The sequence below is a fragment of the Equus caballus genome, chromosome 5 (genome assembly GCF_041296265.1).
Source record: "Equus caballus isolate H_3958 breed thoroughbred chromosome 5, TB-T2T, whole genome shotgun sequence".
NCBI lineage: Eukaryota > Metazoa > Chordata > Mammalia > Perissodactyla > Equidae > Equus > Equus caballus.
In genome coordinates, this window is record NC_091688.1 from 43,609,200 (window position 1) to 43,679,390 (window position 70,191).

Genomic DNA, 70,191 nt, shown 5'->3' on the forward strand with positions numbered 1-70,191 from the left:
GTGGTGGCTTAGGCAGCAGCCCCCTCCCCCAGAGCTGCAGCAGCCCCCAGAGCTGGGGCCACAGCAGGAGGAGACTGGAGGGGGACACGGGGCTGGACACTGAGGGGGGCACTTGGGGGGACACTTGGGAGAACATTTAGGGGTGGGGCACTTTGGGAGGCACTTGGGAGGAGGCTGGCACTGCTGCTGGTTCTGCTGGCAGGACATCTCAGCAGGCGTTCAGTCAACCTAAAGGACAATAATGAAACTCTAAATATGCAAAATCAAAGGTCATTATTATATTTCCTTTAAAATCAGTATATACATGGAAGAGGAATGATGTTCAGATCCTACAGATACATCTATGACTGCAAGAAACAAATTAAGTCCTTCCTGATAAAAGTGTGTGGATTAAGAAACCAATAGCATGAGCTTCTTACTCTCCCTTCCAGAGGGAAGCTGGGACGGCTCCATCTGCACAAGCCTACATCAGGTATTTGCAACCCCTGACATGCTCATTCTCTCAGTACAAGCTAAGCTCCCAATTAGATGTTGCAGGACACACTGGGGATGTTCTGGAATATGTTTAACAGTCAGCACTCCAGAAAAAGACATTCTTTGAAGCATTTGCCAATTTCTATGTGTAAATATTCCCAAATTGGCTTTTTCCACCTACCAAAGTGAAGACCTTGAACACAGTTGGGAAAAGCGGGTGCAGTTAGCTCCCCCAGCCTATCAGAGCTACTCCAGAAAATCCAAGACACAGAGCCAGAGACTCAAGGCAGACTGAGTCTTCTTCCTGTTGGTCTGGCACAAAGCACACACAGCTCTCGTTCCTCAGCCTCCTCCTTATCCTCATTCCTTGGTTCTGTTCTTCACCTTCCAGCCCTCCCCACAGCACCCTCCTCTCCTTCCTCCCCTGTCCTGCTCAGAGTTCCATATCCCGCTGGGTTCCATATCCCACTCACCCTGGTCACAGGCAGGAGCACAGAGGAGTCAGAGCGGATGAGATACTGGAGCCAGGACGTCTTTTATAGGCCCCAGGCTTGGCTCTGGGAGGGGCAAGAGGTGGCTCTTGCACAACCAGGCACGTGCTGGGTCATTCATGACATTCCCCTGCCTCTTTGTGCCTGGCTCCCAGGAGGCCTTGGGAGCTCTCTGGATGCCCCCGTGGGTTAGGGGTGTAAGGGACTTTACCAGTCACATCCTTCCCTGAGGCTGTAGCTCCAGATAGTCAACTCGGGGCTCCCAAGTGGCCTCTGCCTGCCAAGTTTGTTCCATGCATCTCCTTTGGGCGTGTTCTCTGAGGAAACCTCAGTCCTTAGCCATAACTTCTGGTTCTTGTGGAAATGTTCCATTCTGGCTCTTCCCACCTGAGAAGTTTCTAGTGCATGTCCTGCCCTGGGTGCAGCCGTCTCAGGTGGCTCCACAGCCTTGAATCAGGGGTGTCTCCTCGGCACGCGCTCCGTCTCCTTCCTCTCAGCCCTTCACCTGGACCTCTGAGTCTCTGCGTCCCCTCAGTCTCACTCTGAAAAGCCAATTCTTGGGTTAAATTTGACTTAATCCACTGTCTAGCGTTGTAGAGAATAAACTATCCCTCTAAAACCTAAGCACGTGCTTTAGTCAGAGGAACCGTGCTGTACTGGATCTGCTGCTGGAATCAGAGAACCTACAATCTGCCAACTGGGTAATCTTTGAAAATTGCTTGGACATTATAAATATCAGTTCTCATATGTAAAATGGTTATGGCAAGTCCTACGTCACTGAGTTGTTTAGAATATTGAGAGAGAAGTGGGAAGGGGCTTAGCACAATGCCCTGCACCTGATATATACTTAATGAACACGTGCTTAAAAGAAAGACTAGGAAAGACTTGATGCCATGTCTTGGCTACTTGCCCAGGCATTATGTGGGATTGACTGTCAATAAAGAGCCTGACCTCAGAGAGCTGAACTCAACCAGATACTTAGATGATTTGAAAACTTCCTTTGTAAGTATAAATTCTTCCTTGGGGTTTCTAAGCAGAGTGAGTTCATTTCCTGCCAGGAAAGGGATGGCCAATCAGGGGTCCATGAACTCAGTATTCTAATTCTGAGTTGCACTAGATAGATTCATCTATCCATATATTTATTTACTTTAAAAAGATATATTAAGGATGAACCTGGAAAACATTATGCTAAATGAAAGAAGCTGGTCACAAAATACCACATATTGTATGATTCTACTTATATGAAATGTCCAGAATAGGCAAATCCATAGAGACAAAAAGTGGATCAGTATTTTTCAGGTGCTACAGAGGGACAGGAAGTGACTGTTAATGGGTATGGGTTTATTTTGTTTTTCTGGGAAAGATTTACTCTGAGGTAACTCTGTTACCAATCTTCCTCTCTGTCTTATTATTTTTAATTCCCAAATCTCCAGTACATAGTTGTATATTCTAGTTGTAAGTTGGTCTAGTTCTTCTATGCAAGCCACTGCCACATCATGGCTACTGACAGACAAGTGGTATGGTTCCGTACCCGGTCACTGAAGAAGAGCACACTGAATTTTAACTGCTAAGTCATCATGGCTGGCTCTGGGTATGGGGTTTCCTTAAGGGGTGGTGAAAATGTTCTGAAATTGTGATGATGATTGTACAACTTTGTGAATACATTAAAAATCTTTGAATTGTGCATTTTGAATGGGTAAATTATATAATACGTGAATTATTTCTAAATAAAGATGTTAAAAAATATAATGAGTTAAAAAAAAGATTTGTTAACACCTCATATTAAGAGAGACAAATAGACCCTGTCCTCACATTGCCTAATGCTTGATTGGTGGGGGAGGGGAGGATGAGTAGGGAGCATTGTCCTTTATTGTCCACGTCTAAATAAGAGATTCTATCCCTCTATTTATCCAATCTTATTTTCAGGTCCCTGCTTTCTGAGAGCTTTTAGTTGAAAGATAAAGTAAATCAACAATGTAAACAAAGAGTTTAATTCAGAAGACATTCTTTGAAGGGCTACAACATTCTCAGAGCATGTTTGTCCAAGCATAGGGATATAGAGGTGAATAATATGTGGCCATGACCTTAAGGACTGGAGAATTTAGTGGCCTTTCTGAAGATGACTGCAGTGTAACATCAGCACCAAGGAAGATAACATTTGGGGCATGAACTTCCTGAGTCACTATTTCCCAATGAGATTGGAACACATTGGTTCATTCAACTATCTTCATGGTGATATCATCCTCTGCTTCCTCATTCACTTTGAGAAAGACATTTGTAACCATGGAGTAAGTGGATAATGAGGAAAGCAAGGCTGTGCATGCATGTGTGCAGGCATGTGTATACATGAGTATGGATGAGTTGCATTTACATGAAGTGTAAATGAACATAAGTATGCACGTACGCGAGCATCTGCATCAAGGGGTGGTTGAATAAGAGATGGAACAACTGAAGGGGATCCATCCTCTGGGAAACCAGAGTTGGGAGGATAAACAGCCTTTAACAGTCTCCTAGTGTCCCTTTATATCTCAGAAAACGTTGGGAAATAGCTTACAGGTTAATGAAGAAACAGCTGCCTGTAGGTATTCTTGCATCCATCTCTACAGCCCTCACACCATCGGTGTGTGATTCCTGAGTGCAGAGACCCTTTGTCTGATTGCTCATGCTCCCCCACAGACTAGCCAACTGCTTTTTGCCAATCCTTGTTGCCTGGGTGAATGAACGCATGACCACATTCATTCACATATGAATGAACAAGCAAATGTCATGTGAAGAATGGTCTGGGGCTGATTTCAGAAACTTTACTTGAAGTTCACTTTATCTAGAAAGTCACTAACCTGCATGCAGGTCTCTCCATCTGTCTCCTTGATTTGTTCATCTAGAGGTTCCTGGGAACTGGAACTCAATATATCTCAGAAAACTCTTCCCCACCAAACACTGGAACCTTACTGTAGCAATAGTCCAGGAAAAGCCTCACCCCTCCCTGATGGATCTCTCACATCTGTTTTGCTCATCTGCTCCATTGCTAATCCAGACTTTCTTGTTCTATGTTGGGGTAGCCTTTCTGATAATCTTGTCCACACTGCCCCTGTCTGGTCTTAGCCCTGGTCTCCTCTTGAAAGAGTGGATATAAGGGTTTGGTAAACTATAATTTTCAAAAGTTAAAAACATAACTCTTAAAAATATATATATTTGGGCATATTTCAATTTATTTCTTTCATCAATAAGGGAACCAGCAGAATCATAAAGTTAGTTCAAGATGAATATATGATACTGAAGTATATACAGATATACAGACAGAAAAAAGAGAATGCTGGAATAAGATTGTAAATTTAGATACAAAATTGATTATGTCTTAAAGGGTAATGAAATCACTGGGTAATCTTTTCTATTGAACATAAATAATCTGCAACCTATAAATCTATAAGTTAAATCTAACTTTGCAGGGGTAAAGTTACATTAATAAATCTAACTAATCTAATAAATGTAACCAACTAACAAATCTAACTAATAAATCTAATCAATAATAAATAGAATAAGTAAAATCACTAACTCCTCCCAAAATCTCCCGGATTATATGAGCCTTAGGCAGGGTTGTTAGTTACTAGAACATAGTGTAAATTAGAAAGACTGCTCAGAAATCTGTTTTTGCCTTATTTCTAAGTTTCAGATAGTTTTAATCACCCATTTCCTAAGTTACACAGAGAAGTAGGGGCTCAGACCCATGTCGCATCCGGCTCCTGCTGCAGCCACATCGAGTCCATGAACACGGAGGGACAACCTGGACTTGGTCAGGGCTTCCAGGTGGGGCGGGGAGAGGAGGCAGGGCACCGTGAGAGAATTCACCTGTCCTGCTCCTGCCAGAGCTGGAACTCACTCAGAGTTCGGTGCTAGCATGCCTTGTAAGAGATACACTGACACTGTCCCCCATGGGCTTTGTCTCATCCAGGACCTGTGATTTCCCTTGACTGGTTGCCAGGGTGACTGTACCTGTGGGAGCCGCAGAACTGGCTCTGAGCGGAACCCCTGGGTTCCAGAGAGCATCACCAGGAGGGCGGAGTGTGCAGGAAGGAAGAGGAAGAGGAAGAGGGGGAGCACAACTAACAGGTGCTGGGGGCCAAGCTGGAGCCAGCCGGGAGTGAGGGCCTTGGCACCGGAGGACGGGCAGGTCTGGGCCTTCTAGTGTCACGGACACATTGTAGGACCTAAGGAGGATGGACTTTGTCCTTACCTCAATGCATCCATTCTAAGACACACACTTTTTACGCTTTTAACAGCCCTGAAATCAGGAATCATACAACCTCCCAACCACCCTCTCAGAACTTCTCTCCTCTGTCCTATTGGCCCCACAGGGACAACCACAAGCTCATCCTCAGAGGTAAACTGAGGTCAATAATTCACACTTGCCTGATGAGTCTTCAAAGTGTTAATCTTCTCCTGGTATTTTCGGTATTTCTTCTCCATCCACTTGGCAATTCAATCCACTCCCTGGGGAGCAGTATCATCCAGCACCTTGGTGACCTCACAGCGCCCCTCCCAGGTGAGTCTCAGAGAGTCTATTGAAAACACAACAGCTAGCTATAGACATATATATCCACATACACAAAAATACATACATATACATACATAATAACAGATAACAGAAAATAACAACAATAACTAATGACTATTGACCACTTATTTTGTTCCAGGTATTGTTCTAAGTGCTTTACACATATCATCCCATTTAATCCTTGTAACAATCTTGTGATGTAGGTACTACTCACATCCCCAGAACACTAAAGAAAAAACTGAGGCTCCCAGGGTTAAGCAAATTGCTGAAGTTCACACAGCTAGGAATCAACTTCAGATAATTTGACCTCCCCCCGAAAACCCCACAACTCATTCTCCATTATTTCCATTTAACATTAACAGGTTCCTCCATCTGAAATGATCATAAACTCACACGCAGATTAGATACACTAGTGTGTATGTAATCCATCTGCACTGAGATGATGAGGGAATCTAACGTCCATTAAGCTCTCCTTGGACGTGACTGTCACAGCAAGTCCCAGGATGTCAGACCGTCTGTATGGCCCAGATTATCAATTCTTTTGTCTGGTGGGGTTTCCAGATCACATGACCTTGCACTCTAAATCCCTCCCTCACACCATGTCCCTGACAACCTATCGTCTGCTGCACCCCTTCTTCATGCAACATCTGTGCACTTGCTTGTCAATCCAGACAAAGGTGGAACCGATCATTTCTCATGACTCAGATAGCACTATTTATAGGCTATCATAGAATAAAACTATTTTAATCAGATACTATCATTACACACACACACACACCATGACCTATCATCACTTATTCCAATATTGGTAGGGGCCCACCCAGTGGCACAGCGGTTAAGTTCGCATGTTCCAATTCTTTGTGGCCCTGAGTTCCCCGGTTCAGATCCCGGGTGGGGACATGGTACCGCTTGGCAAAAGCCATTTTGTGGTAGGCATCCCACATATAAAGTAGAGGAAGATGGGCATAGATGCTAGCTCAGGGCCAGGCTTCCTCAGCAAAAAGAGGAGGATTGGCAGATGTTAGCTCAGGGCTAATCTTCCTCAAAAAAAAAAAAAAAAAGCAAACAAACCAATATTGGTATCCTTTTAATCACTGGAATTAGAAGACATTTTAGATGAATAAGTCAGCATTAAGAAAACATTTGTCAACCATTGCATTTCTGTGCCATGGAATGCCCTTGACCTAGGAACTATTCCCAAAGATTCTGTGCTGAGCAAACCAGATAAAGATCAAGCAGGTCTCATGAGTGTAAATGAGAGAGGGGTATGCTAGACTGAATGAAAGAGCAAAGCATCTCCAATGGGAAAGATTTAAGGACTTTCTTAGACTGTCTCTACCAGTAAGATAAGAATCAGAGTTCATAATCTCACTCTTGCACACACTCAGCAAATATTTACTCACTATGTGGCCAACTCTGGAGATACAACATGATGTAAAAGAAATACAATCTCTGTCCACCTTCACTGTATTCCAAGGGAGAGACAGAGTTTGACAAGCAAAAGGAAATGTGTAATTAGTAATTATAAGCATTCAGGTGAGTGTGGCCATTCCACTGGGGTCTTCAAATGGTTCTGGGAATTCCCACTGAGACCAAACTATATGCCTCAGGCTTTTTCTGAATGACAGTTCCTGGTGTCCAGCAAGGATGGGAACTAAAATAGCTTCATCACTCATTCCATCACATCCATCAGAGGGACATAAGGCTGGTGGAGCTGGGTCTGTGAGACACCCCACCCCAAAGTTGCAGAGAGGGAAGGACAATGAAGAGCCATGTAGTCATCCTCTCATCTCTGCACACCTGACAATGGGCGTCTGTTTTAATGAGTAGATGTCAAGAGGTCCTAATTCAATTAACCTCACTGTACACAAGGAGGAGCTAAGAATCAGAGCAGGCGGCTGTAGTCTCTTTCATCTTAATCCAAGGAAGCTAGGGCATTCTTTTGCACAAACCCTCTTTTAAATAACAACTAACAGCAGCAAAGACTGAGGACAATCTTATAGACTAATATCTGTCAGTGTCGCAATCCAATGTACACGTCAGGATAGATGCAGAGAGGGCTGATGGCCACTCTGAATTTATTATAACCAGCGTTTCAATATATACATAGCTTATCGCTGTTAAACATACACAGGTGTTCTGGATGAAGTAATTAGCAAATGCCAAGAATTCTTAGTGATTTCTCAAGGACCCCTCCCTCGGCCTCTGTTTTGATATTATCATGTTATTGCTGTGCTCGTATATTTTTATCTCGGAGAAGGCAAGGCCTCCTAGGCAATGGCCCCTCCTGCTCCCGATATCGATATCATGTCTCCATCTGTGCCCCCAAGAGACCGTGCCTGTCTTAGGTTGCCTCCCCATGGAGGTCTTATCCATCATTGGCTGACCGGCCTTCTCACCTCTGGGTCACAGTTTGTTGGCAAGCCTTTTCCAGTGATTATTAACCCTTCCTGCATCAGGGGCGGCTACATTTCCCCATTTTTTGTTTTTTAAAGCAAGGAAGGCGTCATGTTGTGCTGAGGCCAGAAGGCCCATGATAACCAATGCTTGCTCTTGTTGTCTTTGTTGTTTTTTCAGGGAGCACAGCAGATGTAAAACATAAACTATTAACATGGATAATATCAAAATCACACCAGCACTAACAAATATGCATAAATTGAGGCCCGAGAACCAATTGGAGGGCTCTAGCCAGTGTAACCCATTTTCAATGTCTTGAAATATTTGTTGAGAGAACACCTTATGTACTTCTTGTAACTGCCTCTCTAAGTGAGCTTGTAGCCCAGTGACGTCATTGGCCAGGGAGGTATTAAATGCCCCCTGTAAATGTTTTTTTTATTTCTTGCCAAGATGTCAGCAAGCTATTATACGGAAGGGGGGATAACGCATTGCATGGTAAATTGCCAATCACATTTTAGTTTCATACGCATTTCTAATGCATTTTGCTGCTCTCCCAGCCACTCTACTGCTGCCTCTAATGCCTGCAATCATGACATTAGCCCTTTATCAATATCCGCTTGTGTCTGTAATTCTTGAGTGACATTTACCAAGATGGACTCCATCTTATGGGCTGTTTGAACACTGTTAACCAAGGCAGTAGTAGCTGTAGAGGCTGGTGCAATGATAATCACCGCGGACACAATGAACGCAATTAGCATAGCCAAAAACCACTTAGGGCGTAATTTTCTCATGAACTCAAGGAGGATATGTAGAGCATGCTCTTCGGACCATGTCCGATTTAGAGAAAAACAGGTAACCAAATATGTGCTCTTCTTTTTAACACCATTACATAGGTCACATTCAATGAGGTTACATTATAATGTGTTAAACAATCCGAATACCAATATGGGGGAGAAATAGTAACCACATACATACCAGAAGATTCTAGGACAGCAGGGACACTGTTTCCCCATAATAACACATAAGGATGGGTGGTACAGATCATAACGGTATCAGAAACATTTTTGACAAATGTTAGTAAATAATTGCCAGTTTTATTCCCATACTTGCCATGGGACAATTGTCGTGATATAAAAGGCAACCCGACCCTCCATATTCCTTTGTGAAGTGGGCTGTACACTGTCTCATTGTGAGATAGTTGTAAAAGGGGTCCAGATAGGCCGTGTTCGCTCCATGTTATAGGTTTCTGACTTGATCTGTTGAAGGCTCAAGTATGATTGTCACTCAAAAGATGTCCATGAGGTCCCTAATCCAGCACATTGGCCCCAAAGATGTTGCCCCGCCTTGGATATGCTGTACGGCAAGGGGACCACTGTACTGAGTAATGTTTGTAACTCCAATCAGTTTTTGGATGGCAAATTGGGATGGAAGGAACTTGTATGACATTACTTTTGTCTTCGTAAGATGTTGATATAGCAGTAATGTATGTCACATTGGCTGCCTGTTGTCCTTTCTTAGGTTGGTAATACAAATACATTTGTTCCTGAAAGGTGACACATGTTGTGCTTTTGTTTTGATAAACCATACGAAAAGGTAAATCATTAGCATACATCACCAGAGGGTCTTCTTCCTTTTGGTGCAGGCCTGTATGTTGTTGTCAGGGTAACCCGGTTCCTCCTGTCCAATCAGAATCGTTAGAGGACAAAGGGGGATTAGCATGCCACCAAGTAACCGGAGTAGAGAGAGGAGGATTAGGAATAAAGGCCCAATATGTGAGATTCTCATGCTCTGAAATCACCTCAACATGCGTTAGAGAAGAAAAGAGGAAAAAGAAAAAAACTGATTTACTTATCCGTTTGTCCATTTTCCGGTAATTCCAGAGCAGGCTGTGCATGTTTTGATGGAATGCGCTCAATGCCTTTATCTGTCAAAACACAAAGAGCTCCTCTCTTCTCACATTTAACCATAAAAGGGCCCTCCCAGATATCCGTATAAGGACGTTTTAATCCACACTTTGCCAAGATTTTGTGTCAAAACAGATGTGTGTAATGCGGCCTTTGTTGGGCCATATGGGTCTGAGTTTCACCCATATGTCTTTCTGCAGCTGATGTGCCATCCTCCGCTAGATTCAAAACATTTAAAGTAAATAAGGCATAATTGAGAATACCTTGCAGATCATTCTTATAATACTCATTTCCCCCTTTCATTTTTTGTAAAGCTTGTCCCGTAGAATTATAGGGGATGCCAGTTTTATGGATAATATTCCAATTTGCACAAAATTGGTGGATAATTTGCACTGAGAACTCGGGACCATTATCAGTTTTAATGCATGTAGGAGACCCCACGAAAGCAAATATAGCAAGCCAATGACGAATGACTTGTTAGCAGTATTTTTTGTATGTGCCGATGCGAAAAGAAATCGAGAGTGACTGTCAACAGAAGCGATAATATACTTGAAACATCCAAAAGGCAGAAATATTGTTGTGTCCGTTTGCCAAAGATCATTGCTCTATAGTCCACGAGGGTTAACCCCATCAGCAGCAAAGGGAGAGGTGGCTAGGGAAGATTGTTCACAGGCTGGGCAACCAGCAATTATTCGTGCAGCCTGTCGTTTTGTTAAGTGAAAGCGCGAGCGCAGGGCTGGAGCGTTGCAATGATGTAAGGCGTGAATCGAACGTGCTGGTGTAAACAGGACAGTCAAGTGAAACATTGGCTACAACAGAATCAACAATAGCATTCTCTTGAGATAAAGGACCAGGAAGAGGAGTGTGAGAGCCAATGTGTGCAATAAAGCAGGAGAGAGTACGCTGGGACAATAATTGCTTGATTTTCAGAAAATGAGTGAAAATATCTTGTGTAGTTTGATGAAAGTTTAAAATGGTGGCGGGCAAAAGCGGGACAGCATTAGCTACATAAGCAGAATCCGTAAGAATATTCAAAGGAACAGAAGCAAAGGTGCACAGCTGCCAATTCTGCAATTTGAGTAGTTGAATGTCCGTGAGAGACTTTGATCTGCCAGTCATTATTAGCAAACCAAGCTATACTGGCTTTTCCGGTTTTTCCAGAGCCGTCAGTGAACAGGGTTAAGGCATCAGGAATAGGTTAGGAAGAGATAACAGAGATGACCAAATTGAGAAGATGGGCAAGGTGAAAAAATGGTCTGAGGGTCAGTGCCTTGCAATTGTAAACACCGTAAACATCCCCTTTGAATAACCTCCACTATTCCATCAAAATTTGTATACAGTACCTTAGCTGGTGTGTGGGGCAAGTATATCCACTCCAAGCATTTTGTAACCTTGCCTGCTTTTTGAAAGACGATACCAGTAGGACTCTTAGGTGTGTTTATCACATAAAGGTATAAGGGAATTTCCGGATCAAAGCGATTTAAAAATTGGGAGGTTAGAGCCTTGTTTACTAGGCTTAGTTCTTGTTTTGCCTCAGGGGTAAGAGTGCGCGTAGAAGAGGGGGAAGAGTCACCATGTAGCAGGAAGACAAGTGACTCAGAGAATGTGTTGGGATGCCAAGAAAGGGACGTATCCAACTGATATTTCCTAAAAGCTGTTGCAATGTAACTCATGTTAAAGTATTGGGTATGGAAATAGAGGGAATGCATGGCTTTACCAGGTGTCTATTGTTGATGAAAATAATCCATAACCAATCTATAAATGAAAATTTGGGTGAGTTTATTCTGAGCTGAAATCTGAGGACCACGGCCCGGGGCCTTTCTTCCCAAAGGAAGAAACGGCACCAAAGAAGTGAGGTATACAGAGTGGTTATATACCCCCATACAGGATGTTTCACATGTGATTGAAATGTCCCTCCCACAATAGTCACAAGATTGCCCTGACAGCACAGCACTTGATGGAGACAGCAGGTAGTGGGTCTGCTTTCTCAGAGGGCATAGCAGGAGGCAAGTCTATTGTCTCGAGCTGGGTGGTCACTGGTGAGCACAGCAATCGGTTCCTAGCCTAAGGAAAGATGCTTAATCCTTAAGGGAATGCCAGTGTTGGGAGGGGGAGGGAAGTTGCACCTTTATCTCAAGGGCCTTTGTTCTTGCCATAGGGAATATCTAAAGCAGATATACAATGCATGCTCAATGGCTGCGGTCAGGCCCTTTTGGAAAGACAAGGTCAGGCTGAATTAGGTTTCCACCAAATGGCTACCTCATATTCTCCAATATATCCTATTACTTGCCATTTTTATTTGTCACTATCGATCATCAATCCTAGAAATTCCCAGGGGGAGGTAAACTGTACCTTATCTTGTGCCACAAGCAGGCCTTTGCCTTTTAGCAATTCAATTAATTGTTGGTATGCTGTTAATGATAAATTTTTAGTTGGTGCTGCTAATAAAATATCATCCATATAATGGTAAAGTTGTATAGTAGGGTATTTGCTTCGAAAAGTTCATAACACATCTCATACCAATTGTTGGCATATGGTAGGATGGTTTTTCATGCCCTGAGGCAAGACCTTCCACTGATATCTCTGGGGGACCTCTTGATTGTTATAAACTGGAACAGTAAATGCGAACTTTTCCCTATCAGTGGTGCACAAAGGTAGAGAAAAGAAACAGTCTCTAATGTCAATAGCAACAATTTGCCAATTCTCAGATATTGAAGAAGGATTTGGCAATCCCTTCTGTAAAGCCCCCATAGGTTGCATGACAGCATTAATTGCCCTTAAGTCCTGGAGTAATCTCCATTTTTCAGATTTCTTTTTTATCACAAATACTGGGGTGTTTGAGGGTACTATATGGCCTAATTTTACTTGCTCCTCTACTAGCATCTTTAAGGCCTGTAATTTTTCTTTTGGAAGGGGCCACTGATCTATCCATACAGGCGTGGTAGTTTTCCATTGAATAGGTATGGGAGGAATGTTAATAACATCAGCGGCCCCTAGGAAAAAGGCTTAACGTTTAGAGATAGTTTCCATTGAGAAAGCAAATCTCGCCCCCATAGGGAGTATGGAGTTGGAAGAATGTAGGCTGTAATTAAGGCAATTCTGTTTTCAGGTCCTCTGACTTTGAGGACATAATCACTTCCCTCAGGCGTCGTAGGCATCCTAAGCCCCCCTACACCTTGTGCAGATGCAGAGGTTTGTTTTTTAGGCCAATGGGGAGGGCCAAGTGGGTGAGGCTATAAAGCACCCTCGCCAGTGTGGCCGAAGCCACTGGCCCCCCTCTTGGCAGCGGAACTCCCCAAACTTAGTTTTTCGGGGCACTGGGGAGTGTGCCCCCTTTCGAGTTTCCCGACGCCAAGTCACAGTTGATTAGATTACCATCTACATTAATTTTAGAGCAACATTGATTCGTCCAATGGAATCCCCTTCAGCACCAAGGACATGGTTTAGAAGGCGGCTTTTTAATATCAGCTGGCCCTCCTTTACCAGGGATATTTTTTGGACCAGACTTGCATTGTTTTGCATGATGTCCACGTCTTCCGCACTTAAAACAGGCATTATCAAAAAGCACCTTTGGGCAGCTGCGAAAACGCTGCTGCCATTACTTTGGCCACATGACTATGAGTTTCTACTTCCTGACAGGCTCCCAGCATATCCCCTAAGGTGTGAGTTCGCCCTTTAAGGTGAGACATAGCAGACTGGCAATCAGCATTAGCATTTTCAAAAGCTATTTTCAACAGGATAATTTGAGCCACTTCAGGATGAGCTATTTGTCTCTCAATTGCCTGCTGGAGACGGTCAATAAATTCTATGCTTGGCTCGTTTGGCCCTTGTCGGACATTCACAAAGGAATTGGTGGCTTTGTTCTCCCCTGAAGGGGGAATTGCCTTCCAGGCTTCTAATGCCACCTCTGAACATTGTCTATGCAACATTCCATTTGCCTCTCAGCCTGTGTTGAGGCGTCGCATATTGGCCAACCCCCTGTAACATGTCAGCACTGATTGGGAGAGGGGGGTTTAAAGATAGGTTATCCATAGATCGGGATACAGGTATCTCCTTATACTCAGACCTGAAAAGAGTATATTCAGCATGCGACAAGAGTCTTTGCGAGCAAAAGCCAATCACAGGGTAGCATAAGATAACTGGCTCCCAGTGCCTCTATCATCCCAACAGTGAAAGGTGACTGCACTCTATTCTCTCTAATGCTCTTTTTCTGCTCCTTAAACACCCCAAAAGGAAGGGATTCATGTTCTCTTCGCCCATGATTGACCATCACAGGGAAGGCACAGGAAAAATTCAGGATCTCCATGATTTAATCCTTCCTGAAGGCAATTATGAACCATACTATACTGCCTGGAATCAACATACGGGGCTGGTGGAGTACAAGGAGGAGCAATAGGCAAGAAATGAGGGTTCTTGAAGGCGAAACGCCTCTCTAAAGGAGGAGGGAATGGTAAATCGTCATCGTCTGAGGACATTTGTTCAAAATTTGTCTGAGACTTACTAACTGCCTTTTTAAAAGAGTCTCTTGGCAGCAAGCAAGGCGGAGAAGGAAGTGGCGGCGCCTCCTCAGCTTTGCCTGAAGGGCGCTCGGGTGAAGAGGCCGATTTTTCCTCATCCGATAGATCCCACAAAGGGAACAGCGCAGTACGTACTGTTCCCCAAGTCGTTAAGATATGTACATCCTTTAAAAGGCCATGCTCAAAGCAAGACTTTAGTGCCTTGCCAGCCCTGTCCCACAACTCAATGTCCAAGGTGCCGTCCTCAGAGAACCAGGGGCAATGTGTAGATATTGCAATATCCTCTGTAATTCGGCAGGAGGAACAGAAACTGAAATCGAGGCATGAGCAGGGGGCAAGTAAGGTATTAATATCAACTGAACTATCCTTGTAAAAGCTTCTATCACATAATAACTAGATGAACGGACCACGATTTTTATTTCACCTTGATAGTCAGCATCAATTACCCCGGGAATGATGTTTAAGCCCTTCAAATCTGAACTAGAGCATCCCATTAATAAACCAAAATATCCTGATTGTAAAGGTCCCCATACATTGGTAGGAACAAGAAAGGTTTTGTCAGCACAATCTATGATGACTGTCTCTGAAGCCATGAGATCCACTCCGGCACTTCCTGACGAGGCCACCACTAAATCATTCACATAGAGTTGGCCTGCTGATTGAGAGCTCCTCAAACTTGGTTTTTCGGGGCATTGGGGAGTGTGCCCCATTTCAAGTTTCCAGACGCCAAGTCATGGTTGATTAGAGATATTGCCAGCAATATCCTCTGTAACTCGGCAGGAGAAACTGAAACTGAAACTGAAATCGCCTTCAGCAGCCGCTGAAGTGCCTTAAAGTATAATTTCTGCTGGGTCGCCAATTGTTGGCCCATCATTCTCACGGCGGACCCCCGAAAGGCAATTGAAATCCCCGACATCATTACTCACCAATAATGCTGCCAGTCTTAGATCTCGTTGGGGTCACCATATGTCAGCGTCGCAATCCACTGTACACATCAGGATAGATGCAGAGGGGGCTGATGGCCACTCTGAGTTTATTATAACCAGCGTTTCAATATATACATAGCTTACATCTGTTAAACATACACAGGTGTTCTGGATGAAGTAATTAGCAAATGCCAAGAATTCTTAGTGATTTCTCAAGGAGCCTCTGTTTTGATATTATCATGTTATTGCTGTGCTCGTATATTTTTATCTCGGAGAAGGCAAGGCCTCCTAGGCAACGGCCCCTCCTGCTCCCGATATCGATATCATGTCTCCATCTGTGCCCCCAAGTGACCATGCCTGTCTTAGGTTGCCTCCCCATGGAGGTCTTATCCGTCATTGGCTGACCGGCCTTCTCACCTCTGGGCACAGTTTGTTGGCAAGCCTTTTCCAGTGATTATTAACCCTTCCTGCGTCAGAGGTGGCTACAAATATCACATTTTATTGAAAGGGGATTTATGAAATAATGTCCAAATGCATGTCTTTTTTTACATAAAAGGACATTTTCTGTTATAGACACTTAAAAGACGATTATTTAAAGGGACATTTTGGAAAGACTTTTTTGTAGTAAGTTTCTCCCTGATACACTGGTATATCCCTAATTTATTTGTTTCAGTAGTTTGTCTACATTTTAGGTTTGTTAAAACAAAGTATACATGTGTATCTAAAAATTAATTTCTTTCTCTTTTGCAGATTGATTTTTCTCCTATTCACGCAAAGTTGAGAACCCAACCATCTATTAAGAGAGAAGGAGGAGGACTTGGTAAGTAGAGTGGAAGCATGAACCAAAAAACACACAGGGCCAAGGGATTTTAAAGTATTTATTGTAGGAAAGCAGCTTGTTCAGAGCCATCACACCCACACATCAGGGAAGTAAGTTGAGCCCAGCCCCAAAGTTGCTGTGCCAACGGCTGCTTCTGTGGCACAGCCCCAGCATGGGCATGTTCTTCAGGTGAGAGCTCATCAGGGATAGAAAGGGACTGAAGGACAAGAAGCACAAGGCTGGTGCTGGTCATTGGCCTCTCAGTCACTCAGCTGATGCTCAGAGCCCAGGTGGGGAGCAGCCCCAAAGCAGTGGCAGCAACTGGAGCTCTGATGCCACTGTTAGCTGAGGCCACAGCACCCCCGGAGCTAGGGCCACAGCAGGAAGAGACTGGAGCAGGGCATCTTGGGAGGGTTCTTAGGGGGACACTTTGGGGGGCACTGGGTCGTAGGCCCTTTAAGAGGAGGTTGGCACAGCTGCTGGATTTGTTGGCAGGACATCTACGTGGGAATTCAGTTAACCTGAAACCCAAACAGATGTTTTATGGACTTGTGAAATCTTAGGTCACTGTGTCCTCCTTTGGAATCTACCCCTGGGCTGCTGACAACTGAAACTAATCATAAGTAGACACACACACACACAAATTCAAGCCAAAGCCTCCTTCTTGTTCACATTTATCTCTCTACCATACAGCACAGTTCTTGTCGCATAGAAGATGCCCAGTGAATGTAGATCCTCCACCAAAATGTTCCATGAGAACAGGGATTTCCACGCCTCTGCTTTTGCACACTTCTACATTCCAGTGTCTAGAACAGCACCAGGTAATTGGTAGGAGCTCAATAAATAACTGTTGAATATATGGATAATATATGAGTGATAAATGAATGAGAAAAGAAAGAAAGGCAGGCAAGTTGGAAGGCAGGAAATTATATTTGAGGTAGAGGAGGCACACCAGATGATATGTCATGTCACTGTTTTCTCCGTGTGCATCTGCCATCCTGTCTAGGCATCCACAAATGTGTCTGTGAGAGGTAAATGGCCACAGATACGTGATCCCCAGCCAGCTGTCTTAGTTGCCACAGGCCAGACACTGGCAAGAATTTAGGCTGGCTGATCACTCACCGTCCAGGTTAGGGGCTAAAATTCCTACCAGATCCTACCAGACCCAAGGTAACATCTCCCCTCCTCCCTCCTCCTTTCCTTTCCCCCTGATCTCCAGCAGCCCCTCACCCTTTCAGCCGAAAGACCCACTCACCCGGAGAGACCCAATGTGGAAGAGCAGTCTCTGAGGTTCAGGGCAGATGAGGAGCAGTTGGCTGAGATGTGTTTTATAGGCTCCGGCCTGACTAGGCTGTGGGTGAGCCCTGGTTCTGGGAGGGGCAGGAAGTGGCTCTGCCCACACCTGGGCGCCTGCTGGGTAATTCTTGACATTCCACTCCCTGGCTCTTCAATCTATCCTTCCCAGGGAGAGCCTGAGTTACACTTCTGAAGCTGGAGTCCTAAACCCCACTAAATTACATTGTTTCCTAGGCTGGGACTCCATGAAGCAGCATAAGTATATAAGATAGAGTATACAAGTGTAGGATTGGAACTGAGAGACGAGAGTTTAATGATAAAGAGAGAATGCTGAGATAGATGGAGAAGATGCAGGACAGTGTTGCAGGCAGGCATGCTAACATGACTCCATGCTTTAAAAGTGCAACACGAAGTCAGAAAATGATGAGTAAGTAATCTGTGTGACTCCACTTGACAGTTTGCCTACCTGAATAATGGGGTTAGGGTGTGATAATACAGGAAAACCAAGTCATATTCAGCAGATGAAGTTGAGTATTAGGAGAATAATTTTTATTTCCTTGGTTTCCTTCTATCAGTAGTAAAGAGATACTGCAGAGTTTTGTGCAAGCCTCAAAGTGTTTAGGGTCCAGCAGTAGACTGGGACTCAAAGGATTGGGTTCCAGCTCTGGCTTTGCCAGTATTTTCATTTGTGACTTTCGATAAGTCACTTCACCTCCATGAGCATCAGCTTCTCCATCTAAGGTCCATCTGACTTTAAAAATTTATAATGGGGGCCAGTGCAGTGGCATAGTGGTTAAGTTCACGTGGTCTGCTTTGCTGGCCCGGGATTCATGGGTTTGGATTCTGGGCAAGGATCTACACACTGCTCATTAAATCATGCTGTGGAGGTATCTCACATACAAAATAGAGGAGGATTGGCACAGATGTTAGCTCAGGGCCAATCTTCCTCACCAAGAAAAAAAATTGTTTATAATTGCAGTACAACGAAAATAATTTTATAAATGAACTGCTTATCTATTGCTCCAATGAGGGGGAAACATTATCATCCTAATATATTTTAAATTGTGTGCCATAGCAAAATGGTTGAATAAAATTCCATTGTCAAACAAAATTAAGGGAAAACACTTTTGAGTTCTGTTTCAAGAAGACTGATTGAACACACCCTGCAGGATTCTACTAGTTACCATTCAGTACAATAAGAATATTCTGCTCAGTTACAGGTGATCAGAGGTTTAGATTGTGAGTGGTATTGAAGTTTATTAAATGCTTTTTTTCACATCCATTGAGATAATATTTTTTATTTTTCCTTTAATCTGTAAAAACACTGAATCACATTGATAGATTTTTCTAGTAACGAAACATCATTGGAAGCTTCCATTGTTGGCTGGGATGAAGTAACGACTGACAGACCAGTTCTCCCAACTAACTTCACTAGGAAACCCAGCTGCCATCAGAGCTTGTATTTTGGAAGACAGCAGAGAACTGCTGAGGCAACGTGAACTGGAGGGGCTAAGATCCCAGGGAAGGGAGCTGACTCTGCTGCCACTGTTACACTGGGAGCATTTGCCAATTCTGAGCAGGCGCAACACTGAGAATCAGGTTTTAAGCCTGTTGAGGCACACAGCTGGGAGACAAAATACCAGTGGAGTTTTGGGCAGAGATATGGCAGCCCTCACACACACAGTCAATTTTCCCCTAAGGATATTTGCCAAGTTTGGGGCTGTGTAGGACAATAAACCAAAACTTAAGTGGAAAATGTCTAGGAAAAACTGCAAAGCTTTCAGTGGTTCATAAGACAAAAGATTACAGTTTAGGAATATATCAGTTAACCATGGCTTCAACTTCACTGTATAACAAACAACAACATAATAAACAAAAGGAATACAGCAATTATTTATTTTGCTCCTGAGACAGCATGTTCAAGGTTGGGCGTGGTTTGACCTACGCTGGGCTCAGCTGGGTGGCCCAGCTATGCTCCACATCTCTCTCTTTCCTCCTTTTGGGGCCAATAGGCTATCCTGGGCATGCTTGTCTCACAGGGGTGGGAGAGGCATAAGCGGGCAAATGGAAACACACAAAATTCCTTAAAAACTAGACTCTGAACTGGCACACTATCATCCCTGCCTTACTCCATTGACCAAAGCAAGTCACAAGCCAAACTCAAGGTCAAAGGGTAAGCAAATATGTTCTGCCCGCTTAGTGGGAGACACTTCTAAGTCACTAGGCATAAGGACATAAACACAGGGGCAAGTGAAGAAGGGAGAGCAATAACGCAATCCACCACAGTGGAGCGGAGGCAGGGGACATCACTGAATGCTACAAATAGGTTCTAGAAGTATCAAAGGCTTGAAAGAGAAAAAAAAGCATATCTGTATATAGAACAATAGAAGTATGCATATGTTGTACGTTATACGTTATATAATTTAGAAACTTCAAACTAATGAAAACGTGTGTACCCAGAAAACAATGAAAAATACACAGTATTTTTCAAAACATGGAAAAGATTTACCATAAGTAAAGCAAAAACATACATGAGTGAAAACGAATGGTGAACAAATGAACTTCGACGAGCATATATATTTAGTTTAAATGGAGACTGGGAGTGAGCAATATAAGTGCTCAGTTAGGATTCTTAAAATGTAGGGGTTGGCCCTGTGGCTGAGCGGTTAAGTTCGCGTGCTCCACTTCAGTAGCCCATGGTTTCACCAGTTCGGATCCTGGGCATGGACATGGCACCTCTCATCAGGCCACGCTGAGCCAGCATCCCACATGCCACAACTAGAAGGACCCACAACTAAGAAATACACAACTATGTACGGGGGGCTTTGGGAGAAAAAGGAAAAAATAAAATCTCTAAAATATATATATATAAATGGCATACTGCAAGGGAAATTTGGGCAGTCAACACAAGCCTACTGTCAGGACCCCTCTAATCCCTTTCCCCTCCCCTGGTGCACACGGCCCGCCTGATCGCCCGCCTTTTGTGCTTTTTCATCCCAAGCACCTGCGGCTCTTCATCAGGAGGAAGGCTGTCCTTGGGTGACTGGAGCCATGTGGCCCGCACATGCAGAGAGCTGGAAGTGCTACCAGGTGGCCACATGTGCGAGCTCCAAATTCCCTAAGTTTGCCTCCTGTGGGATTGTTCTTGTTTCACCTTCACTCCTGAAAGATACGGAAGTATTTGCTAGATATAGGTATCTGGTTGACAGTTTTGTTTTTGTTTCTTTCAGTTCTTTAAAAATGACGAGCTCTTTCCTTCTGGTCACTGTGGTTTCTGATGAGAAATGTGCAAGGAATTTGAATCCTTGTCTCCCTTTAGGTAACGCACCATTTTTCTCTGGCTGCTTTCAGGATTATTTCTTTGTCTTTAGTTTTCAGCTGATGTGATTGAGTTTCTTTGAGCTTATCCTGTTTTGAGTTCACTGCAATTCTTGAATCTTTATGCTCATGTCTTTTGCTAAACTTGAAAAGTTTCAACCAGTATTTCTTCAAACATTTTTTCAGTCCCACATTCATTTTCCTCTCTGGGATTCCAATGACATCAATAGTATACCATTGGTTACTGTCCCACAGGTCCCTGATGCTCTATTAATTTTTTTAGGGTTTTTTTTCCTATCTGTTGTTCAGATTGGATCGTTTCTCTTGATCCATTTTCAAGTTCACAGACTCTTCCTTTTGTCATTTCTATTTTGCTATTGAATTCATCCAGTGATTTTTTAAAATTTCAATTATTGTTTTATTAGTTCTAAAATTTCCATTTGATTCATTTTTGTATATTTTTTTGCAGAGACTTCTTATTATAACATTGTTTCAATAGTGTTCATAATTGTTCATTTGAGCATTTTTCTAATAGCTGCTTTAAAATCTTTGTCATATAAGTCCAACATCTGTGTCATCTTGGAGTTGGTTTCTGTTGATTGTCTCTTTCCATGTGAGTTGAAACTTTCATGGTTCTTCTTATGCCAAATATTTCAGTTTGTATCCTGGCCATTTCTAACATTATGCTATGAAACTTTGGGTCTTATTTAAATCCTATGAAAAATGTTTATTTTGTTTGTTTGTTTTAACAGGCAATCAACCTGATTGGGTTCATTTCACCAGTTCCAATCCACCTTCTATGTGATGTGGTCCCAATATCAGTAAAGTTTTCAAAAGCTTTGAAGCATTCTCTGTATCCATCCAGAGTGAGTGCCAACCAGTGGCCAGCCTGGGACCAGGGCGGTAGACTCTCTCTTAGTTAAGTTCTCATTTTGTGTTTGTTTGCTAATGGGGATCAGATCCATGTGTGTATGTCCTGGGGGTGAACCCTGGGGTTCATAAACAATTTTATGAGATCACTTTCCTAGGCTTCTCTCTTCCTCTCTGCAGTCTCCCCCATACTGTCTGATTCCCCAGGGATCCCCTTTATGATCCTGCCAGAAATTGAGGTTCTAGTTACCCCCTCTTCCACACACTTATAAACCATATAAAGCCCATGTCCAGGCCTAAGAACAGGGAGGACAGAGAGAAAAAAAGAACAACGGAGGTTGGCCCCACCCTTGTGAGATCACAGCTCCACCAAATGAAAAGGGATTTCTCCTCACTGTTTTGGCTCCGCTGGCCTCCTTTCCAGCTGTTGACTGCCACCATGGAATTGCTTAAGGTATGGATTGTAAGAAAACAAAGAGGCAAGAAAAAATGGGGGGTTTCCACACTCTCTGAACAAGGGATTTACCCTTGTTGCTCCTTAAGCCACAACCAGCTGGCTTCTCCTAAAGGTCTCTATCTGCCCCTAGTGCTCCTTTTCAGGTTTCCAGCTGTGTTAAGTTCAGGTGAAGAGATACCAAAGGGAAAATGGCAAACTCATCACCATCTCAGTTCCACTCTAAATTCTGGTGCTCTTCCCCAACTGCCTGCTGCTGTTTGAAAGTTCTCAAAAAGACTCGCTCTATGCAGTCTGTCCAGGTTTCATGCCTTTATTTAGTGGGAGGAAGAGACGTTGACTCCATCTTACTCAGGATGAGAATTTCTGAATTGTAGTTTAAGTAGTAATTCTAATGCCTTGTTTTTATTTCCTTCTTCAGATAGACGAATCATATGCATGTTGGATATGGAGAGATCTTCTATCTACCACTTTTTCTCTGATCTTTTCGGTTTCATATTTTTGCTCTTATATTTTCATATTTTCATTTTTATCTTCTCTCTCCTTTAACTGTACTTTCAGTTATATGTATTCTTCCTAGAGTATCTCATAGGTGATTTTGTCTTTTTCCTCAGTTTCTTCCCATGCCCAGTATGTTTATAATACTCTTTTTAAAAAGTATTGGTCAGTCGTTTCTAATACCTCTGATCTCAATGGAATCTTTTTAAATGTATGTGACCCTTATGTATTTTGTCATTTGGGCCTGTGAGTTCATATTCCCTGATGAGTATTGGAGATTCTCAATGGAGATAATTACAAGGTAAATGCTCCAAACCAAAATGAGGCCAAGGACTGGATGGTGCACAATGAGCCCTATTTATAAAGTGCAAGCACCAGAAAATCAACTCATCAGGACAAAATTTTACCTTCAGCTCACCTCCCCTGCCCCAGGCAGATAATATTACCTACTTATTATTTTGAAATCCACCACCCTCTGGGGAGCTGAAGAAGGGGAGGCAGGGATGTGAAAACCCAAAGTGAGTTAATCTCCACCTTTTTTCTGAGCTCCTCCTGGGAGCAGGGTTCTCTGTGTTTGCTGACTTTACTCTTGAGGGAATTTAAGCCTCCTTAGCAGCTCCATAGCTGCGAGACTCAGGGTTGAAATTGAAATTTGGCAATTTTTTTCATCCTTAAAATAAAGGGAAATCCCAATTATAGAATAAACAAAAAACCCTGGCAAGACTAGACAAACAGAGAGAAGATATAAAGAATATTATGAATTAAAATGTTATATATCTTCAAACCTACAATAAAGCAGAGAATAAAAAGATAAAAATAAAATGCTATCAATAACTATATTCTAATAACGTTGAAAGCTTAGAAAAAATGGGAAATATACATAGAAAAGTATAATTTACTAAAATAAGTTTAAGAAACAAAAAGTATGAATACTCTTATAAGTAATAAAGAAACTAAAGTACAGTTTAAAATCATTCCTACAAATTAACAACAGCACAGATGGTTTTATACGCAAGTAGTAAAAATTTTAAAGGACTGTATCTTTTCAAATTTATTCAAGGAAGGTGGGCATAAAATTCATACAATCACTTTTTAAAATAGATAAGCACTTTTTTGTAAATGTAAGTCCTTAAATATTAAATACACCAAGTTTCAGCAATTCTTCTTCTAGAAGACGTGTACAAGAATGTTAGCGCATAGCAAAAACCTGAAAACCGCAAAAATTGCCACTTTATAGGAGATAGAGGGTCAAAACTAGGATGCGTGCATACCATATGACTCAGCTGTCAAAATGAACTACAGTGAAACGCAGCAATTTGGACAAATCTTAGAACTATAGCATTAAGTATAAAAAGATTATGCACAGCATATATTTTAAAAAATAAAAACATACTGAAATCAATCATGTGAATGTGTTAAAACAATAAACAGGAAGGAAAAGAACAATAATTATTTTAATTATTAAGTAAAATACAAGCTAGAAGGATAGATAGATTTAGATGAACAGGTACATGAGTACATAAACAGGGCCATATGCCTCAAACACGAGAGGGTGCCTGGGACCAAAGATTATGATTAATTCAACTGTGTGCCTTAGAGATTTCTTAAGACACATAGAAGAAAAAGACAGTCGGGCTCATATACTGCTGATGCTTTAACAACAGTTAAACATAAAGGATAGCAGGCACTCTTCTCTCTGGCTATAAAATCTGTAATGCAAAGAAACGTGAGATCCTTTGGGTTCTATTCTTGCAACATCCCCACGTGACTTTTACCAACTGTCTATGGATCACAGAGCAGAGAAAGAAGGGACCTGGGCATGGACCCATGAGCAGGAGGAGCACTTTGGTGAGAAGCACTCAGGGAGCAGAGTAAAAGGTGGCATCAGAAGAAGGTCACCTCTCCACAGGGCCTGGGAGGGGACACTTTGTGAGCCCAGCTCCATTAGCTCAGGGTCATGCAGGTTGGAGCAGGGGGTAGAACCTAGTGTCCCCTGTGAAAGCCCAGTATGGGCTGGGATTTTGGAGGCTCCTCTTAATGGAGGAATAAATGGGGAAGCTGAAGTTTGGGTAAAAATTCTGCTGAGTTTGGGAGTGAGGAGTGGGTAGGTCACTGGTAATTGACCCTAAAGGATGAAGGAATGATAAAGACCACGGAGCAATGTAAGCAGAAAATGGGAGGTTTATTGTCACTTCAGGAAAAAGTCAGAGGCAAAATTCAAAAAGTCTAGTAAACAATTGGGATAATGGATCAAACAGAAATATCTACCATTAAAATATACTAAGTCTCCCCAGACCTTTTCAGCCTCCAAGTTATAGGAAGAGAGGGCTGAGGAGAAAGCATCAGGTTGTGGAGGGTCCATGATTATTTGGTTCTTCCTTTGTTGCTCCTCAGTGGTCCTCAGGGCCCAGGTCAGCAGCAGCCCCCAGAGCCTCCGCAGCAGCCGGAGCCCCCCGAGGGCTCACCCTCACAGCAGTCTCGGCTCTGGTGCCGCCGCTGGTGGAAGAGACGGGGCCTGTGGTGGCTCAGGCAGCAGCCCCCTCCCCCAGAGCTGCAGCAGCCCCCAGAGCTGGGGTCACAGCAGGAGGAGACTGGAGGGGGACACGGGGCTGGGCACTGGGGTGGGCACTTGGGGGGACATTTAGGGGTGGGACACTTTGGGAGGCACTTGGGAGGAGGCTGGCACTGCTGCTGGTTCTGCTGGCAGGACATCTCAATGGGAATTAAAGCAACCTTAAAGTAAAATTAAAACCAAATAAAATACATCACACGTAGAATAAGAATGTCTTCTACTCTCAAAGAATTTTCACTGTGCTAGTAACATGTTTGTTAGGCATACTCTCATTCCAGAACAAAAGTCCTATAAATGTGTGCAGCTGACATTAAAGTTCTGTGCATAGAATGTATGCTACATATAAAGATCAGTTTGTCACCATTTTATCCACGTGCCTCTACCCATGAAATGAATTCACAATTAGACAGAGGTCCATTGTCTTTAGACACATCAAGTGTATGTGTGAAATCTGCCCAGGGGACAATCAGCAGAGACTTGGAGGAGCTGCTCCCTCTCCCTCTGGCCACAAGGACTGTGATCCCCAAGGCTAATCCCTGTTCACACTAGAACTCCCTCTATGTTTCCACCCTTGACCTTTCCTCTTCACTCTGTTCTGTTCTTTCATCCACCATGTCTGGGATATTCTCCAGGTCCTTCTTCTCTATAAACCCAGAACCCTCCCTTGGGCTTGCACAGACTCACCAGGACCAGACTCAGAGTCAGCTCAGGCTCCTGAGGCGTCAGAGAGGATGAGGAAGAAGGACCAAGGAAACCTTTTATAGGGAGTCCCCATCATGGGCTTAGAGATGAGCCTTTTCTCTGGGAGGAGCAGCAGAAGCTTTTACATAACTAAGGAATGTGTGGGGCCATTCCTGACATTGCCCTCCTGGAAGTCTCCTTCCCAGAAAGCTATAGGAACACCCAGGTTTCTCACTAGCACCCAAGAACTGCATGGGCCTTCAACCAGTCACACCCTTTCCCTAAGATAAGCCTCAGATGACCTGAGAGTCCCAAGAAGCTGGTCACTGGGCTGAGACTCCAGGGTCTTGGGTCACTGTGTGCCAGGCCCTTCTCATGAGGTGTATGGTCACACTTTTCACTCCAGGCTTTGTGAGGTGGGGCATATGATGGGAGGAGTAGGAATGAGAGGATAGAAAGGATTAAGAGAACTTTTTGGAAGAATCTGTAAGAATTGATATCTCTTTGTACGTGTACAATGGAGAAAATGGATAAATCAAGAATTATACCAAGATATCAAATCTCATGACCAGGAAAATGATCTTGTGATGGAGAAAGAACAAATATTGGGAGGGGTATAGATTTGAGGTCCTAGTAATACACTCAGGTAGAGAGATCCAAGAGACATTTAGAGTTACCAGCCTGGAGGTTATTATTTCCCAGGCTAAAGGGACTTGGAGGCAAAATTCACCCTGGCATTCACCATCATTTATATGTACATCCAATATGTTTATTTATTTGAGCAACCAAGTATGCCAGGCGTTTTTCTGGACCCCAGAAGAAGAAGGTTTCTTTATTCAGTGGGTCTCACATTCTGATGGGATCCACACTGTGGAGATAAACACAAATACCTAGAATATTTTAAAATACTGACGGCAAGACCCATGGGGCAGGGACCACTCTTGAAATAGCAGACTGTTTCAAACTCATTTCAGGTCATGGTACAGGATGAGGCACACTGAAAGAAAATTTGACAGAAGTTATAGTGAAGTGCTTCTCTATCCCCCAGCCGGGGGAATTGGCTTTTCTGTGTTTTTCTATTCGACCCCCAAATAAACACACACACACCCCTATCTTTACTCTCACTCCATCATCGTTACAAACATCTCTTCTCAGAGAATGAGGAAACTCAGGATGACAACAGCAAAGACAGAGTAGACTAACCACAAATCTCATTGTGAAATAGTGATTCAAGAGATGAGATTCAACTCATCTTCTTTGGCTCTCGTGGACCTTTCTCATGCAAAGAAGAATTCCAAAAAGTCCAGTGGACTATGAACTTCTCAGGGCAGAGGTTGTGTCTGATTCACCTCTGAATCCCAAATTCCTAACAGATTTACACAGACCCAAATTCCATTTAACCAAATACTTTGTTCGTGTGTTGATTCATTTCACCCTCGACCTGAAAGCTCTTGGAGAGTAGGCTCTATGTCTGAAAATAGATAATAAAAATTAGAGATGGGGCACCTCTGGGCTAAAATGGACTTACAGGTTATTCCATCTCCTCCTTATTTTGGGACCCCAATGAGGATGAGGCCATCTCTGTTTTGTTCGCAGCTGTCCCTGTCCATAGCACTAGCACAATGAGTGGCACATCTTATGCTTTCAACAAGTGAATAAATTAATCTATTAATTAATTAATTAATCTATCTAGTCCAAACTCTTCCCTGATCACTCACTGACAAGCTGAACTCAATCTCTTAGTCAACGTCACCCCCTACCCATACCCATCCCCAGTGATAATTGAGCTCTCAGTTCAAAAGACGCCCAGCGTGATGAACTTCTCCCAGGGCTCCTATTGTAGTTTAGGGATACGCTCCTTGAGAGTTGCGATCATAAGCGCCTATCTCTAGACTGCACATAAGGTCTAGATGCCAGTAATTTATTTTAACAAACATTATTAAGCATCTTCTATGTGCCAAATATACGACACATCTTTTAATTTCTTAATGTTCAAATCAATGAATAAAATCATCATTTGAAAAAAGAACAGTGATATTTAGGAAACATGAGTGATATTTCAAAGGTCATGTAAAGAGCTAAAACGTACCCCAGCTTCCTGGCTAGAGTTATAGAGGTCCGACCTCCATAGCCTGCCTACTTCTCACCAAGTTAAGTGTTCATTGTCTTGACACTCATCACTGTCCTTACAACTAAAGGAAATCAAGTCGACACGACCATTTCTCAGGGTGCATCAGAGGGAGAAGCAGAGACTCAGGGTCCCCACTGAAGAGCAGACCCAGGAAGGCTGTGTGGATGGAGAGAATTATCCCAGTTAAAGGCTCCTGGGCAACCAGCCTGGGAATGGCAAGTACTGAAAGCAGACCTAAAAGACAACCTGGAGTGTGGGACGGAATCAGAATGGAATATTTCCCCAATGACAAAAAAATCAAAAATGAAACAACCTACAGCTTCTAACTGAGGTTTCCCAGAGGACATATAGAGTCTTTGTCCAGGCACTGGTCCCTTGGGAGTCCCAAGTCAACTCTCCAAGGCTCCAGCCTACGGGACACTGTGACTGGTAAAACCTCTCTAGACTCCAGCCCCAGATGAGGGTCCCAGGAAATCCCAAGGCCTCCTGGGAGGCAGGAACAAGGAGGCAGGGGAATGTCACGAATGACCTAGCACATGCCTGGTTGTGCAAGAGCCACCTCCTGCCCCTCCCAGAGCCAAGCCTGAGGCCTATAAAACACGACCTGGATCCAGCATCTCATCTGCTCTGACACCCCAGGGAAGAGTCTGTGATCCTGCCTGTGACCGGGTGAGTGGGATATGGAATTCAGAGGGGACTCTGAGCAGGACAAGGAAGGAGGTGACAGCTGAGAGGTGAAGAGCAGAACAGAAGGATGGGGAGGAAGGAGGGAGGCTGAGGAAAGAGGGTGACATCTTTTTTGTTTTTTGAGGAAGATCAGCCCTGAGCTAACTGCTGCCAATCCTCCTCTTTTCTCTGAGGAAAACTGGCCCTGAGCTAACATCCACGCCCATCTTCGTCTACTTTTTTATATGTAGGACGCCTACCACAGCATGGCGTGCCAAGGGGTGCCATGTCTGCACCCGGGATCTGAACCGGTGAACGCCGGGCCACTGAAGCAGAACGTGTGCACTTAATCGCTGTGCCACTGGGCTGACCCCGGGGGTGACATCTTTGATTTCTGCCACACTGAGCAGGAATAAAATTCAGAAGAAGAGGAAAAGACCATATTGTGGGTTAAGAGGTCACTGGCACTTGGCCATTCCGGAAACTGACCTGGCCTAGCAGGCAAGTGTGTCAACCTCATCTAGATTAGGGGCTTATCTCTATGTTAAGACCATGGCACTTCAGAGACTTTTGAGCACTGCATGCAGGACCCTGAAGACTGAGAAATCCCTGCTTCCAAGAGGCATAAAATGTTTACATCTGGATTTAAGTCTATATACTTTTAACCAGAGGAACCATTATATTGTTTCCTTCTGGATACTTACTCGTCTGTTCTAGATATTATCTACCATGGATTGATGCTGAGGAAGGTAAAGCTCATCACCCTTGATTGAACCTGTCAAAACTATGTCATTATTCTCTTCCAAACTGACTGAACTCCTGCCGAGATGTCCTGCCAGCAGAACCAGCAGCAGTGCCAGCCTCCTCCCAAGTGCCCACCGAAGTGCCCCACCCCTAAATGTCCCCCTAAGTGCCCACCCCAGTGCCCAGCCCCGTGTCCCCCTCCAGTCTCCTCCTGCTGTGACCCCAGCTCTGGGGGCTGCTGCAGCTCTGGGGGAGGGGGCTGCTGCCTGAGCCACCACAGGCCCCGTCTCTTCCACCGGCGGCGGCACCAGAGCCCCGACTGCTGTGAGGGTGGGCCCTCGGGGGGCCCTGGCCGCTGTGGCGGCTCTGGGGGCTGCTGCTGACCTGGGCCCTGAGGACCCCGGAAGAACAAGTGGAACAAAGCACCAAATTTTTTGCTTCCCCTCCTCCCACTCCCTCACTTCAACATCCTGACATCCTGGAGCTGACAGGTCTTAAGCTAACTTAGGCATTTCTGCACGTGGAAATTTCTGCTTCCCCTTCATTACCTTTGCAAAAATAAAGTTTCTGTTTCCTACTCAGAAGGGGTCCTGGTCACTCCCTCAGGCCTCCCTCAGTCAGCTCCTCTCTGAGGGGCCTGGGACAAGGGCAGGGCATGGCTAAGGGGTGGGTAACTGGGCATTTCCCAGGGCTTCATTTTATAAGATATGGGAAAACATCACCAGAAGTGTAATGAAACTGAGGAACATGTGCTAACCAGAATCTGTCTGGAGGAGAGAACGTATGTTGATGACAGAAATGGGGAAGCAGGTGGAAGTGAGAATGTGCTATTTGATCACAACACCATGGTCTTAAACTGCCTTCTAAGAAGAGTAAATTCCCAGCTAACTACAGAACTTTATTTTTCTCAATTGTAATACATCTTTTTGCTTAAGCCTTCCCTAACATAGAACTCATTCTCTCGTCTAAATCCGTGTTGAACAAATAATTACATGATAACAGATTCAAGTGGGCCAAATTACACGTGAGTCCAGATGCCTGCATGAATCCAGCCTGGCGTGTCACCTGGTTGTTAAGAGCACAGACTCTGGACCAAAGCTCTTGGGTTTAAATCCCAGCCCTTCTGCTTACTAGCTTCTCTGAGCCTCAGTTTCACCATCTCTAAAATGGGGATAACAACAGTATCTTCCTTAAAGGGTTATTGTGAGTTAAAAAGGTTAGTATATGTAACGTGTGAAGAACAGTGCTGTCTCCAAAGGAAGCCTGTACAAATGTTAGCTATTTTGGCTGTTGCTGCCGCTGTTTTGTTGCTAAAAGTGAGTCTGGGTTGCCAAAGGGACTGGACCAGGAGTGTGGGTCAATGTCCATTTGGACTCTTTTGGCAAACAGGCCTCCCAGAGGAGGCAATAGCTGATGGCCACTACGCTCGTCTTCTCTGCTTGCTGGGGCCAAGAGCTGGTGAGAGGTGGGGATAAATTGTTGGAACAATTGCAAGCCCCAGGATCCAACCAGAGCCTCTCCTTTCATTTCTTTCTCCCCCAGCTTAATCCTCCAGGGCCCACAGGGCTCATGACTCAGCAGAATGTGGGAAAAGATGGCTCAGGTACCAACAGGGAAACGAAGACAACTCTCCTTAGTGCCAGGCTGAGAAGAATCTGTGTGGGGAAAATTCTAGACTCAAATTGAACAGACATCCCGATAACAGAGCGGCTCTGCATACGACACGGCCGTCTGCTCCCCTCTGTCCCCGCGGCCACCAACCACAGCCTAGGTTTATCTCCTGACCTAGAACAACAGCTGGCTGGGGGGCGCCCTGCCAGCAGGCTTACCCCAACAAATATGTCCTGCATAGTACACAAGTAACCATTTAGGTTCCTTTTTCAATCAACTTTAAAATTGTAAAAATAATTTGTGCTCAAAATAAAACAGCTGTAAATTATAGGAAAACAGAGAATAGGTCAATCGTCCTCACATATCCTATGACCCAGACAGTGCCATTGCCATCCCCATTCATTGGCCCCAGAGAGCATCTTGCATTCGGCTGCCTCTCAGCACATGCTCATCCTCTCCCCACGTTTGGAATAGCCCCTTCCTCCTTCCTCTCCACCCATCAGAGTTATTCTGAGAGCGCTTAACATGTTGGAACGTGAAAAAGCAGGGCATTGCGCTGCTAGAATTCATGTGTCCTATGGCACAAGGACAATTTTACTTGAAGAAAATAAGTACATGGATAAAGGTTTATACATCTCAAAAAAACATAATACACATTTTGTTTTCAGCAAATCTCTTTCAGAGTTTTCAATTAACAGTAGTTTAGGTTTCATTTGTTTTGTTGCACAACAGATCAAAGTATTGAAAAGGATTCCCCAGGGCAGACCCTAAGACAAGAATTTCTGTGCAAGAGATATTTTAAGGTAGGACTTCCAGAAGAAACTGTTAAGGGAGGGAGAGAGCAAGGCAGGGAACCGGGAGAAGCCACGCAAGGTGCAACCCCCAGCAAAGTGCCCTGGAGAGTAGCTGCTGCGTCAGCTGCAGGGGAGCTCTGGAGTGAGAGTCTGTGCTCAGATTTTGTCTCAGCTGGAGGAGGTAGAGGTGGCCTTTCATAGTCCCACACCAGTCACTTGTTGGCTAAAGGCTGTCCTAGAGGAAGGTACTTCCGACTGTTTACCTGAAATTAAAACTTACTTAGGCATCCTGTGTTTTACCTGGCAAGCCTACATCGAGGCAATGAGAACAGGCAGTGCCAAGATCTGGAAATGGAAGGATGCCAAACAGGGCGAGCCTGGTATTTGGGACACATACCCCCTCCAGTCATTTGTGGGTTCTGAAAGAGAAATTGGTGACTAAGAAGCTGAGAGGCTGAATCCACGGGAGTCCAGAGCTCACCAAGAAGCAAGGGGCACAGGAAAACAGCAGGATTCAGTTGGAGCCCCGAGGAGTAACACTTGAAGGAAGGGCAAACCAGAGATACACTGACCTTCATGAGACTGAACCCTTGCATCAGCGACCTTGCTCTGTGTACATTTTAATTCCGATGTGTAGATTCTTTACCATTTTCTGTGTACACTATCACTTTGTCTGTGAATAATGATGAAGAGGGCCTTGAAGTTTCTGCCATCTTGATCAAACTTTAGGCAGGTTTCTTCCTGACTATAGGCCCCATCTCCCTTTTCTTAGAGCATTTACTTTAGAAAACTTGCAATTGTAAATTCTCTCTCCATCTCTTTAAGATGTAAGTCTTCTCTCAGCCTCTTGCCTGTTTCACAAGCCAGGAATGTCTTTCTTAAGGCCCTGAGAGTTACCCCTTTGAAAGGAAATCATCAAGGAAGATAGAGCCCCGATCACCCAGTCTCTGTGAGAAGATAGGAGCTTAACTTCAACAAGCACCAAAGAGCAAACACAGGGGGTCTAATCACGTTGGCCATCCTCCCCACTAAAGCCCTCCAGTACTTTTCCACTAACTGCTCCAGCGCCTAAAAATCCTCCCACCTTTTGCTCCAGCAGAGTTTAGTTCAGTCTCACTCCCCTATTGCGAGTCTTAAATAAACTCTTCCTGGCCCGTTTCATTCTTTCTAGTGCAATGTTCTTTACAATAATGGCAGTTTTTATCTATTTGTTATATTTTCTGTCCTGTTGCCCTGGGTTATGGCTATGATCTCCAATACGATGTAAAACTGAGTTCCTTATCTCAGAAAGATTTCAACATTTTTAGCCACCCTTTATTCGCTTGAGCAACTTCATTTCTGTTTTTAATTAGCAGAGTTTTTTTTAATTTATAATGAATGAATGTTGAATATTACTAAACCCGTTTTCTGTATCTATTGGTACAATCACATGATTTTCTCTTTATTTTGTAAATGTGATGAGTTGCATTAATTGACTTTCAAATATAAAACCAATCTTTCACTCCAAAAATAAACTTAATTTGGTCATTATGCACTGCTTTTTTAATGTATATTGCTGCGTTAAAATGTACTAATATTCTTAGGATCTTAAAGATTTTTGCATGTATGTTTATGAAAACATTGGCCTGAAATTTTCCTTTCCTTGATATTCTTGCCAGATTTTGGTGTCATAGTTATACTGGCTTAATACAATGTGTTGAAAGTCTCCCATATGGAAAAGTATGTGTAAAAGTGATATCATTTCTTCCTTAAATATTTGCTAAACTTCACCTAAGGAGGCATCTGCATCTGGAGATTTCTTTCTGGAAAGAATCTTAATATTATAGATTCCATTTCCTTAGCATGTATGTATGTGTGCATATATATATAAGGTTATTTACATTTTTTATTTATTATTGTATTTGTTTGGGGAAGTTATATGTTTTTCTAGAAATTTGCCAGTTTCATTTAAATTTTAAAATGTATGGAAATAAAAATTTTATGGTGTCTTCCTACTATCTTTGTCAGGTTTGTAAGATCCGTATAATGATGTCCTGTTTTCGTTTTTTATATTGGAAATTTTGCTTTTCCTCTTGATTCTCTTGAGCAGCCTTGCTAAAATTCTATTGATTTTATTAATCTTTTCAAAGAATCACCTATTGGTTTATCGATTTTTATATATCTTACATTTGTTCACTTTTTTATTTCTCTCATTTTCCTTCATTCTATCTTTAAGTTTAATTTTCTCTTCTTTTCCAATTTCTTGAGATAGGTATTTAAAGCACTGATTTCTTTCTTATCACTGTCTTTCTTTATTGATTGCTTTTTATTTAGAATATCGTCTTTCTTCTCTTCTAATACCTACATTTATGTCTCTAAGTTATTCTCTAAGCAAAGATTTGGCTATTTTCCGCAAAGTTTTTTTTTATCGTATTTTGGTTATCACTTAATCCACAATCCCTAATTTACATTGTGCTTTGTTTTTGATTCATGAGTTATTTAGAAGTAACTGTGTAATTTCAAAACACTTGGGGATTTTCCACTTATCTTCCTTTTTGTTATTAATCCACTGTGGTTTTATACATATATATACATATCCTGAAAGATTTCAATGCTTCATAATGTTTAAGGCCCCTTTTATGATCCAAATATAGTCAATTTTGGTAAATGCACAAATGCACTTGAAAAAAGAATATGAGTCCTGTCATTGTTGGTTGTTGTGTCTGTATATGCCAAAAATATTAAATTTGTTCATCATGTTTTTCCTATCTTCTATATCCTCACTGAATTTTTAATGATTTTTCCATCAATAACTGAAATATTACATGTTCACATCTACTAATATATTTGTGGTTTTACTTTTCCATTTGATTCTGTAAATATTTATTATTGTTATATTCAGTCAACATCCATCTAGATTTATTGTTTTTTTATTCCTTCATACAGCTTTAAGCTAATACCTGGGGTTATTTTCCTTCTGCGTGAAGATCTCTTTTTCATATTTCCCTCTGCCTGGTCTTCTGCTAATAATTATCTCCATCTCTCTTTGTTATAAAAATGCCTTTGTTTTTCAATGGTATTTCCAGCATGTATAAGTGCTAAATTGATTGCACTAATGACCTCCATTCTTCACTCCTCTTTATACTCATGCCTGTTGCTACATGACTTTGCAGCTCCTTCTATCAAAGGATAGAATATGTTTCCAGAATCCTTGATTTTCTGTGTCATCTTGTGACTCGCTTTGGCCAATGGGATGTTAGCAAACATGATAAGCGGAAGCTTGGGAAAATAGTGTTGCACATTTCTGCCTTGCCATTTCCGTGAGAACATGCCTTATCTAATATTTTAGATGATCAGAGAATCATGAAGCAAAGCCAGGATGTTCCAGTCATCCCAGCTTCGTCCAACCTAGATCTGCCAAGAGCTAACTCACAGATACGTGAGCAAGTCTAGCCAAGATCAGCAAAACTGCCCAGTCAATCCAGATGTGTAGCTCATGAGTACTTGTCCCATGCTACCGAGATTTATGGTTGTTTTTTACACAGCATTATTTGGCAATAGATAACCGATCAATAAATAATTGTAAGTTGGCAGTTACTTTGTTTAGGCACGTTGATGATGTCATTAATAGTTTCAACTGACTTCCATTATTTCTGTTGAGAAGTCAGCTATCAATCTGATTTCTTGCTCCTTTGAAGATCTTTTCCCTTTTCCCTCTTATTTAGAGGGACTTTTATTTAAGTCTTAAATTTTTATTTATTTTGGTTGTCTCCATTTTAATAGGATATGCCTAGGATTCATTTTCTTGGCTTTTATTGCACTTGGGAGTCACAATCATTTTTGAACCTGTAGCTTGGCAAAATTCTGGGGCATTATCTCTTCATATACTGCTTCTTTCTGTTCTCTTCTTCTGGGACTCCAAGTAGAATTACCCATGTATTAGACCTTTCACCATAGTCTGTATATCTCTTATGTACTTTTCTGTATTTTCCAACCCTTTGTCTTTTCATGCTTCATTATTTTCTTCTATCCAGTATAACGATTGTCTAATTATCTATTCTGCTGTGTCCAGTCTATTTTACCTCTCCACTAAGTTCTTAATTTCAGTTATTTATTTTTCAGTTTTAATCTTCCATTTTGTTACTTTTTATAATTTCTACATCTCTGGCAGAAGCTCCCCACCTTGCTTTTTCATTTCCTGAGCATACTAATCATGCATATTTTCAAGTCTATGTCCAATGACTACATTAGCTAGACTTCCTGTGGTCTGTTTGTGTTGTCTGTTTTTCTCTTGGTTTTTCAGTCCAGTGATTTTCCTTATATATTTGGTTGTTCGGGGAATAACTGTAGAGCTTTGTGGGAAAAAATAATGGAGGCAATTTGAGTCTCTGAATATTGACTTTTTTTATTTCTAGCAGGCATCTAGGCTAGAAGAACAGTCAATCCCAGATAATATTAATCTGATCAGGGACTGAGATCATTCAATGCTTACCTCCAGTCTCCTTGCAGGCTGGTCTATTTCTGGTTCTCTTTACTCCTAGTTTATAACATTTCTGGTGCCGACCAAAGCCTGGAGTTTTTACCAAAGTCCTTGATCCTTGACAGCCCTGAGCTCCAATTTTTGCCCTTCACTCACCCAACTCCACTGAATTTTTTGAGAGATATGCTCCACTTCTCAACTTCCTAGCTATGGATTTCAATATAGCAAAAACATCAAGGGAAAATCTACACTAAATGCCTAGGCTAATTTCTCAGTTTCTCTTCTCTCTTAGAATTCGATCTTCAAATCTTCACTTGACTGATAGATTTGTGACACACTCAGACAGACATTTTATTACATATTATCTAGTTTTTGCAGTTACTCTCAGTGTAAATTTCAATCCAAAGTAAATCCCTGCTTCTATGCCTAAAGTCATTTAAATTGCCGTAAATTTTCTTTTAATTTCTTTAGAAGGGTATATTACAAGTCTCAGGATTTAAATGTGTGTGTTAATTTGGAAACTAGTGTCAGCCAGCACTAGATTCACCAGTCATTTTCAAAGTTAAAGAATAATTTGATACAACTCCCAGTGATTAATTTCAAGAAATTATTCAATTCTATTTAATGTTTTGTTTATACAGTGACCACAGTGTACTGAAAATTAGAAGAGCACCCCACAAAATTCTTAGACTTAATGAGCCCCAGGATTCTCATAGAATCTCATTGAGGGAGAACCCCTAACCAAAAGGCTAACAGAAGATTTCCTGCTAACTCTGACTGGGGGCAAGCCAGATTTAATTCAACTTAGAAAAAACATAAAGATATGACATTTCTCACTCCCAAATGTTTTAGAGCGTATACACAGATGAATTTCAGATATTTTATTTTATCTTCAATTGGTTTGTGTGAATAAATTTATAAGTAAATTTATAAATGAAAGTTTTGCCAAATAGCTTACATTGGCCCCAAATTGCAATGGTTTCAGAAGTAGCTAATTTTTTATGCATTCCATATTATTTTCATAGCTTTTCTCCAAATGGAAATTCTTTGTATAATAAATGACTTTTTTCCCATAACTCTATGCCTGTTGCTAGAAAAAAATTGCACTAGGGAGGGAGGTAACACTGCTTTACTGGACATCTCTGGGCTTAAATAACCCTGATAGAGAGCAAACTAGTCCAAAATGCATAAGTTCAGGTCCATCTGTCCATATTGAGTATGGAAGCCCAGGGGCCCACTGACATTTCTTGGAGAGCTCAGCAAAGATGAGGACTTAGTTTGGGAGGACCCTTCATTGATATCTGAGAGCCCTGAATAATCACCCATGGACATCAAGCAACAATTCTTCTGAGGTTCTGGTCCAAAGGCATATTTTGGGATCCATTTCACTGCCTTGTTTATTTTACCCTTAAGTGCTTGTATTCCACAATACCAGTTTAATCCCCACTTTATTGGCAAGCAAATTGAGGCACAGAGAAGTTAAGTAATTTACAAAAAGTAAATTTACAGAAGCCCATAGAGGCTCCCTCCGTGTTTACCCCAGATCCTGCACAGCTCTTTATCACACCTTTCACCTCGATGCTTTTTCTCCCACAAATGCCCTTATCTTCAGTCTGCTCAACCCTTACCCACATCAGCGGCAGAGTTTGATTCCATCCCATAGATATCCTATATGGTTTAGAGAATATTCAGAGATTGTTCAGCTGAATTCAGACAACTTTTTCTCTAACATTTATTTTCTTATTAAATATAATCCCTAAGATCCCTTTCCTAAGGAATGAATAAAGAGTAGGATATTATTGTGTTCATGTGAGGGAATCCTGAAATAGGAGCAGAACATTTTCAGGCATCCCTCCCCCCTTTCTGAAGGAAAATGATAATATTGCCTCTACTCCTCTCCCGGAGTCCTAAATTAGTCTTCAGCCTCCTTAGTTCTCTCTGACTCTCTGCTGCTGGGACCCCATGAATATCCCAATGACGAGATTCTTCAGCCTACTCCAGATGCTGCTTCCTGCTTCCACACCCTTGCCCAGAACAGGATCTCTTCTGTTAGATCCCTTGATTCTATTCTGGGCTCAATGCCTCCCCAGCTTTATCTAAGCACAGAGCAAGGAGGAAGCTCTGCCAAGGCCAGGGGAGCATGTTCACCCCGACACCAAAATACCTGCTGAGACTCAAGTCCCATCTGGAGAGGATGGAAATTCAGGAGGCAGAAGCAGAGCAGACTATGTGAGTAGGGCAGGACTACTCAGCTGTCAGAAGCCCAGACATGGGGCAAAAGCATGAGGGATGTGCCATGGGAATTCCTGCCTCTAGCTAAAACCCTTGTTTTTCTGTGACTCTCGCTTTCTGATCTCCAATTTCTCATTGAATTTGTTGGCAGACACGGTCTCTGTTCTCTCAGAGCTTTGAGTTTAACTCAGTAAAGGTTAATTAAATACACTGATGTGATCAATCCTCAGTCCATCATTGCTTAGGAAGTCAAAGATGATAACACATGATCCCCACTCCAGGTTGTTCATAGTTCAGTGGATTTTTGAAAGCCATCTTACAATACATACACACACGCGCGCACACACACATCATGTGCGTGGGTTTGAGGATTGAACAGTTCTGAGTCATTCTTTCCAATGAGATTTTGGGGACAGGATAATCCAGAAATAGCCTTGGTTATGTCATCCATGGTTTTCTCATTCTCTTTGACAGAGTCATTTGTAAAGGAATAGCAAGGGAGTTGTGTATGTGTTTGCATATGTGGGGAATGTGTATGCATATGTGTGCTCAGAGAGGGACATGAGAAGTCTCTAGTGCATGCAGCCCTTAACCTCCAGGGAAATCCACAGTTGTACCATAAACTGGGAACTACTAGAAACATTGTTCTATTGATAAAGCGGCCATTTCCTCCATGAATTTAGAATCAGTGGTTTAGAGTTTTAGATATTTTTTTTACCCACCCTCCACTTTCAGCTGACTGAAGACCCCATAACTATAGAAACATTGTGGTTACTATACACTGGTTCTGTTATACAAGAGATCAAGTAGGTTCTTGGTGAGTAAGGCAATATAAGGAAGAAAGGAAAGAAGGAAGGGAAAAAGGAAGAAGATGGGGGAAGGGAAGGGAGGAGGGAGGAGAGAAGGAAGAAAATAATCAGAGTGCATTTCAGAAGTTTCTTTCTAGGTCTCTCTTGACTAGAATGTCACCAGGCTCCAGGTTCACCTCTCTAAACATCCTAGGGATCTATCTACCTCAGAGTCCTGCTGTGATCTCAAGCTCAAAATTCTCTAAAAAGAGCCCTCCACCTTGCTTCCTGATCTTGTTCATGATCATTCTATTCCTTTAGCCATCAAGCTGGACATCAACAGCATCATTCTTGGTTCATCTATATTCTCCATCTTGCATGGGCAATGACTCACTATGTCTTGTATATACCTCCTACACAGTCTCTTTTAATCCATGCCATTCTCTCAGCCCATGACACCAACAGATCTCCCTTTCCCCTGCCATCTTTCAAATAAGTTAAAGGAGAGGGTGTATCCAGATGTTTCCTAAAAAAGGACAGATCCTCTGAGACCTGGAGCCCCAAAATCTCTAACTCAATTATTGGTTCCTTTGGAATCCCCAGGCTTCAGTGGGGACCCAGCCTGAGAAAAAGGTGTGCTTTGATGAATCTTCGTCTCATCTGCAAACATCAGAAAGGTCGCTTGGGAGCTCCTGTGGTGCCATGCTGGAAGAGATGAGCAAGGAGGCAGGAGAATGCCAGGAAAGGCCCTCACCCACCCTTCTTGTGGAAGAGGCTGCAACTTCTCCTCCAAGAGTCATACCATATCTCAGAGCCTGGGCCTGGGATCTCCCAGGAAAGGTGTCTTCATCACAAGCTCTTCGTGTAATCTAACTCCACAGGAAAAATGTCTTTTCTGAAATCAGGGAAGCTTCTCTATATCAGGACTCACAAGTCTTAGAAGAAGAAATGGGAATGAAGGCACAAAGAAAAATGGAAGACAATGGAGAATAGACAGAAGTCCAGAGAAGGGCAGAGAAGGAGCCAGCCCTGGAATTATAGCCTTGAAGGTCAAGGTAAAGTGATTCAGGCCAGCCTCTCTTCAGCCTCCAGTGGCTGAGTTTCTACAAGTAGCTGGGAGTCTGGCCAAGGCCATGTAGATCTATGGAGGTATATTTCTTCTGATACTTGTTTACCTACCCATATATTACCCACATAATGTGATTTAATTTCATAAGAAAAAAAGTTTGGTTATGATTTGGTGCATCTCAGTAGATGTTGAATAGGCACTGCTGATGAAACCATCGGCTGTACCAATCGCCTGCCAAGTGCACCCCCTCAGCAGCTCCCCAAGAGCCCTTCATACACCCATTCTTGTGTCCATCTCTGTGTCTAGTCTCTTGCTGCCATGGCTCCAGCTCTGGGGATGGCTGCTGCCTGAGTAGACTTGGTGCCTGCAATCCTACCATTGCCACCAGAGCTCCCACTTCCAGGGAAGTGCAGCGGTCAGTGGCTGGGGTCTCCAGCTGCTGCCACAGGTCCCAGGACTATTGCTGATCTGGGGCCTGAGGTCTCAGAGGAACAGTATTAGATGAACCAAAAGTCCAAGATGCAGGTAGCTTCCTTTCCAATCCATTCTCTTCAACCTTTGGGGGATGAGTTGATTACATCATATCTGGAGAAGGCATAGGGTTCTCCTCAGAAGACTCACTTGCTATTGACACCAGGTACTTGGGAGTCACTGTAAATATTCCATAAGATTACCTTTTGACCTCATTATGAAAAGAAATTAATCTTGTCAATTTGCTCTTTTGTCATTTAATCTGAGGGGTAACTCAAGGGTCACAAGGATTTGTGAGCTTGTTTTACAGAAGAGAGAGATTGCCTTCAGGGAAGTTACAGCCATCAGATAACCAGCCCCCAGCTGCCTTTGACGCCCAGGAGTCAGATTTCCTAAGGGCTTATCTGGGGTGAAAGAAACAGAGATTACCTCTTTGTTTCTCAAAAACTCCTCCTGCTAAACCCTTTAGCTCTTTAAAACCCCCTACTTTCTTCCCTTGTGGCAGATTTGAGAGAAGCTATCCTCCTACCTTCTCATACTGGCCAATTTGAATAAACTTTTCTCCATCTCCAAGCACCAATGTCTCCCTGATTGGCTTACTGCACATCTGGCAAACAGTATGATTAAGAGGTTAAAAGGTTCCCTGAGATTAAGAGGTTAGGTATTAATTTTCGTAAACCAGCCAGGAGGCTTGTGCCCATGGATGGACTGCCCCAGTGAGAGTTCAAGCCATTGATGGTCACCAGCAGCTACCCAGGCATCTTTCCCCTGGGGACGTCTGGACTGCCCTTAGCAGATTCCTCTTGCAGTGGAAAAATGTTTTAGACCCCAGTATACTTTCAGTTTTGTATTTGCTAGGAGTTGGATTTTGTCCTTGTGCGGATGTGTTTGTCTTGTATGTGAGTAGTTTTGGTTCTGCTTTTGCCAGGTAAGTCACCACAAAATGCAAGGTCGTCAATTCCCTGTCTCTCCATTTGCATTTTGTGTGATTGGAAAGGAGACACTCATTTGGGAAATATCTAGGGGATTGTTGAACTTGGCCTTTTGTTTTTGTCCTGCAGGAGTCGGATTTTGTCTTTGCGTGGGTGCATTTATCTTGTATGTGAATCAGCTATGGGGAATATTAATTTGATCCCCAACTGTAGCCCCCTGAGCTACATTCTCCAAAATTTACTGACTTTTAGCTACAAGCTCATGAAAAAGGAAAAAGACGATTTTTTTTTTATAACAGCACATGGCCACAGTATTCTTTAGACTCCAGAGAAAATTGGACAGATGATGAATCCTTAAATTGGAAAACTTGAAAGTGGAAAAATTTTTAGAGAGCTTTCATCATAATTGTTTTTTGTTGGTACCTATGAAAAGACCAAATTAAAAAGGAAATACAAAAAATAATGACTGGCCTTAAGACCTTGACTCAGACTACAATTAAATTGAAAAAAAAAATGTATAAGTATTGATAAGATTATAAAGGTTGGAATGTTTGAGCTAATTTTATATAAAGAGATTATATCAACTTTGCCTGAATGTGTTTTCAAAATGGGCATTGTGTGTGACTGGGAATGCTTCCCATACCCGATATTATAAGACCAGAACTTGTTGATGAAGTCCTAATGAAAGCTATGATTAGACGTATGAGTTGATGGAATTAAGTGATTACATCTCATTTGCAACATTGTATTATAAATTGTGTGGACAGATATCGTATCTCACTGGGGGAAACATTCCCCCCCACTATTGATATTCTAAAACAACATATAAATCATAATTTTAGCTCTGCTTTTGCAAATATGTTTCATCTTCAGAGAGATTCATGGAAAAGACTCTGACACTTACTCTGGAGTACAGGTTCCTGATGAACATCATAAAACTGAACTGGGTAGGAAATAACAGAACTCTAATGGAAAAATATGAATCATGAAACAGCTAACAAAAGATCAAGAGTTGATTACATGGAACTAAATGAACTGATGAGGATGACTATAATTTTTGTGACTTTCTGTTTGAAATTGCTTATTTTTTAATGTTTTGTTTTTTCAAATTTAAGAAAACCTTTTTCTCTTTTCTCTTAAGTAACTATGGCTTATAGCAGTTTGGTAAAGTATACTTTTGTAAGTAGAATTTAAACATTTATCTTTTTCTCCCTGCATGATCCTTCCAGAATTTAGAAACTTTTAGTGAATGAATCATGGCAACATAGTTATTTGCATAAGTTCAATTAGAATCTGTTCTCCTTATAACAGAACACAATTGGAAACAATGGTTACATTACTAAAGCTTTGACTGAAATATTACATTTGAGAGAAACATGCAGACTCAGATATGACCAGACAGCTAAGGGACAAAGATTGAATTTATGAAATAAAGCAACTTGGAAATATTGCCCTGGTACCTTGCTTACAGGATTCCCAGTAACCTTACCAGTTGAGTAAAGAAGATCACTTTCCTGGTAGGTGCAAAGAACCACAGGATATTTGGGGAAACCTCAAGAGAAGAGAGGAATTCTCTCAAATCTATAAGTATTGCAGACAGAGTCTGATGACAAGTCTTTGGCTTGTCCTGGCCTCAAGAGCCTTTAAAGTTCAATCTGGGATTCCTTATAAGAATTTTCAGCAAAGCAGATCTAAAAGAGCCTGTATGATCAATGACTATTCTTGCTATACATATGTAAACAATTTGGGTCAAGCCAACCAATTAATCTTAATTTGTCTATCTTTGGTAAAAATGAGGAAAATTATGTTCAAGTAGAAACTGTTGTAACCAAGCAAGGACTCGTTCTGCTCACCACAACCTTGAAGTCAATCAATTGCAAGATGAGTCAGGGTTGAGAAAGGGCTTTATTCGATCAGGCAGGAAAATCAAACGATGGTAAAGTCATGTCCCAAAGACTATCTTAAACAAGCATAAAGTTTAAGTAGTTTTATAGGGCTAGTGAGATATGAAGGAGGGGCTCACGAATGTTGCCCACCTGGCATTGGCAACTGGAGGCATCACACCAAGTCTTTCAGTTGTCATTGATTATGGATGTCAGTATAGAAGTTCTTCTTTGAGGAGGCTGTCATATTCCTAAGAAACTCAAAAGAACAAAGTTATTCTCTATCACTACAGGTAGGTATATGTGTCAGCCAGGACTATAAAATCTACAGGGCATGCACATTTCCCAGAGGATAGCTATTTATCACCCAGGCTACATGCAAGTTAAAATGTGTACAGCTGGGTGAGCTGGGTAGAGCTTATTCTAAGCTACAATATGACTTCCTCATGTGAACTTTGCTTTAGGCCTGTATCACTATAATACGCACTTGTGAATATTAGATTCTAGTCATATAAATTGTCTTTGAAGTTTTTGTTTTCTATCTTTAAACTGGCTATTATACTTCCTTGTTGACTTTGACCCCCAACCCTGGAATGACAATTGGGTTATTAGAATTTCTCAGATGTTTGCAAAGGCAAGTAATCTTTCCAAAGGTTTGATATGTCATCACAAACCCTATTCAGTACATGACCACGAGGACTCCTTGGTAATTCTGGTTTATAATGTCCAGACTAGTTTTCAGAACTGTTCTCTTATATTCCCCAAAGGATTAGATCTATTCTTCAGGGACTAATAAAATTTGGGTTGCCTAGTCTTCTTATCCTCTGGCCAGACATTTGATGATAAAATGTCCTTTTAAATGTTATACTAAAACTGTTGAATGAAATGCAAAAATTCTAATAACGCAAAATGCAAAATATAACCTGGTACCTGAGAGTATTTCCAACCTCAGGTTGAAAATTTTCATTCTTTGTTTTCCCCATCTTTGACTCCCTTTCAGCAGGAAGTAGTGAGAATGATTGATGCTCCACTTCCTACAAGAATGAGGAAGGGAAAAAAAGCGAGTGGGGATTGAAGCCAGGTATGTCAGGGTTACTGTAAATATTCAGTAAGATTATCTTTTGACTTTGTTATTAAAATAAGTTAACCTTGCCAATGTCTTGTTTAATCTGAGGGGTGACTTAGAGGTCACAAGGATTTGTGAGTTTATTTTACAGAAGAAAGAGAATGCTTCCAAGGAAGTTATGATCGCCAGATGTCAGATTGCCCAAGAGCTTATCTGGGGTGAAAGAAACACAGATTACCCCTTTGTTTCTCCAAAACTCCTCCTGCTAAGCCCCCTAGCTCTATAAAAACCCCTGCTTTCTTCCCTTGTTAAGGCAGATTTAAGAGAACCTATCATCCTGTGTTCTCTTTTTGGCCAATTTGAATAAATTTTCTCCATCTCCAAGGACCAATGTCTCAGTGGTTGGCTTACTTCACATCAGGCACACAAACTTGAAATTAAGAGGTTCAGTATCACTATGATCTTCCAAACCATGTCCTTTTCTCCATACCTTAGAACAGTTCAATCCCTGCTTCCTAGACCTGTTCTGAACCTACATCTGAATATGTGAAAGTACAAGGCTTCTTTTTCTGAGTACTCCTTGTCTCTTATGTACTTACATCCCCACCCACCTTGCTCAGGGATGCTTTCTACACTTTCACTCTGCCAAATACAGCAATGCTGTGCACTAAGTATGGAAGCCTGGTTCAACACAAGAAAAACTTAAAAATCTGACTCTCCTTCATTCACAGGTAACCTATAGGAATTGAGAGGGTAGGGGGAAGGCGTGTATTTGTCAGCACAAAAATTTCATGGGTAGATATATGTGAAGCTTTTCCCAGCCTTTTTGATAAACATACTCACACTGATTTCACAGCACTAATTCTTGGAAGACATAGCCCTAGTTAAGCAATGTAGCATTCATCTTTCAATGTGGATATGGAGGAGGACCCAAGAAATGCACTTAGAACAAAGATGAATAGTCTGAACTCAGTGCTGCACAAACACAAAACATTTTTACTTTTTCCCAATTGCTGCCTTGTCCTATGCTCAGATAAATCATCCTTTATAATCACTGGAAGATATCTCAGTCTCATTCCATGCCTTTCTATTCACTTCTAAGTATATTTTTAAAAAAAATAAAAATAAAAGAATCCAGCTCAGTTCAACTTAATTCAATTTAAATTTTAATCTCAAATCCTCCCCTCCCCCAGTGCAAGTTAGACTTAGTTGGTGGGACTTCCTTCTCCTTCACCTTCTGGGTAGGCTTTTATCTTCCCATGTAAACTTGAGGCCAGACAAAGGGCCGGGGGATAGGGAGAGAATGAAATATTTCTTGTTAACTGGTCTTGCAGTACAATTCCCCTCTCCATTTTTAACTCTTGAAGGAAATGAAGGAGATATGTGACCTGCAAGGACCTCCCGACAGTCTGGTGGCAAGATCAGCCAACATCACCATCCTTTTGCCCATAGACAACCCTCCTGAGCAGAACACTGGCACAACAGGTCAAGCCTGGCTTCCTTTCCCAGTGCCCAATTGCCCTATCAAACAGCAAGCATATAAACTGGCTTCATGCTGCCAGTTTTCTAAACTTCCCATTCTTTTCCTCCCATCACAATAGATGCCGAGAACAGACGCAATGCCATAACCTAAGCAAGGATTGAAATACTCACCCTTCTTTCTTGCAGACACATCTGACATCTATGAGTGGCCCCCTAGAGCCTCTTCACTTGGCTGTGTGGGAGGAGTGTCCTGCTCCCTACTACATTGTGGAGGAGAAGAAAAATGCCATAGACCTTTTCCTCAAGATGGTGATGCACTACATGACAGTTTTCCCTATTCCTAGTCTCCCCTTTATATAGGCTGGAATGCAGGTGGAGGACAGGAGCAGTGATGGTGGCAGGGCCAGTTCTGCCACTACATGATGAGGCCCATTTATATCCGTTGTCTTTAGAAAGAGAGGCACTTTGTCTTCTATTGTTTTCAACCTTTGAGATCTAGCCAAAATCCTTACAAAAGAGTATATGTACCTTCAAAACTCTACTAGAGCTTGATTCAGAATTTTCAGTAGAAATGAGTCAGGGCTTTATATACAAAAGGGAGTAATTAGGACCCAGAGAAGAACTCAGGGAAAAGCATCCTTAACTTGGAAGCCAAGGCAGCATTTCCGGGCTCCCTAATTCCACCTTCCCTGTAAATGATTTAATTGCTTTTCACAGGATGTAGATGGTCTTATTGATGGAGAAGACTTGGCCAGGAAGGGACTGATTGATTAAGGAAAAAGTGTTCCACGTGTGTTTGTATGTACAGTCCTCGGATGGTTGATTAGTTTGCCACTGATACATCTTGGTCAAATGCACTTCCTGGAATTAAATCTGCAAACATCACTTTTTGCCTCTAATTTAATATTCCATTTAATAAAGACAACTTAGTGGTTGGAAGGAGTATTTTAAAAATCTGCTATGTTGCACTGCATTTTGCTATTATACCAGTCAGCATAACCAGATGATGGACTTTTGCAAAGTCCATCATTAAAATCAATTAGTTAAAGCAGGTTCAGTCTTCACTATGTTTCCACAGGACCCCAGAGTGTCAGGACCACTCAGGATGAATGCTCATGTGTTTTCCATCCCTAGTTGCCCTCATGCTTTGGGAGAAGTTACTGGTTGATGAGTCTTTTTCCTGTCAGCACAGGACTTCTGCCTGTCGGTCAATCTTTGACTCTGACGATCAAAAGGATGGGCTCTAAAGTGGGAATTATGATTCATCTTCTCCAGAATGAAGAGATGGGAAGAAATTGGCACAAAAACATCAACATAGGGAATCAAGGATGGGATTTAAGGAAGTGACCCAGAAATCCATTTGCTTTTCATAAGAACAATTCCATGAAATGTCTCTGAGATGTTTTAGTCCTTTGGATCTTGACCAATCTGTGCGACTTATATCATGCCCTGATTCTTCCTTGCAAAGACCCAAGACTGCCTAAGTTTGGACTGAAAATTGCCTGTGCTTGTTCCTGAAAACTGTGAGTGATGAAAAAAGAAAGTATCTACCCCTGGAGCTCTCTGAGCTCCACACTAGGTCAGCCTCCTTCCCCACAGAAGAGCTGAATTTTCCTCCAGGATGGCTCATCACTGTTGTGTTTGATGCTTGCCCGATTTGCTAGTTTCTAAGCTCTCTGAGGACAGAGACTGTGTCTCTCTCCTTCACTGCTGGATCCTTGATGCTGAGGATGGTGTCTGGCCTATAGCTGATGCCCAAGAAGTGGTTCTTCAATAAAGAAATATGGGATTAAATGAGTGAGAAAGAATTCCAGAACAGAGAGCAGGTGATGACTCAGGCCAAACCTCAGGCTGTGAGAGGTAAGACAGGGACACAGATAAGGACTGAGCCAACAGAAGGCCCAAGGTCCTTGCCAGCACACTTTTCCCTCGGGCTGACCCCTGTCTGCCATTTTCTCATGCCCAGCTCTCCTGACAAAGTCGGAGTGCAGCATGAATAGAGCTATGTTTGCTTCCTCTCTCTTCTGTCCTCAGCCACGCCACCTAGTCTGGCATTTCACAGTGCCCATTTTCATCCTTTGCAATTGTCTCTTTTTATTATAGTATTTCCATGTGAGGGTAGAGGGGATGGGCTGCGTACTTGATAATATAAGGGCAATGTCGCTTCCAGCCTAGCTCTGAGGCTAAATCAGAACATGGTGTCCTGAGGACCCCATTCCCGAAAACATGATGCCTGTCCCAGCCTTTCACTACCTCTCCATCTGGAATTCCCATTCCTCCATTCACAATTCTACAGAATTCTTGAAAGACCTCATGGTATCACAATTGTTTAAAGTGGGGTGATAGGCAGAGGGGAAAAAGAAGGAACTAACATCCCCTTACAATGTATTTTGTGCCAAAGAACAAGTATCTGATCCTACAGCCTTTCATAAACTCTGATCAAAACAATGTTTTGTTTAAAATTACAGTATAATTTAAATTTATGATTATTAGAAAATACCATCTTAATTGTGATTCTTTTCTTTGGAAACACATAGTATAAATAAAGCTTTTTTTAAATTCATGACAGTGGGGTTTTTTGGAGGCTCTAATTTATTTTATTATATTGTTACAGAGTATTTCAATGATGAATTTATCAGTAATATCATAATTAAAACCAAATGGAAAATAATATTTAGCTTACACGAACTCACCATGTACAAACCTCAAGCATTATCATAGCTATTTGGAAACTGAAATGCATACAACTCCATCAACCTCATTGTTATCATCAAATTTAAGAAAATCTTCATTGATTACAATATAATATAGTAGAATTAGATTCAGCCTCACACATCCCAGACATCCACAAATAGATGTCTTTTGTTTTCTATTAATTGTGACTTCTATCAGTTCCTCAGATGGAGCTCACATTTTGAGATCATCTGCTTTTTCACCAAGACCTACCCCAGTTCTACTTTCCTTCACCCCACACCCCGTGGTGCATTTCAGATGCTATGAGGTTCTCTTAAGGGCTGTGCCTCTCAAGGCGTGGTCCCAGCTCCATTTTTCCACTCCTTACCCACTCATTTCCAAATGAGCTCAGTTTAGTCAACACCCCTAAGACAGGAGCTGATCACTCATCCCCGTGAGGGACTCTACAGGGCAGTGAGGGATTGACACCCAAAGGCGGTAGCCCCGGACCTGATGCCTTTACACACGCTTGTGCTGCAACACTTAGCACATGGGATCTACTTAACTTTTCAGTTGTCCAAATGTCTTCCTGACAGTCTCTGAGCTAGTCTAGAGCACTTCTGTTGGCCTCCACATTACCAATGCCCACAAAGGTACATCCTGATTGCAGGGCATGAGAGCTAAATCAATAAATAAAAGCGAAATGTCAGCCAGTGGGCCAGAGCTGTGGGTAATTGGACCATCATCAAGATTTCCTGCTTTTTTTCTGCCGTTCCTCAAAATATGTGCCTAGGAAAATGCTGAAAGCCTGATCCTGGGAGTATGCGGTATTGTCACCTTGGGTTGAGAACAAAGACACATTCTTGGGCTGTGCATCATAAAACTCAGCATAAGGGCTCAGGTGCTGGGTTCCTTGGTCCACAATCGCCTCAGAAAGAGCCTTCTCCTCCTTCCACAGAATCATGTGAGTGTCCAGTGGTGGGGAGAGCCTGACCTGGAAGGACTGAGCGGATGTGTCTGTACTTCAGCAAGGAGAGAGCAGTAGGAAGACAGGATGGGGCGTGGTGGGCAGCGGGGCAGGGGAAGGATGGGGTTGTGAGGAGGAAGAATCCACGAGCCACGTCAGGGATCCTGTGATGCAGTTTACCTCAGGCTCTCTCTTCCTTATCTTCCCAGCCATGCCCTCATTTCCTCCTCACACCCTCGCTGATTGTCATCCTCCTCACAGGTGTCCAGAGAAGCCCTGGATGGTTATGGGACAGTGTGTGTTTTGTGCACTGAATACCTGCAGGTGGCGCTGTTCGCCTTGTGTCTGTGCGACAGACCAGCTGTGGGGTTATGTGCAGTGGCCCTGGAGGCTCGTCTAGAAGTCTGCCAGCTTTCATTCCCATTGGGAAAGAGGAAGGAAGGACAGCTTACTGGGCCAATTTAACTCAAAATCAATGAATGAGGAAACCATTGAATGAGGAGACCAATGACTGAGGAAACATTGGCCTGAAGCCTCTAAGTTGACACATAGTTTGTGTTGTATTTATTTTGCCCAGGCTCACTCACCTCCCACCAAGATGTCCTGCCAGCAGAACCAGCAACAGTGCCAGCCCCTCCCAAGTGCCCCACAAAGATCCCCACACAGTGTTTGCCTCCAGCCTCCTCTGGCTGTCCTCCAAGCTCCGGGGGCTGCTATGGCCCCAGCTCTGAGGACGGCTGCTGCCTGAGCCCCCACAGGCACTGCAGGTCCCCCCAACACCAGCACCAGAGCTCTGGCTCCTGTGACAGTGGCAGTGGTCAGCAGTCTGGGGGCTCCCACAGTGGCCAGAGCCCTGAGGGCTGCTGCTGACCTGGATCATGAGATTAGCAAAAACATTTGAAAGCTCCAAAATGAGTGGAACCGACCCCAGCTTGTGCATCCTGTTCCTGTCCCCTCTCTCTGTTTCTGAGATATTTCTTGAAGGTTTTCAAGTGCTCCCATGGAGGGTTGATCCTACTGCTCTCCAGGAACTCAGTGCTTCCCCTCACCTTCTTTACGTCCCTGTGAAAAAATAAAGCTTTCCTTTCACAGTGCAACCTCTGTCTAACATGGCCATTTCTTTGCCCCACCCAGGCTGCCCAACATTGGTTACAGAATCCTGTCTCAGGAACAGAAACATAGCAGCTCAGACTCCCCTCACCTCACAAGAGCCTTTGGAGGAGATTGTGTGTTAGGATGGAGGTCGGGTTAGGGAGAGGTGTTGGTGGGAACGAATTAGTGAAAGCCTTGAGTTTTCCTGTGTGAAATGAGATGTGATATGATCTCATGTTGGAATCCCCAGCGTCTGCTCATGGAGTTCCTGTAAGAATACTGTTCTGGGCTCTGTAAGAATACTGTATGACAGGGGTGAGACGGACAGAGAATCAGAAATGAGCAATGAAGAACAAGACCAAAGAGGATGGAGGAGGAGAATAGCCATTCAAATGAAGACTGAGAAAGAGAGGAGAGGGGTAGAGTATGAAAGGCGACGAATTTGAAACTGGGGCACAGAGGGAGAGACAGATTGAGAAAGTTCATAAACGAGGGGTTCTGGAGGGTGTGGGCTGGGCAGAAGATGCAGGAGGGATAGCTTGGGTCAATGGGAGAAGGTAATAGACAGGAGCGCTGCTCAGGAGTGGAGGAAATGGGGGTAGCAAAGATGCCCAGTGAGAGCAGAATCCTGCTCACACCAGGCTCAAATCACAGGAGGCCGTTCACTGGCAATCTTTGATTTTTCACTGAACTCAGTTTCCAGAGACACCCTTTGAGTGGAGGAAAACCTACTTCCTCCCCCTCCTCTGGTCCTGTGGTCCCTAAAATTTGCAGTGCAGGGCTGTTCTCTGGGACATAAAAAGAAGGGAAAACCCTGGGTTGCCTGGAAAAGGGCGAGTGGGTAGTGGAGTGGTACAAACCCACTGTCAGATGGCACTCAAGTGGAAAATCTTTATAAATCCACAAGTCAAAGACAAGGGCACAAGTCAGGAGTAAACAGAGCTCTGAAAAGCAAAGGAAATGAGCTTCATGGGAAGTCCAGACCCTTCAGAGTACCATCTTGGGAGCCCAGTCTGACATGTGGCAGAGAGGAAAAGAGGAAGATGAATACTGCTCCTCAGTTGCTGATATGCAGCTAGAATTTGACTGATGTGTCTCAGCTGCCATTCACCCCTGAAATACACAGGTCCCTATGGATTTGGGGCCAACCAGCACAGATTCATCAATGTTTGTGGCTTCGAATGCACAAACATAGCTGAGTGTGGGGTTTGCATGTTCTCAACTGAGGTCCCCAAATCTTTTCTGCACAGAGCTTGCCCATCCTTTTTCTTTTATTCTGTTATGTAATTAATTCTGACTTTTAAAGAATACTTTCCAAGAATGTCTTAAATGTCCAGGAGAAAGTAGCTCATCACATGGATTCCAAAGCCTGCTCGAGGATAATCCCCACATCTGTGGCCACTTCCTCGGGGAACCCCAACTCGGCAAGGTCAGTGATTTCACTGGCAGCCCATTTTGGGCTTCAACCTCCAATCAGGGTTCATGTTGATGCTTTTTGTTCCAGCTTCTTGAGAAATTATATGTCCAAGAATATTGGAGCAAAACTAATTTCCAGTTTATCACTTTTTAAAACACTTTTTAAAAAATGAAATAACAAAAAACTTATTTCTTTCAGATGAATTCCCAAAATATCACATAGGTTTTGTCCTCTGTCTAGAATTTTCACACTCAAACTCTGTTTTCTCTCAAAAATTTCATCTTGGATTGTACCCACAGTTATATGGTATATTTTCATCCTTGTGAAGTTATTTCAAGAACCATTATGGCTTGGATCTAACAGACCCCTGTTCTTTTGCACCATTATTTCAAAAATTTGGCAATTCAAGTGAAACAGCACTCTTGGTTCACATCGAGAATGACCATTTCAGTTTGGGGTATAGATAAACACTGCCCTATTCCAAAGCTGGGGCAGGAAAAGAATCCAATGTGACCATAACACAGCTATGTCTCTTTGATGCTGCTGAGTTTGAGAGGAAGCATTCAACAGACAAAAAATAAGGAAAATGAGTTCCATTCTATCTAAAATCTCTTGAGAGAAGTTTACAGGTATCCAATCTGTAACCCTCTGAGACATTTCTCATGTCCTCTTTTTCTCAGTTCTTTGAGAGTTCAGAACTTCTCAGTGATGAATGCCCCATGCATTCTTTCTGGCAAAACCTTCAATTCCAGTTTCTTCAGAATTTACCAGCTTTCCACTCGGCTCTCTCTCTAAAGTCCATCATTCATAAGTTGACTTGATCTTCCTCCCTCAGATCTTTCTTTCTACCTCCATGCCCTCCATCATTTTTGGCCTCAATATTCTCAATTTCTGACCCTCTATACCACCCTCAACTAAGATTCTGATACATGACAACAGGGGGATTCTGATGTCAGACCCTTCCTCCTCACAGATTACACAAGAAAAGTCAAGTCTTCTGTTGAGAGTGTTCTCAGCAACTCTCCATGCTTACCTTTCCTCCCACCTTCCCAACCTCAAAGCTCCCACAAGACCCCTCTGTGTGAAGAAAAGTCTGACCCATTAATCTTCCATCCCCATGACAAGATTATTCCCTGGTGCTGACATGCTGGGCCCTCGGGAGCTGAGGTAGGGGAGCCCACTGCACAGCCTTGGGTGGAGCCATCAAAGGACAAGTGAGAGGCAGATGGTGTGAGACAAGACTTTATTTCTCTAAATGATCAGACACAGGTGATAACACTGTGAGGCACAGAGGAGGGGGAGCCCACAGACCCTTAGAAATACATGTGTGGAGCCTTCTGGGGAGAATTCACCCCGCCCCTGTGAACATCACAGCTGCTCAGCCCAAGAAAGGGAGATTAGGGTGTCTGAGAAAGGCTGCCTCAAGCTGAGGCTTTTCCTTGGCTCTTTGGATTCTTGTTTCCTCTAGAGTTGCTCATTTCAGAATCAGGAACCCAGGTCAGCAGCAGCCCCCAGAGCCCTGGCCACAGCCTGAGCCCCCAGACTGCTGACCACTGCCACGGTCACAGGAGTTGGAGCTCCGGCGCCGGCATCGGTGGGACCTGCGGCGCCCGTGGTGGCTCAGGCAGCAGCCGCCCTCGGAGCTTGGAGCACAGCCCGAGGAGGCTGGAGGTAAACACTGTGCGGGGCTCTTTGGGGGGCACTTGGGCGAGGGGCACTTGGGAGGGGGCTGGCACTGCTGCTGGTGCTGCTGGGAGGACATCTCGGTGGGAGGTGAGTGAGCCTGGATGGATTAAAGGAAATGTCAGTGCAAAACATTGAGGCCAGTGTCTCCTCTATGAGTGGTTTTATAAAGCCCTTCCTCCTAATACCAGCTGCTTCCTGAGCTGTGGCCTTCAGGAGAAAATGGGAACCACTCTCAAGTTAAGCTGACGCGGCAAGACATTTCCCTTACTCAGCCCTCCTTCCCAAACCAATGATGATACCTTCTAACTGGGCCCCAAGTCTCTCTGCCTCCATAGAAACATGGAAGAAAATATGCCCAAGTGGGTAATGACTCCTGGAGAATGTCTCTGGGCACGCGTGCATCTTTCAGGATAAAGAGTGGAGGGGATGCTGAGAGTCAGGGCTCTGGTGTGTCACAGACCTTGATGTTACAGACCACAGAGCTTCCTTACTCACTGTCCCCACACTGTCCCCAGCTGCCCTCCAAGGTCCTCTTCTTGCTGTCTCTACATCAGACACCTCTGCCTCCCCCTTCTTCACTATAGTCTGAGCTCATCTGCCCAACACTCCCAGCTGAGGTTCTGTCCCCTTCCAGACACTCACCGATGCAGAGGAGGCAGGAGAAGGCTGTTCCTGAGGAGGCTGTGGGTGAGGAACCTGGGGCAGGCGCCCTTTTATCCTGTGCTGGGTTTGTGATACACGGCCTGAGCATGCAGCTGCTTTCACAACCTGGGGAGGGTGACAGTGCCACACACTTCCTAATTGCCTCCCTCCAGTATCTTCCTGGACAGCAGACTAGAGTTCTATTAAAGTGGAACCAGGATATCCTTGTGACTGCCCAATTACTTCCCACTCCGATCTGCCCTGGACCTGCTGCTGCCCCTTTATTCATTCACTCACTTACATACCTTGACACAGGCTCTGTCCGTTTTACTTCACACAACAGTAATAATATACAGAGATATATGATACCATTCTTCCCTGAGTACCTCACAGCCTAAATGGACCATCACTTAGATGAGTAAATATATTGGGTCTGATGAGCTATTTGGTATCACAGAAGTGCTTACAAAGACCTCAAACCTAAGATTCCAGCTTTTGGAGGTCAATCCCCCATTACACTCCAAGTCTCAAAGGGTGGTAGAGCCTTTAGCTGTTCTTTGGAGTTGACAATTGGACAAGATCATCGTCCTGTGGGAGTGTGATGTCTGGAGTAAGGGATAAAAGTTTGGAGCCAGTTCTTGTCAAAGACAGAAAGGTTCCTAAGAGGACCTCTTTGTCCCCATATGGCACCATGGGGAGCAGCAGAGGAGTTAGAGTGAAGAAGGGACTTACAACTCTAGATGTGACAAGATTCATATTTGATATTATTAAGAAGGAGGAGGGGGCCAGTCCAGTGTCACAGCAGATAAGTTCACACGTTCTGCTTTGGCAGCTTGGGGTTTGCTGGTTCGGATCCCGGGTGCAGACCTATGCACTGCTTGTCAAGTCATACTGTGCCCGGTGTCCCACATAAAAAGTAGAGGAAATTGGACACGGATGTTAGCTCAGGGCCAGTCTTCCTTAGCAAAAAGAGAAGGATTGGCGGCAGACGTTAGCTCAGAACTAATCTTCCTCAAAAAAATAAAATAAAATAATTTTAAAAAAGAAGGAGGGGGAGGAGAAGTGGGAAGAGGCGGTGGAAGATGGGGAGAAGATCCAGTTCTTCACTGTGGCTCCATTGCGTCCTCATCTGCCTACCTGTGGGACATGTGCTATTGATTCTAACTCTGTAGAAGTTGATAGAAGGAAATGGCTCATGTGCTTGGAAGAGTTGAGGAAAAAGTGTGCAAATGATGATAATGAACCATTTTTCAAAATGGCTGATAATTGTAAGGTTGACGATGCTGGAGGTGATACGTGTACCTCATTTGATAGCATAGGCCTCATAATGGCTAAGCTTTATGTAAACTGGATACTGTCTTCCCATTTGATTTAACTGTGGTGTTACGAATGTATTCCTCATCAAACTTGGTGTCAAATATGATAACAAAATATATTACATCATATTCACCAAAAAAATTTTCATTGGAACTTTAACCTTCACGTACTTAAATTTAATTGAATGAAATTAAATAAAACTTCATCATAGCTAATGTAATATATTACATTCTGATTTTCTGTAAGCCTAAAGGACTGGCTACCTGTTTTTAGATACAAATTAATAGTAAAGGCCACAGTTTCCTTTTTCTCTCCAATCTACAATTTACTCATTTTGAACTAGTGAGTCCAACAGTTCTTTCAAGTCATGTGTGTAAACCTGAATGGTCCTGGACATGGAGATGGGTGTCTGATGGTGGGCACAGGAGAGCTGGGCAGGTTTCCATGTCCTCTCTGCTTCAAAACAAGATCCCGCCTCCACTCCGGGTGTGCTTTCCCCCCAGTGTCGCAGGTAGGATGAACACTAAACAAATATTTATGTTTGTGATGACTGAGCCCTAAGGCAAACTGCAGGGGTTTGCAGGATGGACAGGAGGAGAACTGACTTTGTCTCAGGGTTCAAGCCTAGATGCAGAAAGGAAGAATTAGTTTTCTGTGAAATGTGGTTTTTCAGAAATAAGTCCAGAGGCCATTTTTAATCTCAAGGATAAGCGATTTTGAATTGCTGTGGGGCTATACCTTGTGTGTAACACATGCCCCCTGGTCAGTGCGGCTCAAACCATTCCAGAGCCTGTTAGCAGAAGTGCTTGCCACCTCCACCCCAAGTCCTGTCTTAGTCCCTGTCTCCACATCCTGATGTTCTCATTCTTTTCCTCCCTGAGATGGAGCTCCTTCATCTCACACCGTCCTCCTGGAAGCTGCCCCACCCCACAGTCCACCCTTTGCTTCTCAGAGCAGAGTTCACAATGAGCCTGAGGTGACAGAAGACACTTGAACATACAGCCCAGAGCATGAGGCGACTCCAAATATGCTGTAGTCCGAGGATGTCTTAGTAGGAATCTGGGACATCACATGGGGAAGAAATTTTCCTGGTTGGCCTACGATGAGGATTTTGTGGCCTAATTACACGTGTGTTAGCTCTGGAACAGGAAGCACTTTATCCAAGGCCCGGCTCCAGGGTGAGCCTTCTGAGCAAGGCATATTAGTAATAAATGAGCAAACAAAGAGACGAGGGTCAGCCCTTCTCCTGAGCAATTTATGACCGATGCTGTGAAGAGAGGAAAATGAGATGAGCAAGGCCGAATGTGGCGTGCTGGGGAGACACCTACTCCTGGAGTTCACAGCCTTTAGTTCTCTTGTTATCAGATTTCAGGTGCACAGATCTGGATTAACAATAATCCTTGGTTTGTATATATCCACATCATTGGTCCATGCAAAGCCCTCTTAGTTAATTTACCTTCTGCTTATCTGACTATATATTATTCAAATAACAAACACACAAAAATCAACCCCCAAGTGAAAACCAGAACTTTGATAGTAAGTTATAGGTACCTACTTACTTCTCCCACCTGCATTCCCCTGCCTGTCCCAGCTAATGTAACTACCATCCTGAATCTTATATTTATCATTCTTTGCTTTCTTTTTTATATATTTTTGTCACATTTATACTTATTCCTAAAAATCACTATTTAAAATTTTTTGTTATTTTTAAGTCAGATTTCTTGAGGTATATTTTACATACGGAAAAAAACACCCATTTAAGTGTACAATTCTATGAGCTTCAGGAGGAAGGGCTAGCAATAGGAGGCTCAAGTCCATGGGAGAAAAGACAGTGGATGATGTCCCTCTCCCAGTCACACTCCAAGATCAGGCTGAACCTTCAGAGGGGCCCCGAGTGTGATGTGAGCACCACTTCCGTTAGGCTGATCTCTTCTCTCTGTATTTTCATCCAGACCAGGACACCACTGGGCAATTACATTAGGACACCAGTTGTAAGTAGGAGGTCCCAGGTATATCAGGAGGCAGAGTAGCCTACTTTTGTGGTTTTGTCCAAGGCTAGCCTCATCCAACAAAGCTGAGGAAGACAGAAATGAGTTTCCAACTATTTTCTCCCTCTTCATCCTCACCACTGAGTCCGCGTGAAAAATAGTGTCCTTTTCATCACTCATGTTTTCCCCTTCTGACCCAGTGTCTAATTGTTGGATTCTCAATGATGTGAGAGAAATGGCCTCAAGGGGGTCAAGAACCTCTTCTGGAGACAGGAGGATGTCAGTGAGGGCGTAATTCCTTCCCCAACTGTCTCCACTTCTTCCATACTGAGCTAACACTCTGAAGGCCCACCACAAATCTTTCCTCCACAGGGTCTTGAAATAACTCATGGGATCTCTATGCTTTAGTGTGGGTGAGTTCTACAGTGAAGTGAGAAAAATGAAACTGTCCAAAGCAGGAAGCCAGTCGTATAGGTTTTAATGGTCATAAAAAAATAAGACACATTTCCTATAAAAAAAAAAAGACTTCATTCAAAGTATCATTTAATTAACTGTGTGTACTGCTTTACTACCTGCTTTTTACCAATTAACAATAGGCTATGAACATTTTTCTCTGTAAGAAAATATAAATCCATGATATATCATTGTAATTATAAAAATTATTCACATTATATATGGATTATTAGTTTATAGACCTAATTATGCATTTCTTTGACTATAGCTAGATAGTATAATAGATTCAAACATGCAAATAGTTTTGGGTCTGGATGAATTCACTAAAAAAACCATACACATTTTCAGTTCTAGTCAATTTGTTTATTTGCCCATCAGCACCTAATGTGGCTCTGCTCCTTTCATGAATGAAAACTCATGCTTCTCCCTGGGTACCACGAGTCATCCAAAGGGCTCACTTACCCCAGACAGAGCTCCACACCAGTCCCCCATCTCATTGCCAGGAGCTCAGGAGGCATAGTGGACTATATCTGAAGATCGTGGCCACTGGGGCAGCCTGGAGACATTGTACGCATTTAATTACATTTATCACTTGGAATTTGTTTTATGATTTATTCATTTGTCTGTTTGTGTATATGTCTTGGTAGACTGGTAAATGCAAGAACAGAATTCTTTCATAGACAAACTTGTCCCCAGGAAAGTACATGAGACAGAATCTGAACCAAGGCATGTGAGCTAAAAGAAGGAAGGATGGAAAGGAAAGGGTCAGGCTCACAGACGGCCCCAGGCAGAGGTATGTGGACAGTCACCATGCTTCCTGGTTGAATCTCATTAGTTGGACATTGTGCAAGTGCCCAAGAAAAAGGAGGGAAGCCTAGTGCCAGGGGTGTGCCAGACTGTCACCCTCTCCCTGATTGGGAAACCAGCAGCATGCGTGGGCATGCATCATGAACCCAGAACAGGATAAAAGGGATCCTGCCCTGGGCTCTTCATCCACAGCCTCCTCAGGAACGAGCCACTCCTGCCTCCTCTGCATCCGGTGAGTGTCTGAGGGGAAGGGACTCTAGCTAAGATGCTGGGAAAGAACCCCAAGGTCATAGCTGAGGAGAGGGAAACAAAGGGATCTGGAATGAAATCCCAGAAATAGGACTGCAAAGAGGGCAGCAAGGAGGGAAGTGAGGGCCAGGAAGCAGTCCCTGTGGGCTGTGACAGGAATTCTGGGACCTACAAAGGCCACAGAAACGCATGATTCCTTCCCTTGATCTTTCTATTCACATCCACACATGTTTCCTGTGACATCCATCCTTCAGAAAGCTTTCTGCAAATGCTGCATCCCCTGTGTGTTTCCTTTAAGATGCAAAACGCTGGATGCCCACTTAGATTGGCAGCACTGGGTGCTGGGTGGAGAGCAAAGGTGGAGCCATCTTGCATGATCAAACTAACTCCACATCAGTTTCCCACCCCTCCTGCAGCCTTGGCTCAGGGAGAAGCTGGTCTTAGAAGCGAGGGGTCCAGGAAACCAAGAGTGAGGAGATATTGAACTGTGGACTCTCAACTGACAGGGACTTCTGCTTTGTCCAGGCTCACTCACCTCCCGCCGAGATGTCCTCCCAGCAGCACCAGCAGCAGTGCCAGCCCCCTCCCAAGTGCCCCTCGCCCAAGTGCCCCCCAAAGAGCCCCGCACAGTGTTCACCTCCAGCCTCCTCGGGCTGTGCTCCAAGCTCCGAGGGCGGCTGCTGCCTGAGCCACCATGGGCGCCGCAGGTCCCACCGATGCCGGCGCCGGAGCTCCAACTCCTGTGACCGTGGCAGTGGTCAGCAGTCCGGGGACTCCAGCTGTGGCCAGGGCTCTGGGGGCTGCTGCTGACCTGGGCTCCTGACGCTGAGATGAACAACTCCAGAGGAAACAAGAATCCAAAGGGTCAAGGAAAAGCCCAGCCTGACACATCCTTTCCCAGATACAACATCCTCACTTTCCCAGCCTGAGCTGGGGATGTTCCATGGAGGACTTGGAGCTCTCTCCGGAAGGCTCTTTCTGTCCTATGTCCAGGATCTCACAGTTCCCCCACCCCCTGCATGTGCAATGATTGGCAGGGCCTGTGCTTGACTGTGAAAAATAAAGCTTCTCTTCCTCGTTATCACGGGCAGTCCACGTGTCACTTGACTCTGTCCCTCCCCAGGTGGCTGGATGTGTGCCCCTCCATCTGCCCCTCAGGTGCAGCACTGCCCTAGAGAGGATGCAGAATCCTAGGCTTAGACTAGAAAAAATAGAGGTCTGCCAGTCTTTTTATGCTGGACTGGGAGGCAGTGGGTGAGAGGAGGAGATTGAATGGGGGGCCTATAACCATCACTAAAAGGAAGGATTTTTCTTATGAAATGTAAGGTGGGGGTTCCTCTCACAATGGGCTCCCCACGCTCCTATGAGGAGCTGCTATTTGCTTGTTGTACTGTTTCTGGCATCCCCATTGAGAAACAGAGAATGTGTGGCAGGCAATTATCTTCTCAGAAAATAGGAAGAATTGGGCATCTCTCAACCAGGGGAATCTGTCCCTCCAAGGGACATTTGTAAATATCTAGACACATTTTTGGTTGTTTGTAGATGCTGAGGCTGGAGGGTATAATCCTACTGGCATCTAGTGGATAGGGGCCAGGGATGCAGCTAAACATGCCACAAAACACCGAACAGTCCCCACCCCATTACAGAGAATGCTCTGGACTGAAATGCCAAAGTTGAAAATCCTAAGAGTAGAATAAAGAGGCAGGAAGAGGAAGGGATGGCATCAGGAAGGAGAGATAACTCCATCTGCTCATCTGCTCAACAAAAATCCCAGAGAAAGCTGGGGGTGGGGGCAGAGGAGGGGAAGAGAATTAGTTGAAGCTAAAGAAGTTGTGGGTTAGAGGGAGGGACAGGGCTGAGAGCTTAGGAAATGCGACAATGTGGAGAGTGTGGATTAGGAGACACTTAGGAAAAAGGGAAGGGAGCATAAGAAGTGTTTCTAAGATTATAGATCTTTGGTATAATTATAACATCAAAAACTTAGTGCTTATCATATACTAGGAACCCCTAAGTGACTGAAATGAACTCATTTAATTTTCTAAACAACCTAGAAGGTAGGTGCTCTTAATAACCCCATTTTACAAATGGGAAAACTAAGGATCCAGACAGTTTTGTACCATGACCAAGTCCACACAGCCAGAAAGTGGTTCAGCCATCAGACTGTGGAGGCCATGCTCTCGGTTACCGTCACTTGGCACCCCTTGAGACTTTTCAAGAGATCTTTGAAACAATTAGTTTTTTTCACTTAATATTTATTTAGACCTGTTTAACTTTGTGTTTTGTTCTTATTTTTGTTTTGTTTTTTAAAAGCTATAGAGCTAAGAACCAAACCATGTGAGTGATAACTTTGTTAGACTTTTTTTAATTTACTTCCTCATATTTAGGACCTAAAATATGAAACTCATCTGCCCCCCTAGGTGGAAATCATCTGGTTAGAGATTCACCTCACTCTGCCTGCCAGAGGTGAAATACTGGCGTAAAGGAGCAGTGCAGTCAAGGCATCCGGACGGTTCTTAGAATAAGTCAAAGGGACATCATGGAGCCTGAACTAAATTCAAATTGAAAACTAGGGAGAAATCAGTGTGGGGCTGGAGATACCAAGGAAAAACAGAATCCTGTGTAGTACTTTGGGAGTTCATTGAATCAAATATATGTTTTTTTATTCTTGGAGAATATCAAACTATTTACTTTCACTTTAACATCTAAGGACTCAGAGTTTCTAAAATCTTTGTGATTTAATAAAGAAAAAGGCTCCCAAGGAGTTTGCTGTGAGACACTCTGAGCATATATGATCTACTCTCCAGCGCAGCACAATTCTCTATGGTAGGAACCACAGCTGCCATGTTTGGATCTATCACCACGAGCTACTTGTCACTCAAAACCTGAGAAATTCCTGGGCAGCACTCCTCCATGGGACCAAAACAGTGGAGACTCATGGTGGAAATATGCCTCAAAAAACATTCAGGATAAGTAGGCTTGGCTGAGAGGTCAGAGTCACTGCCACGTATGTGAGCCCTTACTCTGCTTCACATGAAGGAAGGTTGGTGGACCCAGAGCCATAAAACTTGCAAATCTGGACAGAACCACAACACTTCTCCTGGAACTGAGGACCACTGAGTGCAGAGTTCCTGGAATGCCCTGTTATACCATATTTGAGCATCTCAGAGTGGGCAGCCACAACTGTAGGCCTTCCTGTAGCAGAAGAAACAGACACATTTCCTTTTAATAATGTTTTATTGAAACTATCATTTTTAATTACATGTGTGATATAAAATATTTGCCCTATCCTTAAGCATGCTTTTATCTCAGAGGAAAATACAGTGTTATAGTAAAATCTAGAGTTACAGTAAAATGAATGACAATTCTATAGAGCTGATTTAAATGAAATTTCCACAGAAATTAGTCAGTCACATCAATTGCGTCACGTCAAGCATACATATTAACATTACCACATCTATCAAATGCTATTCACCTACCAATTAGAATTCACCTTTCAGCAAAATTCCCCCTGTTATCTCAGCCTAGATGAATCACCTCTTTCTCTTGAGCTCCTCTTGAAACTCAGAAACATAGAGTGAGTGATGTATTGACACACCATTCATTAAATGTAGGTTAGTCTCTTACTTCCACCTCTGATTTCAACTATAATAATCTGTGGTCGATTGTCCTCTCATAACTTTATAGCCTTTTCTCTCCCCCAATACCTCTACCTTCAGACAGCTGTCACCTGAAAAAGCAAAGAAACAAAACCAGGAATATTTAATTCTATAATCAGTGCTTTTAACGTGTCACTCTGGTCTCTTCTATCAGCCACATTCTGCCCTCAAACACCAGCTTTGACACCTCCCTCTTTGCAGGGACCCATCTGCCTCCTGGTTTCACCAGATCCTCTCAGTGTTCCCACCTGAACCAGCTGCCGTGTGCAGGTCAAGGCACTCATCCCATTGGTCCTGCTGCACACCCAACGTCAGTCCCTACAGACATCTGACCTCATCTCAACCACCCGCACGTGACACCAAATGAACACACCAAGGCAACAGGAGACTGATACCAACAGCTCTTGCCTAAGCCGGGGATTCCCCACACTTATTTATTACAGCACTCATCACCTTGTGTCATAATTATCTCACTACCTGTCTGTCTGCACCACTACGCTATGAGCTATTTCACCAGGACTGTATCTTATTTATTTATGATTCCCCGTATCTGTCACAATGCCTAGTGTGCACTATCAGTTTGTTTCTTGTAAAGAATAAAAGAAAAACAGGATGGAAAGAATGAATGAACAAGGAAAGAGTGGGAGAGAGGGAGGGAAGGAAGAAAACAAGCCCACAAGAAGCTTAAGGAATAGGTGTTTGGACAGTCTTGGGGCATCCCAGATCCCTCCTCTTAGAAAAGCTTACTCTCTCTCCCCCTTCCCTCTCTGCTACCATGACCCTGCAGCCTATAACTGATTGACACAGGGCCTGGTGACAAGGTCCTATCCAGACTCTCTATGAGCCAGAACTGTCCATGACATCTACATCTTTCCTCAAGGTGTTCAGACAGATACTGTCTGAGCACCAAGCATCAGTCACTATAGTCTTCTCCTGCTCAGGCCCAGGCAAAGGTCCTTCAGTCCCTGGTATGTCACAGCTGAGGAACTGGAGGTAAGATTTGGAGGAGAGGATGGCAAGAATTGAGACTAGAGAAGTCAGCCAGTTCCTGATTGGCCAGAAACTGGTACTGCCTGCCAAAACAATGTGTTTGTTCTGTGAGCAATAGGTAGGCAAAGCAACAAGTAATCCCATTCTCCAACCTCCAATTCTTTATGCTCTACCTCATATGATCCAATCTTCTCAAAGCTTGATATACATTAGAATCACCTGGGGAGATATAAAAAATCCAGATGCTTAGGCTGTACTTCAGGTCAACTCAATCAGTCTTTGGGGGTGGAGCTCAGAGTTCAGTATTTTTTTAGAAGCTTCTCAGATGATTCCACTGCGCAGCCAAAATTGAGAATCTCTAATGAAGATCTCAGTTCTCCCCAGAAATTTCACCCTCCATGACCTCCAAAAACCCATCTTTTCCCCACTGCCCATCCCCAATTCTACTTCCTAAATACTCTTTGGCTCCTGTGTTTGACTTTGTAAAATAATGAAACTTCCTTCAACTCCACCTGCCAACTCTAAGCCTCTCCTGACAACTCAAACTCTTCTGGCTGTTGGATGATTCAGCCCATTCATCAGCTCTTCCAGGTGGCAACTGACCTACAGTGAGTGCTGCAGCCCAACTCAAGGGTCAAAAGAGAAAAGAGATCAGATTATAGACCTCCCACAATGGCTTATAAAACCTGAAGCGTTGGAGGGTGACATGGGGTTTGGAAACACAAAACTCTCCAGTGTTGTATCTGAAGCCGTTCACATTTTTTATCACAAAACCTGATTTTATAGAGTGATGATTATTAACTACAGGAATGAATGTTTTCCTAAATGTACTTTGGGAAATATGACATCACTTATGAAACTGAGTACTGATTTATTTATTGGCTGATAGTGGAAAGGTAGGAGGACCCAAGAGAGATCCTTGGTTCAAAAATCTTCCAGGGGCCTTTTAACAAGTTTATTAAAGAGTCTGAACACAGTAGGGTGTAAATAGGACTTTTTCCCCTCCAGTCACTGCCTTCTACTGTGCTACACTGGCTCTCCTTGGATGCTATGGCAGATGTGTCCCATAACTTTCCAGCCATCTTCAGGGATTCAGAGATTAGCCCATACTGTTGAGCTGAATATAGCTCAGTATAAGAATCTTAACTCCTCCCCTTTTCCCAGTACAGTCCAACCCTCTTCTAAGGGACTGCAGTGGGAAAGAGATGTGTTCAGTTCTGTCATTCCTCCTTCACCTCCTTCTCTACCCTGTGGGTTCCCTTTCTCATCATGTGTGTTGGGACTGGGATGAGGGAAATGGGAAGGAGGTAAACACTTCATAACTGATTGATACTGCATGTGTCTCTTGATGGCTGCTTCCCATCTGGGCTGAATGCCCATGAGGGCTCTCAAGTGTCTGGTTCTTTAGGGAGTCTTTCAAGGAGGTATTCTCATAGCACCATAACCTGATACGAAATGTTTGAACTCTTTAGACACTCCCCGAAACCCCCATTCCCATTGGTACAAGCCAGAATGTCTTGATGCTAAGGTCTTTCACCCTGCCAGCCATACTCCTAGCAAGACCCGGGCATTACAGCTCATGCCTAGCTGACTTCCAAACTGTCCAATTGGCTCAGAGAAACTCATGAACTCTGGCCATATCAAATAGTGGTGGGATGGCTGCTTCTCCTTTTCTCTACTCTCCTTCCTATTTTCTATTTCCAATTCTTTTTCCGCCCTCTAGAATAACCACCGAGAAATATTCAGCAAGTCCAATGATGAAACTGAGATATGAAATTTCAGTCTCTTGTGCTTTTCAGGCATCTCTAAATTCTAAAATTTTTCCCCTTGAGATTTCTATCACTTTTCTTCTAGTGGAGGGTAGGAGGACTAAACTGTCCCCCTCCCGATGTGAAATATAAAGGAAAAGCCACAGCATTCTATCCTACTTTGAAAACTTCTCATCTCTTTTTTAGCCCCAAAATCATATATTCTATAGTAGGAGGTAGAGTAATGGCAGCAGGGTTCCTCCAACCTCTCTTTACAAGGTGGAGGGTTCTTAGTTTCTATTGTTTACAAGTGGGGAGTTGTTCTTGTCAAACCTCAATAAAACAGGAAAAGATTAATTTAACTTCCTCATACAGTCTGAATACACATGGATGCATCTCAGTGGTCATGACAACAGTATATATCTCAAAATGATAAACTTTGTTGGATGAGGATTTTGTGGCCCAGATAAGAAATTAAGGACAAATGTTTTCAAGTAAGAACACAAAGTTGGGAATGGTGGAGCAAGGCTCTCTAAAATTCTGCTTCTGCATAAAAGCATCTAGAAAGCTTGCAAAAATTGCCCAAATCAACTTTTGCAAAACTCTGAAAATTAACAAAGAACTTTCAAAAAATATTAGAAGTGTCCATTCCAGAAAAGCGGTAGGAACAGTGAACTTTGTGATATTTTAACCTTCCCTATTCCCATCCCCCGTCCCCAGATCCATAGCAGCCTTGAAAATCAAAATTCTAGTAACCACTGGGGAGAATAGAATAGGTCTGGAATTTGCAAAAGCCCCATCCACAGAGAATTGTCATTTTCTGATCTATACGGAAATTCTCTGGAAATCCCAACTAGCAAAGCTTATCTTTATTCCACCTAACTCAGACCTCACTCACTGCAAACAGGTTTTACCCCAGAGTGTTTGTCAAAAACAATTAGTGACAACTGTTTAACATCACAGAACAGTTGGGCAAGCCAGAAACTGACCAAAAACCTTAAATGGAAAAACTAGGCATGAGATGCCCATCAGAGCTTTGAAAAGCTCTGACATATTGCTGGGAGTCTAAGAGACCATCTAGATATACAGAGTGGTATACAACCCTGGAAAGACCTGGGAAAACACTAACATCTTGCCTTTGACTGAACTTGAAGTTCTGCATAAGCAGCAATTGAAACCTAAGACAGAATTGTAATCTGCCTTCTGAAGTCTTAAAAACATGGCCAGAGTCAGCCCTGATGGCCTAGTGGTTAAAGTTAATCTTGCTCTGCTTTGGAGGCCCAGGTTTGGTTCCTGGGCATGGAACCACATCACTCATCTGTCAGTAGCCATGCTGTGGCAGCAGCTCTCATAGAAGAACCAGAAGGACTTACAACTAGAATATACAACTATGTACTGGGGCTTTGGGGAGGAAAAAGAGAGAGAGACAGGAAGATTGACAACAAATGTTAGCTCAGGGAAAATCTTTCCCAGCAAAAAAATAATAATAATAATAATACAAAAAAACCATGGCCAAATATGTACACAGAAGATCAATAAGGAAATACAAGACTTGAACAGCTCTATAAACCAATTAGACCTAACAGACATCTTGTTGACCACTCCGACTACAATAGCACAATACACATTTTTCTGAAGTGCACATGGAACATTCTGCAGATAGACCATTTTTTAGGCCACAAAGAAATATCACTAAATTTAAAAAGATTGAAATTATACAAAATATGTTCTCTAATCACAGTGGAATAAAACTAGAATTCAATAAAAGCAGGAAAACTGGAAAATTCAGAAACATGTGGAAATTAAACAGCACACTCTTAAACAGCCAATAGTTCAAAGGAGAAATCACAAGGGAACTTAAAAAAATACTTTGAGATGAATTGAAATGAAAGCACAACATACTTTTAAAATGTATAGGATATGGCAAAAGGGCTACTCAGAAGGACATACATAGCTGTAATTATCTATATTGAAAAAGAAAAAAATCTCAAATCAATAATCTAATCTTCTATTTAAGACACTAGAAAAAGAAGAGAAAAACAAACCTAAAGCAGAAGGAGGGAAATAATAAAGATTAAGTTAATAGTTGCATTATTCTTAATAATCAAAAAGTGGAAATAATCCAAATGTCTGTCAATTGATAAATGGATAAACAAATGTAGCATATCCATAAAGTAGAATAATATTCAGCCATACAAGGGAATGAAGTACTGATACACGTTACAACATGGATGAACCTTGAAAACAATAGGCTCAGGGCCTGCCCCATGGCTGAGTGGTTGAGTTCGTGCTCTCGGCTGCGGTGGCCCAGGGTTTCACTGGTTCAGATCCTGGGCGTGGACATGGCGCCACTCGTCAGACCACGTTGAGGTGGCGTCCCACGTGTCATGACTGGAGGGACCCACAACTAAAATATACAACTATGTACCGGGGGGATTTGGGGAGAAAAAGCAGAAAGAAAAAAGAAAGAAAAAGATTGGCAACAGTTGTTAGCTCAGGCGCCAATCTTTAAGAAAAAAAAAAATAGGCTAAGTGAAAGAAGCCAACACAAAGGCTCATATATTGTATGATCCCATTTACAAGAAATATCTAGAATTGGCAAGTCCACAGAGGCAAAAATCAGCTTAGTGGTTGGCAGAGGAACAGTGAAGAAGGAGGAGTGACTGCTAATGGTTACAAGTTTCCTTTTGGGGTGATAAAAATGTTCTGGAATTAGACAGTGATGATGGTTGCACAACTTTGGGAATATACCAGAAATCACCAAATTTTACACTTTAAAAGTGTGGAATTTATGGTAAATTGCATCTCGACAACAATAAAAAGGTGGCATTTTCCTCTCTCTCCTCTCATCCTACCTAAGTATGACTCAGATGAGTGTTCCCAAGTACACTCATCTGAGTCATACTTTTGGTGACAGGTGACAGGAGACTCTTGAACTGACAATTAACTCTGACGGGTTGGGAAAAAAAGGTTCATCATTGGTGTATAAGCTCCGTGGCCTAATTAAAATGAATCCAAGGAGGTAAACCTGAGAGGCTGAATGCCTGCTCCATAATGCCAGTTAGCATTAATAAGTCAAAAATTCCCCCTAAGATCACCCATGTATACCAATCTCTGTGTTTCTTCTAGAATCTCTGGATCATGGGATGCCTACTTTCCTGGGGATTGGACTGGCAGTGATGACCCTTGTAGAGTTACTCTCATACTACCTGCATGTCTGGGGAAGGGCAGCTCCTTCTCCTGAATTAAAGGCTAGGACTAGGATGTTGAGCCATTCAAGACCGATAGGTAGGAATGGAGCTGAGGGAAGCCAAACAGAAGATGACTTGTACTTCAAGAAGAACAGAGAAAGCTCCCCACGGATAGTTTCTGAATGCTTTGAATTTGGAACTTGCCAAAACTATGATTGGGGTTGCTTTTCAACCGTTGCCCCCATATGACTGAAGATTTCACCCACTTGACCCAAATGGCTTCCATCTCTGCTTCTGGAGAATCACAAAATATGTAAAATAAGTGTTTACAGTTCTGCAGGGATCTGAACCCTCAGACTTGTTGAGACAAGACTCAGCCCCAAGCATCCCCCTGGAAACAGTTGTCATTCCTCCCTTGATGTTTGCCGCCTGTGTTAGGCTGTTAGCTCCCTAAGAGCAGAGACGGGGTTTCCCTTCTTCCCTAGTATATTCTCAGGATGGTCCACGGGGCCTGGCCCATGGTACACACTCCACAGAAACATTTTGAATAAAGATATATGGACTTAAGTGAGAGAAAATTCCAGGAAGGGTGAATATGGATGACAATAAGGAAGACAGGGGCTCAGGCCAAATGTTAAGCTTGTGGAAGTGGGTGGGTTCTCCTACCAGGATCACAGACCAGAGACCAGATGGACTTGGCATGAGGCCCAGAGTTCCATGGAAGTGTTCATTTCACAGAACTCTGCCCTTCCCCTCATCTGGCACTCTCTGAGGCTTAGCAGCACTGGCAAAGCTGGTGAATACAGGGTCATGTTGTCACCACTCCACTTCCGTCCTCAGCCTTACCACCCAGTGTAATAGAAAGACATTCCTTTTCCTGAATAGTATACCTGGTGGGACACCCAACAATGTTAGGATAATGGCCACTGAGTTTGAAATGAAACTGAGGGGGTAAATGCTTCACTCACCCTCTTCCAGGTTTACCATCCTGAGCCACCATTTTCTCTGACCCAGAGCAATTCATTTTTCCACAAATATCTCTAAAGAAAGAACTTATGAAATCTCTATGTTTCAAAGAGGATGACTTAGAAAGTGGAACAATATAAAAGGAAATTAAACCCCCTTATAAAATCATTTTTTTCTCTAAAAACAGGTAGCCAGTCATATAGGCTTTAATATTCATAGAAAAATGAAACACACTTACCATAAAAGTGTTT

At 43.1% G+C, this 70,191-nt stretch overlaps 6 protein-coding genes across 8 annotated transcripts in view; 3 read left to right on the forward strand and 3 right to left on the reverse strand.

Moving 5' to 3' along the window:
* The window catches only part of LOC111773394 (late cornified envelope protein 2D), a 1,326-nt gene extending 335 nt beyond the window's left edge, over window positions 1-991 (reverse strand). The window contains exons 1-2 of one of the 2 annotated variants that reach the window (XM_023640300.2): window positions 948-991; window positions 1-228 (exon numbers count right to left, since the gene is read on the reverse strand). The exon at window positions 1-228 is cut by the window's left edge and continues 335 nt beyond it. In XM_023640300.2, coding sequence (XP_023496068.1) covers window positions 1-207 — 207 coding nt within the window. In that variant the 5' untranslated portion in view covers window positions 208-228; window positions 948-991. Of the gene's footprint in view, window positions 229-655; window positions 792-947 lie in introns of those variants that run through there. The other variant, XM_023640302.2, reaches the window with a different exon arrangement.
* Window positions 992-5,009: 4,018 nt separating this feature from the next.
* Window positions 5,010-46,983, forward strand: LOC138924091 (uncharacterized). Its single transcript, XM_070267113.1, has 9 exons — window positions 5,010-5,072; window positions 5,318-5,505; window positions 14,338-14,462; window positions 16,012-16,081; window positions 16,775-16,902; window positions 39,799-40,250; window positions 44,554-44,631; window positions 45,984-46,101; window positions 46,285-46,983. Exons 2-6 carry the CDS (start codon window positions 5,376-5,378, stop codon window positions 40,066-40,068), a joined length of 723 nt encoding a protein of 240 aa, XP_070123214.1. The 5' UTR covers window positions 5,010-5,072; window positions 5,318-5,375; the 3' UTR covers window positions 40,069-40,250; window positions 44,554-44,631; window positions 45,984-46,101; window positions 46,285-46,983.
* LOC111773395 (late cornified envelope protein 2A-like) lies at window positions 24,681-25,804 on the reverse strand. Its single transcript, XM_023640303.2, has 2 exons — window positions 25,774-25,804; window positions 24,681-25,250 (listed from the first exon to the last, which is right to left on the reverse strand). Exon 2 carries the CDS (start codon window positions 25,227-25,229, stop codon window positions 24,930-24,932), a length of 300 nt encoding a protein of 99 aa, XP_023496071.1. The 5' UTR covers window positions 25,230-25,250; window positions 25,774-25,804; the 3' UTR covers window positions 24,681-24,929.
* Window positions 28,529-29,892, forward strand: LOC111773396 (late cornified envelope protein 2A-like). The gene is made up of 2 exons (XM_023640304.2): window positions 28,529-28,570; window positions 29,285-29,892. Exon 2 carries the CDS (start codon window positions 29,395-29,397, stop codon window positions 29,692-29,694), a length of 300 nt encoding a protein of 99 aa, XP_023496072.1. The 5' UTR covers window positions 28,529-28,570; window positions 29,285-29,394; the 3' UTR covers window positions 29,695-29,892.
* Window positions 46,984-53,473: 6,490 nt separating the features above from the next.
* LOC100055814 (late cornified envelope protein 3D) lies at window positions 53,474-54,703 on the reverse strand. The gene is made up of 2 exons (XM_014739778.3): window positions 54,576-54,703; window positions 53,474-54,030 (listed from the first exon to the last, which is right to left on the reverse strand). Exon 2 carries the CDS (start codon window positions 54,007-54,009, stop codon window positions 53,746-53,748), a length of 264 nt encoding a protein of 87 aa, XP_014595264.1. The 5' UTR covers window positions 54,010-54,030; window positions 54,576-54,703; the 3' UTR covers window positions 53,474-53,745.
* Window positions 54,704-59,265: 4,562 nt separating this feature from the next.
* LOC100055773 (late cornified envelope protein 3B) lies at window positions 59,266-60,470 on the forward strand. 2 transcript variants are annotated; one of them, XM_070269021.1, is made up of 2 exons: window positions 59,266-59,372; window positions 59,896-60,470. In XM_070269021.1, the coding sequence occupies exons 1-2, from the start codon at window positions 59,281-59,283 to the stop codon at window positions 60,197-60,199; spliced, it is 396 nt and encodes a 131-aa protein (XP_070125122.1). In that variant the 5' UTR covers window positions 59,266-59,280; the 3' UTR covers window positions 60,200-60,470. The 2 variants fall into 2 exon arrangements, with proteins under 2 accessions (XP_070125122.1, XP_014595261.1); XM_014739775.3 differs by having other exon boundaries at window positions 59,271-59,372; window positions 59,915-60,470.
* Window positions 60,471-70,191: the final 9,721 nt, after the last annotated feature.

Excerpts from the sequence above, each read along its gene's own strand:
- LOC138924091 (XM_070267113.1), top strand. The coding sequence starts at position 5,376 with ATGAGTCTTCAAAGTGTTAATCTTCTCCTGGTATTTTCGGTATTTCTT. Across the intron at positions 5,506-14,337 it reads CCTCACAGCGCCCCTCCCAG|AGTCTCTTGGCAGCAAGCAA; the intron begins GTGAGTCTCAGA and ends CCTTTTTAAAAG. Across the intron at positions 16,903-39,798 it reads AGTGTCTAGAACAGCACCAG|GCTTCAGTGGGGACCCAGCC; the intron begins GTAATTGGTAGG and ends TGGAATCCCCAG.
- LOC111773395 (XM_023640303.2), bottom strand. The coding sequence starts at position 25,229 with ATGTCCTGCCAGCAGAACCAGCAGCAGTGCCAGCCTCCTCCCAAGTGC.
- LOC111773396 (XM_023640304.2), top strand. The coding sequence starts at position 29,395 with ATGTCCTGCCAGCAGAACCAGCAGCAGTGCCAGCCTCCTCCCAAGTGC.
- LOC100055814 (XM_014739778.3), bottom strand. The coding sequence starts at position 54,009 with ATGTCCTCCCAGCAGCACCAGCAGCAGTGCCAGCCCCCTCCCAAGTGC.
- LOC100055773 (XM_070269021.1), top strand. The coding sequence starts at position 59,281 with ATGAACCCAGAACAGGATAAAAGGGATCCTGCCCTGGGCTCTTCATCC. Across the intron at positions 59,373-59,895 it reads TCCTGCCTCCTCTGCATCCG|GGACTTCTGCTTTGTCCAGG; the intron begins GTGAGTGTCTGA and ends CTCAACTGACAG.